Raw genomic sequence first — 72089 nt, forward strand, 5'->3', positions numbered from 1 at the left:
AATGAATAAAGTCTCTCCTACTCAGAATTTCTCTCTTCTTCTAAAGGAAAGAAGTTTTAAAAAATCTCAAGACTGAGGTAGAAAAATTTTAAAATACATTTGTTTGGCATGGTTTTTGGAGTTCAGGTAGCGCAATAGGAAATCCATGCAGGACTCATAGGCAAAGAGCAGCATATCATAAGAGTCAGTGCAACATTTCTTTCTGATTCCCAGGTAGAATGATCTCAAAAGATCACCTAAGAAAATCAGCCAGAGTTTATCAATTTTTTTTCTCCTAATGGGCAGATCCTAAGTTACATGTGTGGTCTGGTTTAGAGAATCTTCTGATTGCACCTGCATGGAGTGTGTACATGCCCTCCTCCTGGAAGGAAAGCAATTGATTTGAAGACACAATCTACTCCCTCTACTTCCCCCGATTCTTAATTCATAAGGTTTAGCTCTGAGACAAGACATCCTGTGTGATTTCAGCAAGCCCATATGGCTCTTGAATGCTTTTCCCAAGGTGAGGATTAAAGAACATCAAATGCTGTTTGAGGGAGAGAGGAAATCTCATGTAATGCTTTTGTTCTGCTAACATCTATGTAAAGAGCTGCCTGGGAGTTTTGGAATGGAATCTGTCATCACTATAATCCTGTTCTGGAAAATCGTGATGGAGACAGCACAGAGTGATATCATTTAAGTCTGACACTAGAATTTCCCCCAGCAAACTCATCCCCTAACCAATCTTCCCCTCTTCCTTGATATTCAAGTGCCCAATTGGCAAGATTGTTGGCATCTTGTTTTTTCCACAGCTGTGTTAAAATTTGAAACACAGATATGCGAGGAATAAGCTAATACAGAGGATAGTCTGTTCAATGCTCTCCACAGACTTAAGAGGAATTTTTGTGCACTTTTGGCGTCATGTGCAGGAAATTCTTCCTTGGTCTGTACAATACAATAAACAAGCCTCTTGTGTATTAACTTAAGTTTTTAGCACTTCCATCTCAGTCTATGATGAGCAGTAAAACTGTAAGGAAAAGGCATTTGCTTTGTTAGGGTTATGATCTATTCTTGTTCTTATATGTACATATTTGCTTGACACCTGTTCTCACTCAGGGCCCTCATGCTACTATGCCAGTGTACCAAAATGTCATTGATTCTCTGTGTATAAGCAGATAAGTGCATCTATCCAACATAATTATTCAACTTCTCCCCCTTTAATGGCCTGTGAATCGATTGATCACATCGGTGAAGCACCGTGATCGAGATAACTGAGTAGGAGACTGGGAGCCAGGCACTCCCAAATTCTAATCCAGGGTTGGACGTGGACTTACTGGGTGGCCTTAGGTAAATTACTTATTGTATGTCTGTTCACCTATCTGTAAAATGGGGGTGGTTCTCCACAGCAGTGTTGTGAGGATTTAACAACGTTTGTACAGCACTCATATAGTACTTGGCCATTTTCAAACTGCTCTACAGACTGTAACTTATTACGTCTCACAACACCTCTGTAAGACAGATATGTATTTTGCTAAGCAGGAACGCAGTTGGGGTCTTCTATAATGTGTAGACCCTGATGTTCAGAGGTGGTGATCACCCTGAACCCCACATCACTTTAATTAACACTGTGGATACTCAACACCTCTGAAATCAAGGCCATAGAGCCTACTATAAGGACAAGAATACAGTTTCACATAACAAGAATACTTTGCACTCTTTAGAATCTTCCATATGAGGATCCCAAATGTGGTGTTAGCACAAATTATCAAGTTTAGACTCCCCTCAGCCCTGGGAGGTTGATAGGTATAATTTTTATCCCAGTTTTACAGAATGGGAAGTTGATTCAAAGAGGGGTCAAAGTGTATTGACTCAGTGAGGGGCAGAGCCCATAATGCGGGAGGTCCGACCTAGTGGCTGGGGCCCAGAGTAGAGGCAGGGTCAGGCATCACACCAAGGGTCACAGCCAGAGTCAGAAGTCACACCAAAGTCATAACCAGGAGTAAAGCCAAGGGTCAAGCTGGAGTCAGTAAATGGAATTCGGGCAAGGAAGCAGCAACAAGGCATGGTAATAGGAACAAGGAACGGGAGCCAGGAAAGAAGACAGGAACTTGCTCTCAGGGGTCTGATCAGCAGCAGACCTACAAACCAGCTATTCAGATAAGGTGGCGTGGCAGGAACAGGAAGCTTTGTGCTAAGAGATGTCCAGTCAGTAGTCTGCTGCTAGTCTGCTGAGTCAATGGCTGCAGCCCCTGTTTGCGGGGTATCAGCTGAAGTTTTCCTAGCTGGCCTTGCAATGTAATCCTGTGGGCTTAGGTTAGAGACTCATGGTACCCCTTATTTCTCCCATCTTCATAAAAAAATGATGTATGTATATTTTCATTTAGTGTTCTGCCTCCTGATGTGTCTGATTTCTTCCCTCTTCAGGTTTAAACTGAGAGCAGCATATACTGTATGCCGTTACTTTCTTCAGTGGTTTCCATAGCAAAGGAGCAGAGGTAAGGGGCAGCTACTAAAAGAGGGTGGTTATTAGTCAAGCATGCCTCGGAGAATATGACATTTCATTATGTTATCACAAAAGTAACAGGCAGAATCCTGTGAAAGAACTGAATGCGGATGGCACAATAGTCACCCTTGCATCATCTGTATTTCCCACAAATAATGTGATACAGTTAGCGTAATTATTTCTGATTCTAAAAACATGGAGAAACTGTGGAATCTCAGCCTCTATTGTGATGGCTCTTCATTGGTAAAATAGGAGTAACAATACTCACCTATGAGTTCAGTGGATGAAAAGAGCTGTATCAGTGCTTCACTATGAGCCAGACTTGGTCCTCTTGGACAGAATCAAGATTTGCCCCATAAGCAGAGTTTCTGTTCACTATAGTTGGAATGAAAATCCACCGAAACAATTTGGGACTTCACTGTAAATAGGGGTTCTCCATTAGCAGGATCCACTGGATTTTTTTAAATGTGCGGTGCAGTAAGCAATAGTTATCGAGGCTCACTATTGTGAGCATTAGACAAGAATTAAAATATTTAGCTTTATAGGCCCTGAATAACCCCGAAGGACAGTTATGGTGCCACTAATTATTTCCTGAAAATGTCTGTGAGTGACAGATATTTTTCATAAATAGCATTAAATCTCCCTTCCACACTTATAGTATATTTTCCTGCTTTGGTTTTGAAGCTCTCAGAGCAATGCTGCACTAGGAGGGCTGAACCGCCAACTGGGAATCTTCAACAGAAAAACTATTAAAGGGTGATAAATCATTGGCGGCCCAGCATGTGATTAAAAGCTGCAGCCACCGGCAGTAACCCATGGGGATGCAGGTATCAGTGTCAGCGAGCAGGAGGAGGTGTTTGGCATTCCTGTTCAGAGGCCTAACTAGGGCACAGAGGTTTGTTTATGTTTCTGTTCCACTGACTCCTGTGAAATGCCCTCTGTCTGAACAAGGAACACACATTGAGTCAGGGAAAGTATCTCTGGTATTTCTTGAAACTTCAGGACACTGATACTTCAAGGTAATTTGTGAGGAGAATTACGTGGGTTTAAAGAGTAGGCAGCACATGTTTGGTCAGTTTGGGGCTCTATGCATCATTCAACAGCATTACATAACTTCAGTGTCTTCAGCACAAATAAATAGAAACGCTGCAGATCAACCCCAAAATATCCCAAATATTCAGCACGTAGGTACTGTTAATTCTGGTTGGGCTGAATATGGAGATTCTTTCTGGGATTCTACTCAGTCCTTGGTATTAATGGGCGTTTGCCTGAGCAAGAACTGAGGAAAATCTGAGTAATGTCTCTAGGAGTTGGCCCACCATAATTTATTATGGAGTGAGTTCCCGCAGCATGCTTGGTGGCTGTACGGAACACAGAGGAAGATACAGTTTCTATGGTTATCATTTTATTTGTTAGTTATTTGTACAGCCTAAACAATGTGTTTGTAATTGTCTGTCAGTTGCATAAAATATGTTCCCTGTGGTGAGGTCTTGCAAGCTAAACAGACAACATAAAAAAGGGGATAGGGATAGAAGGCAAAAAAAATCGGGGTGAGTAAAAGATTTAATATTATCTAGGTACTCAAGTGATCCTCATTGCTGTAGTATCTGAGAGCCTATGATTGGTGGGAGATGTGTTTTGTAAGGAGGGATGGACTTGGAGGTAGGAAAGGTCCAGAGGATGTGGAGGACCAGAGGAATGTATTTCAGTGGTAGGGCCACGATAACATTTTTTATTGTGTGTCAGATTTTTTTATGAAACACCATTACAGTATAGACACACTTTCCTTTCTTTTGAGCACTTACTCCAGGGATGAATAATGCTCCTTCTCTTGCTCCAGAATAACACTGGAATTGCCGTAGTGGATCAGACCTGAGGTCCATCTGGTTCAGCGTCCTGTCTCCGACAGTGGCCAGCATAAGATGCTGCAAAGGAACATGCAAGAAACCTAATGCAAGTGAATGTGAGCTAATCTAGCCCCTACCACTAATTGTTAGAGATTGGCTTATGCCCTGAATCATTTATCTACCTTCCAATACTCTTTTTTTTTTATTAGTATGAGCTGTTATAACTGGATATTCTCATTCACAATATACATCTGAACTACTGGGAAGGATAATGTATCCTGCTTTACCGAACACAGTTTTCACAAGCAATAGGCATATCCTCCAGAAAGCGTCACTGTGCAAAAGCTGTCAGGGTGACTGTTATAATTCATGTGGCTGAAGGGTATAAACAGGGGAGAGATGTACACACCTTGAAAAGATGACACGTAAAATGAGGAAGTTGAGAAGAATTTGGTGTAAAAGGCTGATATGAACCCTTGTCTAACTTGCAAACATTATGGATACCAGATGTGCTTTTCCAGATGTCAGGATTTCCTATTACATGCTGCTTCCAGTTGGGGCGAGGGGATTGGAGAGGAGGTTTCCATGATAATATTTACCTGGTTTGGCTTTGTACTCTGCTGTTGCATTAGATTCCCCGTCTTGGAATTCTTAAAAACTGCACCCAGCCGCTCGCAAGTCAAATAACAAATAATAAATTCCTGGGGTTAGTATATTAAAACATCACAATTCAAATGTCATCTTAAACCAAAATAAGTCTCTTCCCCTACTCCATAGATTTTTTTACTCCTTGCTGGGCTCTGTATTTCTTTCTAAAACCCAGGTCCTGCTGCCTGGAGTTTCCTCAAGCCTCTTCCCTCTTAAGACTGTTGCTCCTGTCCCTTACCGCAGGTAGCTACAGCCAGACTCTCTCTCTGGCAGCTATGGAGAGCTTCTGCTCCTGCCTTTGCCCATCACTGAGTTTGCTCCAGCTCGACCTTTACATCTGGGTGGTATAGAGAGAGCTCCTCGCCCAGTCCTCTCTCTGATTCTGAGCCCTTCAGGATCGCCCGCAGGAGCCTCCCTGCAGGTCTGTCTCTTTCCCAGTTACCCATGCATAAATGTATCATGCTCCAGGTCTCAGCTCTCCAGATCCTTCTTACCAGAGGAGCTCTGCAGACCCCATTGCAGATTCTGGGCTTCTCTGGAGAGACCTCCCGTAGGTTCTTCCTAGCCCCTGTGTCAAGGTTCCTCCCCCACTCTGAACTCTAGGGTACAGATATGGGGACCTGCATGAAAACCTCCTAAGCTTACTTTTACCAGCTTAGGTTAAAACTTACCCAAGGTACAAATTAATTTTATCCTTTGTCCTTGGAATAACCACTGCCACCACCAAACTCTAACTGGGTTTACTGGGAAACGTAGTTTGGGCACGTCTTTCCCCCCAAAATCCTCCCAATCCTTGCACCCCACTTCCTGGGAAAGGTTTGGTAAAAATCTTCACCAATTTGCATAGGTGACCACAGACCCAAACCCTTGGATCTGAGAACAATGAAAAAGCATTCAGTTTTCTTACAAGAAGACTTTTAATAGAAATAGAAGTAAATAGGAGTAAAGGAATCACCCCTGTAAAATCAGGATGGTAGGTACCTTACAGGGTAATTAGATTCAAAACATAGAGAATCCCTCTAGGCAAAACCTTAAGTTACAGAAAAGACACACAGACAGAAATAGTCATTCTATTCAGCACAATTCTTTTCTCAGCCATTTAAAGAAATCATAATCTAACGCATACCTAGCTAGATTACTTACTAAAAGTTCTAAGACTCCATTCCTGTTCTATCCCCGGCAAAGCAGCATACCAACAGACACAGACCCTTTGTTTCTCTCCCTCCTCCCAGCTTTTGAAAGTATCTTGTCTCCTCATTGGTCATTTTGGTCAGGTGCCAGCAAGGTTACCTTTAGCTTCTTAACCCTTTACAGGTGAGAGGATTTTTTCCTCTGGCCAGGAGGGATTTTAAAGGGGTTTACCCTTCCCTTTACATTTATGACACCCTGGTCTTCTACAGAAGCCTTCCTTCTCTGAGGGACCAAGGTCCCTGTAATAAGAAGCCCTACCCCGAGACTACCATCATGTAATGCCTGATTCAACCACTGTCCTAAGCCTAAACCCATCATCTGGGACCACTTGACAAAGCACAGCTGGGGCTGCACCAAATCCCTTAAAGGGCTAGCTCACCTTGTGGCACTCACAAACTTTAAAGGCCTTGTTCAACATTTCCCTTCAGCCCTTTTGGCCAACTAAGCTCATGCAAAGGAGCTATCGGTCAGGCATAAGCCTCGTTGTTTCCCCATGGGAGTGCCCCTGGCAGAGCTGATTCCTCCAGTTTTTTGCTGGCTATTCATCAGCTCCCAAAAGAGGTCATTGCTACAGGCCCTTGGGTGACTTTTAATTGGAGAAGCACAAGTTGCCTGTCTCTCACTGTGACGATGCTGGGATGAACCTGCCCCTATGGGTTCTTCTGCACAACACCTCTGTAAGGTAAGAAACTTGTATCCACATTTGTAAAAATGGGAAACTCTGTCACAGACAAACCAAATGACTTGATTTGACACAGGAAGGCTATTGTAGACAGATCTCCTGAGTCCCAGTCTAGTGTCCAAACCATGTGCAATATTTCATAGACTCATAGAATATCAGGGTTGGAAGGGACCTCAGGAGGTCATCTAGTCCAACCCCCTGCTCAAAGCAGGACCAGTCCCCAACTAAATCATCCCAGCCAGGGCTTTGTCAAGCCTGTCCTTAAAAACTTATAAGGAAGGAGATTCCACCACCTCCCTAGATAACGCATTCCAGTGTTTCACCACCCTCCTAGTGAAAAAGTTTTTCCTAATATCCAACCTAAACGTCCCCCACTGCAACTTGAGACCATTATTCCTTGTTCTGTCATCTGCTACCACTGAAAACAGTCTAGATCCATCCTCTTTGGAACCCTCTTTCAGGTAGTTGAAAGTAGCTATCAAATTCCCCCTCATTCTTCTCTTCCGCAGACTAAACAATCCCAGTTCCCTCAGCCTCTCCTCATAGGTCATGTGTTCCAGTCCCCTAATCATTTTTGTTGCCCTCCGCTGGACGTTTTCCAATTTTTCCACATCCTTCTTGTAGTGTGGGGCCCAAAACTGGACTCGGTACTCCAGATGAGGCCTCACCAATGTCGAATAGAGGGGAATGATCACGTCCCTTGATCTGCTGGCAATGCCCCTACTTATACATCCCAAAATGCCATTGGCCTTGGCAACAAGGGCACACTGTTGACTAATATCCAGCTTCTCGTCCATTGTAACCCCTAGGTCCTTTTCTGCAGAACTGCTGCCTAGTCATTCAGACCCTAGTCTGTAGAGGTTCATGGGATTCTTCCGTCCTAAGTGCAGGACTCTGCACTTGTCCTTGTTGAACCTCATCAGATTTCTTTTGGCCCAATCCTCTAATTTGTCTAGGGCCTTCTGTAGCCTATCCCTACCCTCCAGCATATCTACCACTCCTCCCAGTTTAGTGTCATCTGCAAACTTGTTGAGGGTGCAATCCACACCATCCTCCAGATCATTTATGAAGATATTGAACAAAACCGGCCCGAGGACAGACCCTTGGAGCACTCCACTTGATACCGGCTGCCAACTAGATATGGAGCCATTGATCACTACCCGTTAAGCCGACAATCTAGCCAACTTTCTATCCACCTTATAGTCCATTCATCCAGCCCATACTTCTTTAACTTGCTGGCAAGAATACAGTATGTATATTATTTACACACTTCATCAAGAGCTTATGACTATAGGTGGGCAAATAATGCTTAAAAAATTGTTTATTCAATTAATTTATCTTCTTTTGGGGTTTTGACTTGTCTTCCAACAACTTAGGATTTTCTCAAATGTGTTCAATATTCAGAAGTATTTGTTGAATGTCTGAAGAGTTATTGATTTATAGTTATATATCCCAAAGTAGGGGACATGCCTCCCGGGGGAGGGAGGGTAAGAAGGATTATATGGGGGAGTCACAGGCATACGTCTTAACTGTTTTCCAGCCTCCCAGCTTTCATTTTAAAAAACTGTCTCTAGATGTTATGGTTGAAGAGAAAATTTTCAAAACATAAAATGAGGGGAATCAATGTAGAAATGTCTGCCTGAGTTTGCAAAGATCCTGAAACAATAACTTTGAGTTAAAATTACCTGAATTATTTCAAGTGGTATTAATTCATATGGCAGTAATGATGGTCAAATGCCAATATTATCTATTTAACTGCTATCAAAGAACTTATGAAAGGAGAAGTATCATATTATGAAGATCTACACCTACATTTCCTGAATTATGGGGTGTGAGGGAAAAGCAGTGGGGCGTGAATGAAGGATGTATAAATTAGGGGGGTAGGCCTTTAGCCACTCCTGGAAAGTGTGATGGGGTGTACCTACCTCGCACCAGCCCCGAAAGGGTTAGCTGTGCTTTGCAGGCTGAGGAAGCCCTACCCCTCTGACTCTGCTGGGCATGCTCAGCCTGGAGGCAGAGTATAAAAGGAAGCAGCCCAAGTCAGTCTGGGCAGGCTGCTGAAGGGGGAGGATGCAGACTCTCTCCAGGGAGTCATCTTAGACTGCAAACTCTTTGAGGCAGGGACAGTGTCTGCCTCTACGCCTGGTGCTGTGCAAACCCAATAACAATCGTGATGGAGGCCTCTAAGACCTAGCAATACTGTTACTACTATTATATAATAATATCTGGCATTATTTTTAATAAGAATTGGAGATTTTTGTTTTCCTTTTAGTTTTATGTGGTTGAAAGGAATTTTTGTGTATGTGTGTGTATTGTAGGTCCTGGTATGGTTAGTTACATATCCATTATGTGTTCCATGTGTACTTAGTGTTTCCTTTTGGCACTGGTTTTCATTTACCTGCTCATGTGGCCTATGATTTTGCTTGAAGAGCTGTTATGCTTTTTTTTAATCATGGACTCCATAAGTCAGACCCTCCAAAATCAGGAGTTTACCTTAAAAATGAAAAATAATACATTTTGGGTTCTTTTCATTTCCCTTCTGGTTTTTTACACTTTAGGCTTCATCTTTTCAAGTTTTTCTCTGCAAATATGAGGACTAGAACTATGCCTTCTGGGTATTTCAAATAAAAAAGGGAAGTTTAGATTCTTAATTAAGCACTTGACTTCAGGAGCTGGAGCTTTAAGGAAAAATAACTAACATCAATGAGATGCACGTTAAAATCATGAAACTTGGTAAAATTACAGTCTGATCCATGTGGGCAGATCTTCAGCCTATGCAAAGCCCCCCTGTGAGGTCAGTGGGATTCTGCATGCGCAAAGCAGTCAATTAACATGGCTCAAAGTGACAGATGAGAGGGTAATTCTGTAATCCTTACTCCAATGAGTAGTGCTTGCTCACTTGAGTAGTCCCGTTGATTTTTTAAAAGGACTGCTCAGGTGAGTAAGAACTGCTCACATGAGCAAGGGTTTGTTGGATTGCAGCTGTGTTAAGAAAATTATTGTTTGAATTGTATTGCAGTGCTTTGCATTTGATGCACATTACAGCCCAGGATGCTGCTGGGAAATACAGGGCTATCTCTCTGTAGTTAGCTGGATGTACGTGGCCGCCTCAAAGTGTCTTTTTTACCTTGTCTGTTTAAGAGACAGCCATGCAGTTTGTCGTAGAGTAAAAGGAAAAGGAGTACTTGTGGCACCTTAGAGTAGAGTCGTAGAGCAAGGCATCCTTCTGGTTTTCTGCACTGCTTCTAGAAATGCAGGACACCCCACTGTGTACAAGCTGTGAAAGCCACCTTATTGCAGAGACAAAAGGTCAAAGCAGTAGCTTCGAAGTGCATTGGGGTCACTGTATGGGCAGGAGAGACCTTTTAAAATTACATTTAATTTGACTTGCAATCAAACAGAAGTAGAAGGCAAAACAGGAAATGGTATCTTTAGGCATGACATGAAATAGTATTGCTGTCACCTTGAATCAGAAAATCTGACATTTTTTAAAGTGACTGCATATTTAAATAGCCTGTAGGGTCAAACTCTGCTTCCTACAGCCCTTTGATAACTATGCTGATAACAGCACATGCACTATAAATATCCTAAATCAATAACCCTGTATCACTGCTGAAGGCAGGCGTGTTCACATATCACAGCAGATGGGAAGAAAGCAAATAATATTTGTCTTGCCTTTCAAATTGATTTCCTGTTTTTAGTGAGGCAGAGTGTGTCCATATGTTAATCAGATTGCTAAGAAAGATAGCAGAGTTCAGGTCAACAGCCCTCCACTTGACATGTTGTTAAAAAAAACCCCAACCCCTAGGTGGCCATAAAGTATCTATGGTAGAAGCAGTTTTACAAATGGCAGCAATAATGCAAGGGCTGAGGGTCCTCAGCTCCTAATGGCCACCAGCCTGGAAAGTGCTCAGCACCCCTAGATCCCACTGAATCAATAAGAACATTGTCCTGGGGAAACTCAGCACCATGCGTGATTCCGCCTGACATGTCCTGTTCAGCTGCGGCTATTTCAAGTGATGGCTCCTTTAATCAGTCTTTTTTCACTGAGAAATACTTGCTATGATAAAGCATTCAGGTACCATGATGCTGAGCCTAGTATAAGAACCTGAATAGAAGAGAATAGCCCCAAATGCAGTTTAGAGCTGTATGTTCTTCTTTCCAGGCAGAACATCTTAATTTTAACTGCAGGAATTCTCTGGAGACTACTCATCCTTCAGAATGTGTGCATGCAACACCCACTGATGTTCAGAGGCATTACCCAAGTGTATTGAGAGGAAAACATTGTATATCTGCCCCTTACTTTAGTTACTGTAATGCAAAGGGTATTTAGAGTAGAGCTGAGCAAAACTTTTCAAACAAAACTTTTTTTGGTGAAAAAAGCAGATTCTGCGGCATTTTGCCGATTTGTGCTGATTTTGCTGAATTTGTTTCAGTCAACCCCCCAAGCTGCCCCACAAAAAAACAAACAAAATAACCTCAAAACTGTTCAAATATTCTAAAAACACTGAAATGTTTGGTTTTGATATTTTCAGAAAGAAATGGTTTGATTATTTTAGTCAAAAATTTAAAAAAAAAATGAAAAATGATCAAAATAAAAAAGAATTGTTTTGTTTCAAGTTTTAAATGAATTTTTTTCAATTTCCTGAATTTATTTTTTTTTAATTTGTTTTTGGTTTGACCCAAAGCAATTTATTTTTCAATTTTTCAGAATGCCCAAAATGTTTGGACCTCCTGCCTGACATGAAAACCTCTCCTGCTTTTCCTCACATCAATACAGAACTTGATAGATTGCTTAATTATCAAAGAAACTCGTATTTACATTTCTCCAAGGAAAGAGAAATGTTGCTTTAAAGGAAACTGCCATTGACTGGAGGCTTTTGGCTTCTTTACAGGACAGAATCAGATCCTAAAATAATCTATGGCTTGAATGGAGACTGAGAGATCCATTTTTCTTAGCTTATTGTGTGTGTGGCAGTTTATTTTAGCTGCACTCCAAAGGTGAACTGCAAAAGTCCAGAGAGGGGGCAAAAGATTTTCAGTCAGGTTGTTATAAACTCAATGGTTTATTTGTATTTAAAGGTTCTCAGCACTCCTCCCCATCAACTCAAGGGTGAGAATGCACAGTAAGAGAGAAAGATGTCCTCAGAGAAGAATGTCAAAAACCAGGGAAGACCAGAGCTGACATTCCTAATATTTCTAAAGTAAAACAAGCAGAACCCCTTCCTACCACTCTTTTCATTTAAAATAAATAAAAACAACTATTTGAAAGGAAGGATGAGCTTATGGTTGCGGCTTTGAACAGGAAGCAAGAAGATCTCAGTTCTAATCCTGCTGCTGACAGACTTTCCTATGTGACCTTGGACAAGACTCTCATTGTGTCTCCGTTTCACATGGTTAAAATGCAACAATAATGCGTCGTTGCCACACAGGAGCATTGTGAGGATAAACTCCTTAATGTTAGGCACTCTGGGCCACATTTTCAAAGGTCTTTGGGCATCTAAAAATGTAGTTAGTCGCTAAGTGGGAATTTTAAAGACAATGATGTTGGTTTAGGTATCTAACACCCATTGATTTCAATGGGAGATAGGGACCTAATCTCCTCAGGCACTTGTGGCCATATGTGCTCATGTATCTTTAGGTGCCAAAATACCTTTGAAAATCTGGCCCTCGGATACTATAGTGATGGGCATCATAGAAAAGCCCTGTGAATAAAAATATTTCATAACAAAAAATGTGTTTAAGCAATCATATTAAACCCATTAAAATCCTTTGCAGGTCACTTTTGTTGTTGTTTTCTTTATTGTTTGAAGCAACTGAGAAAACCACTGTAATCACAAAATGATTCTTCCAACCTACAGCCTAAATAGTTTACAACCCAAATAAAGGCCTTTTAAAGGGCAAATGCTGGGCATCGGTCCAGCTCCGGGCACACTATTAGGGTTGCATACTGAGCTCAGGGTTCACATCTAAGTGCTCATTGCACCCTGTATCCAGTGGAGTAGTTGGGCTCAACATTTCCCAGTCTGACAAGTAGTCATCTTTATACCACCAACCATTTGAAATTCTGCCTTTGTAATACAAAAGAAAGATGGATCTCAACCAACACCTCTGCTTCGAACACTTTATTATTTGTATTACAGTAGTGCCTAGAGCTGACAAAAGGTTGGAGTCCCATTGCTGAGCAGAGTACAAACACATGGTAAGAAACAGTCCTGGAACTTACCGTCGAAACATACATGACAGATAAAGGGTGGGAAGGGAAATAGAGGTAAAGAGCAGTGAAGTGACTTGCTCAAGTTCACTCAGCAAGTCAATGATCAAACCAGTAATAGAATGCAGAGCTCCTGATTCCCAGTCCAGTGTGCTATCCATTAGGTGATGTCGCTTGCCAAATTTTGGCCAGGTTCAGAATCTGAACCGTGGTCCAGATCCTCATTTTGTGGTTTTGACTTCTTTCACTTTCAAATTACTGGCGTTCACAACACAATGCCAAAACTTTTTTGCTACTTTTGCAAATTGTTTAATTTGACTATATTTGGCTGCACATCTGATTCTTGGTGGACACAGATACTGTAATCTATATGCTGTTATCTGATCTATTTTCTAGAGTGCATGTGGCTGTTTTTGAAAGCAAATAAAAAGTAATCCAGTTAGACTTTGTTTAAATCCATTCAGTAAAAACTATTATCTGAAATGCCCAAGCGTCTAACATTTATCAAGCCAGAAAAAGACACAAAGATGTGTATAAATATGGCAGCAGTGGTCGGGGGTGGGGGAGATAAGAATAGAATTGTGCTGTAGCATTCATTGATTTTGTGTGAATAAAATAAAATACTCTGTTTGTTTTATTACAACCAACTTTTGTGTATAATGAAAATAATCTTTTAACAGTTTGCAGTTTGCATGGAGCTGCTTTGCTGTTTCCAAATCAGCAAATCTTACAATGTGAGGGGGTGGGGGAAGAAATGTTGGCTTTAACCTTGGGTGAATGTAATACACTAAATTATGTAATGTGACAATGAATTTGTAACTGCTGTGCCTTGGGTTAGTATTTAAGCCTTCCCCCTTTCGTTTTATAACCGTTAAGTGGCTGCTGAGAAACTGGAACCTTGTCAAACAAACTTGACGTTACGTTTCAAATTATTTTTAATCAATATGTGAAGGGCCCAAGTGCTGCCATATGTTAGCCACCAGCCATTAGTTGGTAGCTGGTCATTAAACTCTCACTAAGATTTTCTAACTGTGACTATTGTGGTGGGTTTTTTTTATTCTTCTTTGTAGAGTATGGGCAAAGGGGAACATTTGTGGCAGATTGCCTTGAGGACAATAAAAACTCTCATGTAGTATGGTTGTTTGTTCAGACACAAACAATAGAGACATTTTGCTATTACCATTTGCCAGCTATCAAGGGGTTTTGAATCCCCTCACCCCCCTTTTTTCCACCCCCCTGGTGCCTAGAACTCAAAACAGATGCAAAATCTTTCTTTTCAGTCTCCTTGAAATGACCTGTGGTGTTGCAGTGTCATTTAGAGGAGAAATTATTGGAGTGAGAGTGGATCGTAACAATAGGGGCCTTGTGCCAGGCACATGACAGAACAGTGAGGGGGCTGTTGGTAACTTTATTGGGGAGGAGAATGGGGATCTGGCAGGTGCTGCCATTGTTAAAGGTCTCAGCTTCTAGACAGTGGTCACAGATGAGTTCATGTCACTTTGTTCAGACTCTTTATATGGAGTTCAGTGATGTGACACTGGTCAAGGAGCCAACCTAGCCTTTCTGATCTCCTCTACACAGTCCTTCTGTAATATAACCCTTTATTGCTGAGATATATCAACATGTCTCCAGGCCATATGGCTTCAAGTTAAAGTAACTTTTGTACTTTCTGAAAGTAACATAAGAACTTAATGTTTACTCTGCTAATACAGGCTGGACAGCAGCTATTGATCCTGGCATTATTGTGTTAAAATGTCACTCAGAAAACCAATTAAAGTTTGCTACAGAATATATCAGTTAGTTTTAGTGATGAATTTTACATCGTAAGAGGTTACTGCCTCTGAGTCAAAAACTGCTGCCAGCTATGTTTGTAAATATGTAACATCATCTTAATTATTTTTATAGCTGTGGGAATGCAGAGTTTCTGATGGTATGACCACAGCTTAGCAAGTTTGACATGATAAAGTTTGAATTTTGTTTTTACTCTCAAAAAATAACATGAGTGATGCTAAAAAACTAAAGTCAAGCATATTCAAATTAATTTATTAATGTATTAATTTTATCCATGCTGTCTCCTGTCTAGATCTTGGGTAATACTATAATAGGTACATCTGCTTCTGTTATACATATTCTTTAGTTCTACTTTTTGGCTCACAGAATTTATTCTTGTAAATTTCAAATTATTTATTCACAAAAATGGCAAAATTGGCAGATTGACCAGATCAGCCATATGGAAATTAACAAATTTCATGTGATAATTGCAAGTGGATGAGAAACAAGTTTATTTGCTATAGCTGCTTTCATACAAACTATTCCAAAATGCTCTAGTGTGTTAAATAGTGTGATTACAGAAAGGAAGAACGGAAGCAAACAGAAAAATTTAGAGGTGTTGCCCAGGGAGAAAAAGATACCTATTCAGATTAGATATTAATTGATTAAAAACAGGAGGCTGATTTTCAAAGTGACCTAAAGGACTTGGGTGCCCAGTTGTCATTAAAATGGGAATTGGACCTTGTAAGCAGCTTTGCTAATCCCACTCATGGATTTTTCCAAACAGCATGAGCTGCATAGAAGAAGGCTCTTTGGCCAACAATGGTGATATTGTGTGAAGAAAAAGAGAGGACTCCTCAGCGAGATGGGTAAAGAGATTATAAATGTTAATAAAGTCAATTGCATTGCTGAAATGATTTTTGAGATAGAAATTCCTGTCTATATTTTCATTGTAGATACAACTGAAAAATAAGACTGTCCATGAACAGATCTTGGAAATTTCCAATTGATATACATTTAAACATTAGGTTAGTTACACCAAATAATAGAACTCAAGCCATAAAATCAACAAAAAAGGCAAAATTACAGATCTTGCTGTTGTTTAAACCCAAAGACTTGGGTGAAATATGTATTTGCATTAAATGCAGTATTTCTCGATTAGTGTCCAATAAGCTCTTTATGGAGGGGAATTTTGAGGTGGGAGTAGTAGTCCATACATATGTCTGGCTACTCTGTAGAAGCCACTGCAGTTACTGTAGCCTTAAGGCTGCTGTGGTTCTATGTTGTTGTTCATCCATCAGCACCATACTCCTAATCTGCTACCTCTCTGACACCATATGCTGTGCTAGGGCAGACTGAGCCTTGTGTTCTGCAGACAAGTACAGAAAACCTGCAGGCCAGGTGAATTCTTGCATGTTAATTCCAAATGGTGCCAATGTTTCTTGTGGAAATAAGCCACCAGAAAACCCAAACAAAAAGTTTTCTGGTTAGAATTGGTAGGTGGGGTAATTCAATCACTATTCTGCAGGCTGGGAATATAATGGGAGTCACCTCTATGCTTTACGATGTTTAAAGATCAATTCTAACAAAGTGCTTAAATATTTAAAATCAGCATCTAAAAGAACATGAATTCCTATAATTTCAAGGACACGTTATCTTTATTGGTTAGAACAGGGCCTGAGAATCACAACTCTGTAGCAACCATGCAAGGTACTAACAAACTTCAACAGGACTTCATTTTTAAAGTGGAAACCTCTTTACCAAGCTGCTGCTGCATCCTCGGTAGCTCTCACTCTGCCTCCTCAACTTCCCCCCCTTCCCCCTCCGCCGCCTTCCTGTTTCCTGTCATTTCAGACTCCCAACAGCCAGTGCTCCCAGTTCTAATAATTACAAGCAGCATCTAAACACCACAAAGTCCTGATTTCTACTCCCATTGGGTATGTCTGCACTACTTTGGGTATGTCTGCACTGCAGCTGGGAGGTGTGATTCCCAACATGGGTAGACAGACTCATGCTAGCTTAGCTTGAGCTAATGTACTAAAAATAGCAGTGTGGATGTTGCAGTACAGGTACTTTGGGCTAGCCACCGAAGTCCAAGTCTACCTTTCTCCTTTGCTGTGAGCTCAGGTGGCTAGCCAGAGCTGCTGCCCCGCCTCAATGTCCACAGTGATATGCTATCATGGGTCTGTCTGTCTGTGCTTGGGATCATACCTCCCTGCTGCAGTGTAGACATATCCAGTAACCTTGGGCAAATAACTTTACTATTCTGTACCTCAGTTTCCCTACCGGTATAGTGGGGGTAAGCTGACGCGTGTAGCAAAGCTTAATTAATTTTTGTAAAGCACCTTGACGTCCTTGGATGACACAACTAAAGACCTCTGGAGAGTTGAGCCACACAACTCTCATGAAAGTTATTGGGCCAGATATTCCTTCTTGCCCACAGCCTGAATAGCTGAGCTTTGTAATGGAGAAATCTGTGGGAGTGTTGGGGGAAGGAACGACCAAGACTGTCGTCATGACTAGAGCTGTGCAAATAACTGATTTTGTTTGTTTGGTTGCTGAACGAAAAATTGAAGAAAACATTGTTTCAGTTTAACCCAAAATACATTTCTTTTGAATTTTTTTTGGTGAATTGGAAAAAAAACAAAACCTGTTTTGGTTCAAACAAAACCTTTCATTTCATTTTTAAAAAACTTTTTTTCAAATAAATTTGAGGTAAAATTTGAAATGAAAAGTAATTTTGAGTTGAAATACTTTGTTTTTAATATGTCAAACCAAAACTTTTGATTTTTTTTTCTGAAAAAAATCCTGGCATTTCCTAACTTTTGAGTGCTTGACTTTTCAACCCGAATGTACTCTTAATGTAGGGGTTTGTGTGTAATTTCCTACTTTGTTTAAAAAACAAACTGACTGAACAGAAATTCCACCATGACCTCTGCTACTTGTGCTATGGGAGTAACTGATAGCAATAGTAGGTTGTCATCCTCTATGTGACCTAGCACTAGAAGGGGATGGGACACACACTTTGCCACTGGGTTTCACAGATATTTGCTGAAAGCAGAGTTAGTGGTGAGAGTCATAAGTCTCGGGTAATATTCCTGGCTCTGGAGCGGAGAGTGCTCCCTTTCTGCCTGCTCCTCACCAGGCTTGATACCTTCTTTCCCTCCAATCTGTCTTTGTCAGTCCTGTCTCTTCCTCACCCTGGTTTCTCATCCCATTCTCATTCTCCTTGCCCAACCTGTCCTACTCTGCCCCTCGGTGCTCCCTATCCAAGTCCCAGACTCAGTTCCGAGTCTTCCCCGCCATCCTTCCCGTCTTCTTGTTTAGCTAGTCCCAGTCCCCACCCCCCCCGCGCCCCAACTTTTCAACCTGTCTCCTTGCCCATCCAGTCCCAGTTTTAACCTTGCAGGTCCTCATCTGATCTCTCTCTCCCCACTCCCACTGGCTCCCAGTCCTAGTCTTCCTGTTCAACTGGTTCCAGCCTCCCCACCACCCACCTCAGATCCCAGTCCCAGCCCCCTTGTCCCTCCAGTCACAGCCTCCCCTTGGTCCATCCTGGCTCCCAGTCTCAGTGCCCTTGCTTTACCATTTCCAGCCTTCCTTTCAGGTCACCCACTTACGCTCTCAGTACCAGTCTCCTTGCCCAAACAGTGTCAGTTTCCTCCCTTGGCTCCCAGTCACAATATCTCCTTTCCTGCTTCTTCCTCCCAGTCTCATTCTTACCAGGAGTCTTGTTCCAAAATCCTCCCCACACCACCCTCTGGTTGAGCTCTTGTCTCCTCTACATTTGAGTTGGGAGGCTTCCTCTTTCAAGTTGCCTGGGCCCAGCAGGTTGGGGTGAAGTAGGATCACTGAGAACAGAGGAGAGACCGGCACCTCGCTCTCAGTCCTAGCACCTGGGAACATCCCACTATGGAGCAGTAAGGAGTCAACATTACAGGAGAAGTTTAGCTTGGCTCCTCTAGTCCTGGGCTGGAGCATGCTCAGTCATCCTTTAGTGATGGAGCATGGACAATCTGGTCAGCACTAGGAACTGTGAGAAGCTCAGTGAGGATGAAATCTTCAGAGATTTTAGCTATCAAAATTTAAGAAGTCTCTACTGAGCATGAGCAAACTGATATTTTTTTCAAAGGCTCTCAGTCTTGAAACTTGGCCAAATTTGGGCAGATTTCACAGGAACAGAAAGAGCACATCCTTGATAGTAAGGCTAACTCCCTGCCAAATATCATGCCCTACTCAAAAACATGGAGATGCTAGAGTTATTCAAAGAAAAATCACCAGAATTTTTTAAACATTTTTTAACATGGGTAAAACTATGTATTTTCCCTTAGCCTCATTCTTAGACTGGGCTAAACAGCTTTGGTGCAAACCTTCCAAATAAACAGCCTGAGGCAAACACTTGGCATAGAAAATTTCAGGCCAAATGGTTAAAGCTTGGCAAAATTATAAGTCACTGTAAAAGGGTCTTATAATGGGAAGTTTCAGGCAACCTTAATAGGTGGTACTACAAGTCCTGCCTATAATAATGTTTTAGAAACAAGCGTTTGGTAACTGGTCCATTAACATCTTCTAATACACTCCTTGTCTCCTTATAGGGTTACTACCAGGCTTCTCAGAGATGAAGGCAAAAGGTGAAGGGCCACTTCACTGCTCATTGCCTGTATACTGGAAATCATCCCACACACGTGAAGCTGAGCTGTCAGATTTCATTGCAATGGGCCTCAAGGAGGCAACTGGTGTGAAAGCCAAAAAAACCACATTCCACATTGCCTGGCATAGGAATTTACATTTGAAAATATGTATTTTCAGTAATTGATTGTTAATTATTTTGCCAAAATTTTCCTAAAAATTCATATTGTCTGATTGGAGAACTAACCTCTTCTTTTCTTATCCTTCATTGGACACCATGTATAGTAAGATGACACATGCTGCCAAAAAAAGTATAGGAATTGGCTTGTGGAGAATTGGATGCCAGATACAAGTGGCAATGTCACCATATGAATATTGTAGAAAGGGTGCATTGCTGAATTTGATGAAGCTGAGCAGCATAGGTGAGATACTTTTCCTTGTGAAATGAATGCATGTGATATGCCTACATCTATTCCCAATGAGTCCAGTTGAAGTTAGTGACAAAGCTTCTGTTCATGCAGGAACTCTGTGTTTGAAAACATCAGCTAAATTGAGACATGGCGTAAGCAGGTGCAACCTCTGAATTTGGCTTTTTGAATTCATATGGAGTATCCCTTCTTGTGTTGTTCAGTGAGCTCCAGTTGAGTATTCTTTTCTGAAATATGAGAGATTTAAATGTCTCCAGACATAGTAAGATTATTAGCTTGTGGCCATGCCTTTTGTTGTTCAGACCTCCTGTTAAATTTCATTTATGTGTATATGAAATTCTTTGTAATTCTTATGCTAGATAAAATCACTCTGTGGTAATGATAGTTTATCAGTCATATTCAGAGAGCTTGTCTTCACTGAAAAGTTAACTCACATCATAAATAAGGTGTTGCTCCTAACTTGAGTTCTGTCCACACACAAAACCCCTTAACTCAAGTATGGTAGTGCTTTTAACTTGAATTAGTTGGCTTGAGAGGACGTATAGGTTAAAACTCAGGTGAGCATAACTCATCAGCTGCGGATATGACCACTCTGAAATGTGGATGTAAGTTAGTGTCATTTGAGTACTGCTAATCCTCCAGTAGATTCTCACTTGTCCCCTGTGAGCCCAGAAAAGAAGAAAAAAGTTCTCCCACAATTCCCTGGGAAAGAAATAATAGAATTGAGCTTATTGCATCATTTAGAACCATGGGCTGAGCTCTCAGAAGTCTGCGCATCACACACCTGTGAATGCAGCGACAATGTGAACTCAGCAGCAAGTGTTACATTGCAATCTGGTTGCTCTTACTTGAGGCAGGCTAATTCCAGAAGAGTAATTTGAATATAGATTTTAGGTTCCAATAAAATACAATTAATAGAATGATAAATTAAAAGAAAATCTTTTATCATCATGCTGGGAAAACTTGTGGTAAAAATTAAAGGGCCACCTTTAGGTAGCTTTTTAAAAAATGTCACAAAACATATTAATGGACATGTTTTCATGAATTTTTGTCTATAAATGATTATGATCAATAACATAATTATTTTCTTGGTAATATTGAGGTGACATAACCCTACTGGATTTTCACATTCCCTGCCCCTGCCTCATTGTGCTAGTGCATGGAAACTAGAAAATGAACCTGAGTAGAGACTAATTCCTGGCTACAGACTAATTCCATTTCATGGCCAAAGTAGAGTGACATCCATAAAGTGAATGAAATCTAGTGGTTAAGAAATAAAACAGATGTTTTAAATTCTTTGGGTGTAATATCTTAAAGTAACATTATGAACAACAGCTCCATAATTATTATTAAATAGTTTTTCTCTCTTTCCTATATCAGGCGTGCAGTCCTGGAAATATCCCCCCCCCCCCTTCTGCTTGACAGAGTACATTTCAAGAGATGATAACAGCAAAGCACATATCATAGTTTTATGATCAAAGTTTCAAAAAATGTTTACATACAGTAAGAGTGCATTTGCCAGCTTTGGGGATTTTATGAAAGGAAAGGACCACAGGCTGGACGGGGTTGAAAGGTTGACCATAACCAGACGTTTTGTTCTTGGGATTGCTCAGGCCATTACTGAACAACAGACAAAAGTGAATAAATTATGGACATCTTTGCTTTGCCGCTTGCTCCCTGGTTTAAGGATACACTTGTCCTCCTTCTGCCCCTTATATATTTGACAAGTTTGCTTTCAGCAGATATGACAGGCACTGGTAGGGGTCACTGGCCCAATTCCACATTTCCACACTCGACTTCCTCCAAGTGCACTGGCCTGAACTAATGTCTCCAATGGAGGTCGTATTACTGAACATTATGAGTTTTTATACATTAAACATGCATTAGTGATTTTACCCTGCTTATCTGACAGCTGTAGAAAAATAAAGAAAATTCAGTTTGAACTTTAAAAGCTGGGGCTTAATTTATGTCCGGTACCTTTGTTCCTCAGTTTCTTTTTCATTTGCCAATTGCAAAACTCAGGGGAGATAATAAAATGGAGGAGCTGCTATTTTATACTTCCACGTGCCTCACTGTGCCCGTGCCTAACTGGTCGAGCCAACTCTAACTCTAGGAGAAGAGTTTTCAGATGGAAATTTGATTAAACAATACAATCATCTGTCTCACAATCTGCTTTTTTTATAAAGTATTTTTTTCCAGGGGGAATTTTCTTTCAGAGGGTTTTGTATGAAAAGACAGACATCATGAATACTGATGGGAAGGGCTTGGTATTTTGTTATTTCTGGGTAACAAAGACAAAATGCTTTAATAAAATCAGACAACACAGATGTTGCTTTGAGTATATTTTGCATCTTTTCCTTTCTTTTTTTTTTTTCTTTTTTTAAAGTTAGGAACAATTCATTTCTCAGACAGAAAATAGCAGCTCATGACAGATAAAATTAGTTGCTGGAAACCTAGCCAAAAGTTTAGGCTTTTTGGTTTGTTATTGTTTGGGATTTTCTTTGGTGGTGAAAGGCAACTCTGAAGGAAGAGGCACATATGAACTGAAAGCTCTTGTTTCTCAGTCTCTGAGTAGTTGCCTGGATATTAGTCCTTATAGAAGTGTAAAATGGGAAAATTGACACTGGTATGTTAATAAATGAACCAAAAAAGTATGGCTTATGTGTGTGAGAAATGTAGGGAAAAAATGAAATCATGATGTGATCATGCTTCACGTTCAAATTAGAGCTGAGACATCCCTTTATTTGTTTTCAAAAAAAACAAATTAGCAAGGAAAACTGGCTTTGTGGCTAAGAGGCAAAGTGAGACAAAGCTGATCTGGGTTCCAGTCACATCTTTACTTCAGTATTCCCGGGCACATTTTCAAAAGTAGCCACTTTTTTGGGTACCGCAACTGGGGAAGTGTAGGGGTTTTGAACTTGAGATGTGAATCCCCAAAATGAGGCACTGAGAATCATTAGCTAACTTTTGAACACTGTGATCCTCAGTTCATTAATGTTGATATAGTGCTTTGAGATTCTCAGTTGTAGGACTGCAGAACTGGAGTCCCTGATCTGCTGTGGCCACTTTGTGCTGCATAAGCCATAAAACAACCAGAGATGGCCGATGGAGAATTTCCACTGCCCAGAGGAATTCTCTGCAGGATGTGGCCTGTCAGGCCTGGCCAGTTTATTTTTATATTTTGTCTTTTTAAAATGTAAACTCTTCTGGGCAGGTGCTCTACCTTCTGGATGTGTACAGCACTTAAACTTTGGGAGCTACTGGGAAAATTATTTTTTCAACATCAAAACACAATATTATGGCTTAGGCACTGGACTGGGAACTGGGAGATCTGCTTTCTTTATCCAGGTCTACCATGGACTTCCTGTGTGACCTCAGGGAAGTCAATAAGATCAAAGCTTTCAGAAGTGTCCTTTAATTTTGGTTTCCTTTGTTTCTGGGTTCCCACTTAGAAACACTGCTAGCCGGGTGCCGAGACAGCTTTGTAAAGCACTGTAATTTGAACAGCTTGTGATGTAAACACCTGATCTCAAAGGAGATATGGTAATAGAAACAGAGAGAATCCAGAAACTGTTAAACAAAAATCATCAGTGATGTCTTTCTAGAACACTAGTTGGGATGCTACATAATCTCTAGTGTATCCCCACTACTTTTGTGCTATGAAAAGTGGTTCAAGTTCAAGGTGATTTCTGCCAACTCATTCTTGAAGATCTTTATGGATGATATTTTGCAGAGAGAATATTAACTATGTGTTCACACTCTTTGCTTTCTATCTCTAGAACAGATTTTTTAATCCATAAAGGGACTTTACCTTTCACTCAGTGGTTAAACAGTTTCATTAATTGTTTCTGGTAAGGGATTTCAGCTAACGCATTTTGGAGGTGTAAACATTCATTAGTTTGCTTTACCTATTTTTCATAGTTTCTTTAAAAGACCCTAGTGGAAGTCTAGAGACATATGCCATGAGTTAGCATAATTGATAATTAAGGTACCAATATGGGTCAGTTCTGCATCCCCAGAGTACCCAAATAGCTGACTACTTCACTGAGTTTTGAGTGTGCCGCCAATTAAAAAAAATGTCAGATGCTCACGTCCTGATGCTGAGGTCTCCACCAATCTGGCAGATAGTTGGCGCCACTTGAGAAATCGTGAAGTCCCTTCGACTATGACAATCAAAACTATCAATAACAATGAGTAGAAAATCTTCTTTGATTAGTAAAATTAAGACTTTTTGTACCCACTCTCACTTTCATGACTCAGCTGTGGGTAGAAATGGCAGCACACTGTGTCTTTTGTAGTTACTGTAGCATTCAAAGCCGTGAAAATGGCAGAGCTGGTGATCTTAGTTATTTCTGAAGTCTGGATGAAGCTCTAGTGAACTTTTTTTTTTAACCTTCTGGGTAGATGGGAGATGGTAGAGGTGGCCTCTGTAGCTATGTATGATAACTAAAGTAATATTATTTTGCATGGGGAGGATCTTATATGAGGAAAAAACTGATGTAGTTACGGAGAGAAATTCTACCCAGTTTTCTAGCTCTTCACACAACCTGTTAATCAAGACCATTCCCTATCATTTCCATTTTTACCTTCTCACCCCTTCCTTTTTTTCCTGTGGTTCAGGTGTAAACTATCAGCACACTGGGATTATTCTGATCTTGCTAGTCTTCTTTCTGAGTCTGGTACCAATGGCATTTGTCTGCTTCAGTCCCACTTTCTGTTCTAGTTCCGAAGCTTGTCCAGTCAAAACTTGACTAGTGCTGCCATTGATATAGGTTCTTTTTCTATGCACTTGTCCCCTTGAGGTAAAGGGGACAATGGGGTGACACCAGCAACCAGATGATGAAGATGAAAACCCTCTGTTTGATTCTTTGCTTTTTAAATCCATCTTTTGATGAGTAAATAGCATATAATAATGATAAATCACTGACAGAGTAGTAGGAGAAGCTGGAAATAACTGCCATATGCACATGAAAATATGAGTTACGGCTGAGTTGCCATTTTCCCCAGATCCATGGCTAGAGTCCTGAGACTGAAGGGAATGCTTTCCCTGCCTGCTGTTCTACTACTTTTTGGAAGGTTGTTGCCGGGAGAATATAAACGTTCTAGTAGTGCTTGAATGTGGCCTGCGTTGTGCAGGAGATCAGACTAGATAATCATAATGGTCCCTTCTGACCTAAATATCTATGACTCTATGAATGGGAGACGGTAGAGGTGGCCTCCGTAGCTATGTATGATAACTAAAGTAATATTATTTTGCGTGGGGAGGATCTTGTCTGAGGAAAAAACAGATTAGTTACTGGGAGAAATTCTACCCAGCTTTCTGGCACTTCACACAACCTGTTAATCAAGACCATTCCCTATCATTTCCATTTGGAGACATTACTTCACACTTGCAACTGCACAAGAACAAATGGAGCAGAAGAGTCTAATTAAAGTTACAAGGACTTCTTCATAATGGAGCAAATGTCAGTTTAATGATACAGTTACAAGTCACAAAGAGATCGGAGCAGACGCCCCAAGTTTTATACATTTTTGGCAAAGTAAGTGGGAAACTAAGTGCTAAAGTGAGGTCAACAGATGGGAAAAGAGAGGTACTATGGAGGGGAAAAGCAACAACATGCACACACAAAAAACCAACCAAAGGACAAATCTTTGGAAGAAACAGATTTTTAAACAAAGTTTGCCAAATAAGCACACTTTTTTTCTTGGAGGGACAGATGTGAAGTGCCCTTTCAGTTCATTTTGGACAGGAAAAAGTGAGCACATGCTAGACTTCAATAAATTTTAGTGCAGCCACAATAGGCAAGTTCAGACCATGATGAACAGTTCAGCGCCGGAGGTTTGGGGTTATTCACTGATGGCTCTTCATGTTCCTTCCTCTCTTCTATTTTAAAACGTATTAACTGAACAATCAGAGAGATGCAGAGCTTTATTTCTTCCCCCCTCATCTCTCCCCAAAGAAACATGGCTTGTGTGAAATATATGCTGTTTATTACATGGCTGGGAATAGGTGCTTCTCAACTATCAGTGTGACTAGGGGAAAGGGATTCAGAACTCTTAGGATCTGTTCCCTCTAGGTCACTGATTTGCTGGCTAGGCAAGTCAGTTAGGCTAAGATCTGGAAGCCTGGATGCCTAGATTAGGCTCCTAAATTCCTATTTGGGCCAGGAAAAGGTAAAACTAAAGGGATGCCCAGTATATTATCCCAGCTGATAGATGGGGAAACGGAGGCACAGAGAGGTTGGAGACCAAAATTTTCAAACTTGAGGTGAAGCACTTAAACCTATACTTTGCTACCTAAATAAGTAGCATGATTTTCAGAAGCACTGAGCGCCTAGTATTCTAATTGAAGTCATTGGGACATGTCGGTGTTCTGCTGCACTGAAAATTGAGTCATTTATTTATGTAGTTTGGATTTAGGTGACTAATTTCGTGGCAACCAAGTTTCCTTTTACCCTTTTTTCTTTTGTCATTTATGGAACAAATAATCAACTGTGCTGCACAATACCTATGAGTAGACACCCCATACTGATGCTGTGTCTGCTGACACTTCCCCCCTCCCCGCCAATGTTCTACCATGAATTGCTTGTATTGAAGGCTCTTTAAGACAGGGACCATTGGTGAGATCCTGGCCCCACTGAAGTCCTGACAAAAGTCTTAGCAACTTCAATAGAGCCAGGATTTCACCTCGCATCTCTTTATATGCTTGGCTCACTACAGCAATCCATAATAATAATAACAATAATTAGATAATAAATATAACTGAATCATGCGAGGACCCGTGCCAAACACGTTGGATAAAGTTTTGGTTGATTTGGATTGTGCTTAATCTCAGGCTAGTATAACTACATACACTGAGAGAGAATAGTGAAAAAGGGTATATTACCCTAGCCAAGGATGTCCTTTTTGTAGTGATCCTTAAGGCAGATCAGACATTTATACAAAGCCCTAAAATTTAGTGAAATAGACATCTGACAAAATCCTGCCAGTCTATTTTTCTGTGTTTGCCATAACGTGGGAAAGTCATTTAAAACACACACAATTCCAAAGCTTCCAACACTTAGATCTCTTACAAATTCCATTATGTATGGTTCAAACATATCAAGAGATTACAGACAGAATGAACAGGGAATGTGTGACCTAAATGAAAAGGAGTACTTGTGGCACCTTAGAGACTAACCAATTTATTTGAGCATAAGTTTTCGTGAGCTACAGTTCACTTCATCGGATGCATACTGAGGAAAGTGTAGAAGATCTTTTTATACACATAAAGCATGTATAAAAAGATCTTCTAAACTTTCCACAGTATGCATCGAGGAAGTGAGCTGTAGCTCACAAAAGCTTATGCTCAAATAAATTGGTTAGTCTCTAAGTACTCCTTTTCTTTTTGCGAATACAGACTAACATGGCTGTTACTCTGAAACCTGACCTGAATGAGTCTCCCAAACATGCTGCTGTACCTACCAGAAAATGCCTGTGAAATACTGGATAGTGTGTACGTGTATCTCAGCCTTCTAATGGCTGGCCCTGTTGCGATATAGTCAACCAGTAGAGTATCCTTAGTTAAAGGCGGGGTTGGGCTGTGTTTTGAGCAAAATGTCCTGCCATGTTGTATGTGTGCATGTAATTTAGTGGATGATTAGTGCTATCTGTGAATGATAGCATGTTCCAAACTGTTCATACCACCTACAGAAGGTACTACTGAGCCAGATCCTCATAGAGTAAATTGGAGCATGTCCAGTGAAATATTTGGTTATACCAGCTGAGGATATGTATGCAATGCATTGATCTAGATGCTGCTGTATATAATACATTAGTCATTTCTTCTGGATGCACACTGGAGTGGGAAGAATTTACTATAAACAGTACATGTACTTTATCAGCTTACTTTTTCCACCCAGGGAATATTCTACTGTTGCACTGAAATTCATCTTGATGGAGACTGATCGATTAGTATCTATTGTAAAGTTACTAATGCAGAAGTGTGTCAGGGAAGTATTCAGATCTTTTAAATTTATGGTGATCACAAAATAATCCAACCTCCTTAACAATGTTTGTGTGTATTAAAAGGACACTGACACTGAACCATTGTTTCCTATGGTTAACACATTACTTAGGCTCTGTTTCAGGAAAGCACTTAAACACATGCATTGATAGAAATGTTTAAATTCAGCATGTGGTTAAGTTCTTCCCTAAATAGGGATAGAAATGGAGCGTTAGCGAGATTGCAAAATAAATATCTTTCCATTTCCAGACTGATATGATACAAATGTGAGTCACTGGTTTGTGCATATGAAATGATCATGACTGGGTAAGGATAATGGTATGAGTGACTTCAAGCCTAACTGCTAAATGAATAACTAAGAAAGGGTCATTTGTTGCTTTTACACGCCAGAATTCTTTCAAGTAATTTTGGTTGGAAGAGGAGAATAATTGTAAATTGCTCTTTGTGGGCAGTATAACATCTTTAGGAGTAGTCCTAGGTACCCAGATGAGGCCAAGTATTTCAGAACTGTCCCATGTCTACCATAAAGCTCCTTATGGGATAAATGTCACAAGTGAGATAATCCCTTAGTTTTCAGGCCAAAAATAGAGGAATTGGCTGAGACTTTTTTAAAAAAAAATTATACTTTAATTAATGGGTTGAGTTAACAGAAATGAAATACTTCCTTCCCTGACTGTTAGCCATCTGTACAGATATAATGCATACTTGATTTTCCACCTGCCTAGATTACATTACTCCTAACCTATAATCAAACTTCTGTACTTGAGCATTAACTATTTAATAGATGTGACTGCTTGCTTGGTTTTCATTCAGCAGGTTTGATCATGACTGTATTTCATGCTGTAATATAGGCACATTATCATATAGTTCAGTCATTACCTACTATTGAAATATTGGAAACTGATTGGAATCAAGCACAAATATTTCTTGCCAAGAGTAACAAAAGAAAAGCAGATATCAGTATATTTCCTACAACATCAATACGTAAACTTTCAATACCTAAAATCATCCATATGGCATGAATCAAACATTTCACCAAAATGGACTGTATATGTTCAAAGGGGGCATATATAGGGGAGCTGCCCCTCACCTTCCACATCATATTCAAACTTCTTGTCTTTACTTTAAGACTCTACACGATACCATTCCCAGCTATACACCACCATTCTCACCTGCATCTGTCTGTGTTCCTTATTCTATTCCACTGTCTATGCTCTGCCCAAGACTCCCTTTTTCCACATTTCATTCTTGGTTCAAGTCTACTTCCATGTTGCCTCTTATGCCTTGGACTCTCATGCCCTCTAAATGTGTCAAACAACTGCTATCTCTGTGTACAACTCTCTCCTTAAAACACATTTCAATTCTAAGTCACCAAAACACAGAAGTGTTACACGCGTGCACGCGCTCCAATATATGTAGAATACAGGATTGTGTTGTATTAAGGGTTTAGCAGCATGAATTTGAGTATTCATGTTACTCATAAGTGGCAAAGTCATAAATATCCATGGCATCACAAAAAATGAATAAAACCTTTATTCCACACCATCGTGCATTCTATATATGCCACATATTTTGCAGAACAGCTATTTTAGAATTTTTTTTTTAGAGATTTTCAGTACATGTGGCACGATTTCTTTTATTGCTCTACCTGTAAAGCCAAGGAGGCCCTAGGTATCAGAAAACCAAATGTGCAGAAAGAGAGAAAAATTAAAGGTAATGTATTCAACATATATCAAAAAGTGACTTGAAATACATTTTGTATACATAATAATATGATTTTAAAATGTGATGTCTAATGACCTGTCTGGACTACATGCAAGCATTGTATATCCCACTAGGAAGGGCAAATTTCCAGCTTGATACCCTTGAAGCATTGTGAAAGATCAGACCTTAAACTGTCACTGGTCCAAAATTGCTTATTGCTTGGCCTGGGTTGTGGGCTAGTGTAACTTTTTTGGCGGGGGGTGGGGAAGGAGGAGTTGGGGTGTGTGGAAAATCCACAGTGAGATAGAAAAAACTGAAATATTTTGTTAATTTTCTTTAAAAATGGTGGCTGTTTGAAACTGCTGCGCTGAGAGGTTGAAACGTTAGAATAAATCTGGAACAAGACAGATTAGTGGGCTAAACACAGATGAGATGGTCAAGATGCATGATCAATTCAAATTACCACAGGTTCTGTAATTTATCACATGGATTTCACTGTTGTGTATGTGGTATATATTTATGTGTGTGTGACTACAAAAATGTGTATGTCTTTAACTATAAATGTGTGTGTATATACATGCATACTTATCTCACTGTATGTATGTGTGTGTACATATAGCACACAATGAAAAGATATTTGTGAAATATCTGCTTCTTTATCCTGGGTAATTTAAGAATTTCTATTTAAATACTGAGAATTAAACTAATATATAAGATTTTAGAATATAGGGGAAGTCAAAGTGAAAATTTTCTGCTTGGGTGGAAATCTTGGGGAGTGGAGGTATGGGCATATATGGAATGTACAAAGGGATGATGAGAGAGCATACACTGTTCACCCTGAAATGTCTGTTACGTCAAAGGTTCTGCTCTTCAGTCTGGAAGAAAATGTATTTAGCATAGTGTAAGTTGTCTTATGGCCTCCTGTAGGTGTCTTATACAAAGCGAACTCTGCCTTTGAATGTTAGAAGGATGTTCTAAATTCAGAAATCAGAGCTGAAGAAATATTTCACATTCTTTTTTTTATTCTCTGTCCTCAGGCTACTTTGCTTGCGGTGATTTCTCTTGTGAAGCAGTGAGCGGATGCAGATGTTTGTCCACATGGCTCAACCTCACCTTCATTCTTCAGTATTTACAATGTAGGGTCACAGTGTTATAGGAAGTCACACAAAGCTCAGCACAGCAAACCTGGATTTGGGAGGGAAAAAAATGATGCACATTTGGACTGATGTCTACAGATATTTCATAGTTGAGCATGTTATTAATGTTTAACAGGCCAGTCCAGGGCTTGAGTTACAAAGCACAAAGGGTGTGGTAACCTTTCAGCGTCACATGTGCAAACTTTGCTTATAGGCAAGGCTGGGCCTGATGAATAGTGGAGGGAATCTGTGCTCAGTCTGCTGTTGGGACTGTAGTACCTATTTGGGGGTGAAAAGAAAGCTCACTTGTAAACCTCTCTCAGTTCTTCCCAATAGTAATTGTGAATGGATCTAGAATCTCTTTCTCTCTTTGCTGGCTTATGAAGGTTACTGCAGCTTTAGAGATGGGGAGGGGATCCTTGCAATTCTATACTGTGCGTTCCTAAATTCCCCAGGAAATTTAAACTGAATACAGTATTCCTCAATGTCCTAAGAGTTTGTGCAGTTGAACTACTAAAGAACTGCCATGGTCCATCCATGAGCTGTCAACGTTTCAGTGGTGGGTAAAGTGATTTCTTTAAATATTTTCACATAGTGCTTTGGAATCCTTTAGGCCAAGCAGTGTGATACATAAATGTAAGTTACATATGTAAGTACCAATGATGGCTATATCTGGGAGCACTTGGATGCCCTTGCAGATTGTCGGTAACTGACTTGTCTTTGCCCCAGTAGTTAACAGATTCTTGCCAAGTTGTTTTTCTTTTCTTGAAACAGATAAATAAAGGGCTGACCCTAGCTTGAAAGCTGATTTTAGATACAGTCTGGTTACAAAAGTGAAACCTTCTGCAACATTTTCCATTGTACAGCCACATTTTTTCTTAGCTGGGCAGCATGATAAATTGTTAATTTCGAGTCATGCAACTAATGTACAGAACAAAAACAATGACACCATGGAAAATGAAAAAGGTGTCTAGAGGATTGAGTTTAAATTTAAATCTGGCATTCTCAGGAAGCAGGCTTTAACAACAAGGGTGGAAACACCGCTAAGAAATAATGTACTAAAGCCTAAAGTACAAGAATATCTCTCAAACCCATCAAGGAAAACTGGACCACATTTTTCTTCCTTAAACCTGCATGGACACAATTTGAATTTTCTTCTGCTCTCACTTTTCAGACCTGCATAATTTTACTTTGTGTGATGATCTGTAACTCTCTTCTATATCAAGAATTCACAAGATATTTTTTCTTCTTTTTTAAATGAATTTAGGGCTCATGAAAGTGTCAAATTGACAGCAATAGAAAATGAAGTCTGTAGATGAGTCTAATTGTTTTCATAGAATAAAATAAATTGGAAATCGATAATAACTACAATGTTAGGTCATCTAGTCCATTCCCCTGCCTGTGCAGGTTGGTCCCTACAATATACTACCGAGTGCTGTCTAGTTTAGAGTTAAAAGCTTCAGAGTAAAATTTTCATCTGAGGGCCAGATTTTCAAAGGTATTCAGGGATCTAAAGATGCAGATAGGCATCCAGTGGGATTTTCAAAAGTGCCTAATCAGGTTAAGCACCTAAATCTTATTGATTTCAGCTGGATTTTTAAGGGTATTCAGATGAGGATAGGTTCCTAGTGGGGTTTTCAAAATCACCTAGGTGCCTAACTCCCTTTGGGACTTAATCTTTAGGCACCTACATACCATTACAAATCTTGCCCTAAGTTCTAACCTACTTAGGCACTTTTGAAAATCCAACTAGGTACCTATCTGAATATTTAGGCGCCTATGAAAATCTGTCCCTAAGTCCCATTTTCAAAACTGTTGTAGGCAGTTAGGGCTACAGTCACAAAGAGACTTAGGGCTTGTCTACACAAACAATTACTTTGTGGCAACTAACTTGTTGGAGACTGACTGTTTGGACCCTACTGATGTGCATTAACAGTTTGATAATACACTTTGATTTAGTCTTCTTTGAAATAGGATTAGATCAAAATGAATTAAGACAGAACAGCTGGAGAAAGAATTTAACCAGAAAAATGTGAATGACAGTTGGAATCATTTAAGAACAACTTACTAGATGCTCCCAATGTCACAATTCCACAACAGAGTAAGAAGGCCATACTGGTTAAAAAACTGACCTGGTTTAGAGGTAAAGTGAAGGCAGCTATATTTTATATATATTGTCCTCATCTCTTCTGGCCATAGATTTCTCCTAGTGTCCTTTGCTTCCCTTATCAATTTCCTACAATTTCTAACTTCTGATTTATATTCATGACTATCAACTTCCCCTTTCTTCCATTTGTAATATATATAGATATTACAAATATAGAGAGATATTACAAATGGAAGAAAGGGGAAGTTGATAGTCATGAATATAAATCAGAAGTTAAGAATTGTAGAAAACTGATAAGGGAAGCAAAAGGACACCAGGAGAAATCTATGGCCAGAAGAGATAAGGACAATACGGAATTTAAAAAATATATTAGAACAAAAAGGATCCTGATGATGCTGTTGATTAATTATTAGATGGAAATGATAGAATTATGAGTAATAATTCAAAAAAAAAAAAAAAAAGAAGAGTTCAATAAATATATCTGTTCTATATTTGGGTAAAAACAGATAATCTAGTCTCATCATATGGTTATAAGACTCTTTTCATTCCCCTATGGTCTCTGGAGGATGTTAAACAGAAGTTATTAGAGTTAGACATTTTTAAATTAGGAGACCCAGATAACTTGCATCCAACAGTCCTAGTAGAGCTGGCTAAAGAGCTTGCTGGGCCATTAATGTTGATTTTCAAGAAGACGTGGAGCATTGGGGAAGTTCCAGAAGACTAGAAGAAAGCAAATATTGTGCCAATTATTAAAAAGGCTAAACAGGATGACCTGGGTAATTGTAGGCCTATCAGCCTGACATCAAGCCTAGGCCAGATAATGGAGTGGCTGATACAGAACTCAATTAATAAAGAATTAAAGGATGATAATGTAATTAATGCCAATTAACATGGGTTTATGGAAAATAGATCCTCTCAGACTAACTTGATATCTTTTTTTGATGGGATTACAAGTTTGGTTGATAAAGGTAATAGTGTTGACATACGATACTTAGATCTTTGATTTGGTGCAGCATGACATTTTGAGTAAAAAAAACAAAACAAAAAAAACCCCCAACCCCTAGAACAGTATAAAATTAACATGGCAACATTAAATAGATTAAAAATGGTCAACGAGTGGGTGTGTTTCCAGTGGGATCCTGCAGGGATCAGTTTTTGACCCTATACTATTTAACATTTTTAACAATGACTTTCAAGAAAGGATAAAATCATCACTGATAAAGTGTGCAGATGACACAAATTGGGAGAGTGGTAAATAATGAAGGAAGACAGGTTGCTAAATCATAGTAATCCAGATCGCTTAATAAACTGAGTGCAAACAAACAGTATGTGTTTTAATAGGCTAAATGTATGCATCTAGGAACAAATAACGTATATCATACTTAAAGGATGATGGACCCTATCCTGGGAAGCGGTGACTCTGAAAAAGATTTGGGCATTGTGGTGAATAATCAGCTGAACATGAGCTGTGTCCAGAAGAACTAATGCTATCCTGGAATGCATGAACAGGGGAATCTCGAATAAGAGTAGAGATTATTTTACCTCTGTATTTGGCTCTGGTGTGACTGCTGCTGAAATACTGTGTCCAGTTCTGGTGCCCAAATTCTAGAAGGAAGTTAACAAATTGGAGAGGGTTCGGAGAAGAGCCATGAGAATGATTAAAGATTAAATGATTAGAAAACATGCCTTATAGTGATAGACACAAGCAGCTAGATCTATTCAGCTTAATAAATAGAAGGTTAAGGATGACTTGATCACAGTTTATAAGAACCTACATGGGGAACAAATATTTAACAATGTGCTCTTCAATCTAACAGAGAAATGTGTAACATAAGCCAATGGCTGGAAGCTGAAGCTAAACAAATTCAGACTGGAAATAAGATAAATTTTTAATGGTGAAAATAATTAACCATTGGAGCAATTTATCAAGGGTTATGGTGGATTCTCTATCACTGAAAATTTTTAGATCAACATTGGATGTTTTTCTGAAGGATACATAATAGGAATTATTTTGGGGAAGTTCTGTGGCCTGTGTAATACAGGAGGTCAGACTAGATGATCACAATAGTCCTCTCTGGCCTTGGAATCTATGAATCACAAACTGTTAATGTGCATCAGCAGGGTCCACACAGACAATGAGTCTGCAGAAGGCGAGAGTTGGGTAGATTCACCTTCCAGCATGCTGCAAACCAATGGAGTCAAGCCCTTAGGTATGATGATAGGTGTGGCAACACTCAATATCTTCAAAGTGTCTAGAGAATCACTGAGATTCACCAAGACCTGAGTTTGGCACCTAGGCTCCATATGCAACAAAGAAGAAATAGGTGCCTCAGAAAGGGATTCACCAAAGCCAGCATGCTGAGCAGCGCCTTGCCTAAAATAGCCAATGGGAGCTGCCAAGCCAGGAGTGTGTGTGTTAAGGCCTGCCCCTGTCTTGGAGGGGGCGCCAAAGTCTGGCTGCCATGGTAAACTGTATTATACTGTTCAATCACTAGGTGGTGCTGTATGTAAAATACCTTATTTAAAGCTAACCATAGCCATACCTGGCAGAGTATTAAAAGATTTTATGATGAACACATCTGGTGTATATAAGCAAGCTCCGTAGCCAGTCCATATGAGATACAGAGGAACATGATACCTCCTTCTCAGCTGCAAGCATTCGCTTGGATAGGCACATTTGCTGTTTAAGTGAGGAGGTGGACTTCCCTCATAACTCTTAGCCCAGTGGTTAGGGTAACCACCTGTGATGTAGGAGATACCTAAATGGGAGAAGGGATTTGAACTGGAACGTGTCACCTCTGAGGCACTTGCCCTAACAACTGGGCTGTGGGAGTTTCTGATGTGGGGTTCCCTCAGTCTCTCCTGTTGAAGCTGTTCCACTGTGCATAAATAATTTTAAAAAGTAATTGGAGAAGAGGACCTGGATTCTGAGTCTGCCGCCTTTCAGGTGAGTGCTCTAATGCTTGCTTGCTAGCTCTTTCTCTCTCTGGCCCAACACTGAAGCTGATCCACTGTAGATAAAGAAAGAATCACTGGGCCAGAGACAGAGCAAGCATCGGGGGGCGGACTTGAGCTGGTGGTCTCCCACATTCCAGGTGCGTACCCTAATCACTAAAAGTTATGAGGGAATGCCTCTTCCTCTTGCCTTGGCATTTTGTGTAGGCTTCTCTGATCATGCCTACCCCATTTGTCCCCACAAGCAAGTTAGGCAGAGCATTGTCTATCTTTTTGTGCTGCTCTTTGGGACTTAGGTGTCCGGATGCCTCACATGGGGCTGCATGTTGTTCATGCTCAGAAGCATAAGCATAGGTCCCTGGGGAACTGACTGCAAAAATTTAGGTGCCAAGCACATTTAGGTATCTACAGAGTTCAGGGGCAGCTGAGTGGAGGCTTTGTGAAGCCCAATATGGCCTGATTCTGGATTTAGGTTCCTAAAATGGCAGTTAGGCACTTAAGTCCTCTTGTGAATCCAGCCCTAAGGGTGAAATTTTCAAAAGAGTCTAAGGGCCAGGGACCACATTTTTAGAGACATTTATGTGGTTAAAGATGCAGATAGGCACCTAATGGGATTTTCAGAAGTACCTAGGCTCCTAACTCCCATTGTAGTCAAACCTAACTCAGTTTTGAAAATGGAACTTGGGGTCCTAAATCACTGAGGTGCTTTTGAAAATGTTACCCTCAATCTATGGCGTAACTACCTATTTCCATGGGAGATTATATTACAGCTTAATAGATTCCACTGTCATATAATTTTCTGAAAATTCAGTCTAATTTTTCCCTTTCTTAATTTTATCCTCTTACTCCTAGTTATACTCTCCCCCTGTATACCATCCTAAATTACTGCTTTTCCTTCATGCTGTTTATATTTTTCAAACATTTGTAAATGCTATTACTGTAGTTATTCAATTAGTTATTCAAATAATTAGGTATCCATCAAATCAAGCGTTGCAAATTTAGCCCTTTTAATCTTTTAAAATTAATTATTCCAGCTTTCTGATCATTTTTGTTCTTCTCTGAGCAACTTCTAGCACAACATGATCTTTTTGGTGATGAATTGACCAATAGTGAATGCATAATTGCAGGTGTGTTTGCATTAAAGCCATGTGCAGATGAACCATTTCCACCCTGCTACGTGGCATGGGATATCCATTCTTTCCTGTCTACTCCTTGCTGTGTAACAGTCAAACTGTTGTCCTTTTTCCTTCCCTGCCTTATCACATTGCTAATTGATGTTTAATATGTTGGACACTATTACACTAAGATTTTCTACCTCCAAGTGAATAACTCTGTATTAGGTGATTTTTCCTCAGATATGTTGTATTTTCAGAGAGACACAACAGTTCCAGCCCAAGCTTAGTGCAAGCTTTTACCCTGTCCCACAAATGTGCCTCACTCATGACCTGTGACCATCTGTAGGGATGAGAGAGTTTTCCAGTTTTCATGCCAATTCCATCCATTGTCTTCCTTTTTGACTGCCAGTAAGGACTCCGGTTAGTGCCAAATGTAATGATGTTTTTGTGTGTGTTGTGAACGCCTGTCCATTAGGAACAAAACAGAGACTTACAACTCATTTCATGTAGGCTAGTGAAGAGCTGTCAGATGGGAACAAGAACAGTTGGTCACTAGCAATCTGGTTGGTGCTCATTTAAATTGGTGACCTAGAATTGAAAGCCTCAATATCCCATTACCAATCTATTTTTTGTGGGGAGACAGACGCTACCTGGATAATTTTGCTTTTTTGTCAGGTAACGAAATGGTACAGTATAGCTTTCAGACACAACCACTGTGCCTCTTTTTAAATGTGGTATCAGTTTTCAACTGTCCCCCTTCTATAAAAATCTTCTTTATGTCTGAGATTTACTGTACTTACTATTTCTTTCTAAATGCATATGTGTAACTGGTGTGTGTCTCAAGGATAATATAAATCTGAGCTAAGATCAAAATGAATATTTTGTTACACACAGTTCCACATGCTAGTTTGTTTATTAACTGATTAATTACGTTACCCATGAGAAGGTAGGAACGGTCATTCTTATCTGTTTGTTTTGCATTTTGATTTCACTTTCAGAATGGTGGTTTTTATTTTAAGAGTCATAAAATTAAGACCTGACCATTGGTATGCATTAAAGACCCCATGACCCTTTTGGAGGGGTAGAGGGCGGTGGCGGTAAGAGTTTGGGTGTCCCAGCCAAATTTCAGCTTCAGTAAATAAATTGTGTTTACCAAAAATTCTTTCTGTAGCTTCATTCAAATAAAGGGTTTCTTCTTTGCTTTTTGTCCCAAACTATTTGTTCTCCATTAACAGCTGCTGTGTTCCACCCCAGAGATGGCTGCATCTCAACAGTGAGTGTATTTTAGTTCTGTGTATTGTTTGCAAAGGTGTTTTGGGACACATGGAATTATTATTACTTTTTAAAGTGCTCATATATGTATTTGTGCTTTGCAGAGCTAATATAAAGGCAAAGATTCCTGCTCCAAAGATTTTACAATCTAATTTTAAACATGATGCTACAAGTGGGAGTAACAAATAGTAGGGAAGGGATGAAGTAAAAGAGAGTCTTTATGGCAATAATATCACACGACTGCTTAATTCAGGCATACACAACTTGGTGGTTCAACTAAAAAGTTTTCTTAAAATAATTAATTTTGCTGACTCATTTCTTATGAACATTGTAGGAAAAGAGAGTCTTAAGGATTGATTAGAATGAGAAGAAAGTAGTGGCTTGCTAGACCAGAATTGGAGGGGCAGTCTGGCATGAATTCAGCAAGTTATTTAAGCTTGTGCCTATCTTCTGGTACATGAATAGTCGCATTGACTCTTGGCGTTCCAGCTCTTGCAAAAGTTAGGTACCTGCTTAGAATCTTGCTGAATTTAGGTCTCTGTGCATGAAATGAAAGGCTATAGACAGATGTAAGCTACTACAATTCATTGTCATTCCTTCCTGGGTATAGGAAGGAAGGGAAGAAACTCAGAAGGTTGTTAAACAATGGGCTATTCCTTTTTATTTTGTGCTTTATTTTGGCCCCTTGAAGAGGCAACAAATGACCATGAAAGCTGAGCTTTTCTTATGACTGACTTCTCCAAATGGTTGGTATAATTTTTGAAGCAAGTGCCTCCTTGAAGTCAATGAGGGCTGGCAACAGGTAGTATTTTCTGGGAGAGATTAGATAAAATCAGGAGGTTTGGTGGTTCAGAAGAATTGGAACCAAGGTCTGATTTGGGCTTGCAAAACCAAATGAACCAAGCTTTTGAAAGCCAGCTTCCTTGGCCTATTTCTAAATTCCAGTAATTAGTCTCAGAACAAATTTATTTTCTAAAGTGGGCAGGATTTGGTCTCTAACGTCCAGAATAAGAAGAAGGGGAACTGTGGAAAGCATGTGGATTTTCCAGTGCCGTCAACTTGCCGTCCTATTTTCTTTCATCCCATCTAGTTCCCTTTCATTTTGTTTCTTTAACATTCCCCCCTACCCCCCATACATGCTTTCTCTTGGCAAACTTGTTTGCATTTCCTTCTCCCATTGTGGGATCTATAGCCAGTACATTTATCAGCTATAAAAAGGCAAGAGCATGAAAGTTTGTCCTTAACAAACCCAGTGGGGGTAGGAAGGGGGGGAGAAGAAAACAATTTCCTCTGACTTTGTTCTGTTGGTAGTTGCTGAAAATGGTTGCCAAAAGGAGCAGTGGCTGTGCACAGCTCAGCATTGTAAAATATTTAAGAAAATGATTGTTACTTCCTGAGGAATTAAGTAGAAAGAACATGACAGTGAACCTCATGAAGAGGATTAGCTGCAAAAGAATATTTAAGTTCTGCGTCGAAAGAGGGTGAGTGCTGCAGCTGAGAGAACCGAGGGGGATGGAGAACTGAAAATAGTCTTTAAAAGAAGCACGGGGGCCTACAGCAGGGAACTGGATTCTATTCCAGGCTCTGCCACTGGTTCAGAGTGATTTTGGGTGAGTCACTTCGATGCTCTATGCAGGAGAAATTGCTCTGTGGGGAATAATTGGTACTTACCTCCTTGTAAGGTGCTCTGCCATCAGTGTGTGAAAAGCACCATACTGTGTATGTCCAAAGGATGACCATGATTTTTTAATACTAATTATGTTATCACACTGAAAGCTGAGTTACCCTGTGCAATCATTTTACCATTAGTATGAGAACTCTGAACATGTGATCGGTACACCTAGGTTATGTCTACACTGCAGCTGGGAGTATTCTTCCCAATACAGGTAGACAGATATGTGCTAGCTCTGTTTGAGCTGCACACTCAGACCAACATTTTATGCCCACACCACACACTCTTTGTGCACACATAAACAAAAGATATAAATTGTAGGGCAGTAGAAATAAGGCCCAGATAGGGTTGCCAACTTTCAACTAGCACAAAACTGAACACCCTTGCCCTGCCCCCTCCTCTGAGACCCCACGCATTCCATGCCCCTTCTCTGAGGCCCTGCCGCTCACGCCATCCCCCTCTCCCTCTCCCGCTTGCTTTTCTCACCCTCATTGAATCATAGAATATCAGGGTTGGAAGGGACCTCAGGAGGCCATCTAGTCCAACTCCCTGCTCAAAGCAGGATGAATCCCCAATTTTTGCCCCAGATCCCTAAATGGCCCCCTCAAGGATTGAGCTTACAACCCTGGGTTTAGCAGGCTAATGCTCAAACCACTGAGCTATCCCTCCCGCCGACCTCACTTGCTCATTTTCACTGGGATGGCTCAGGGAGCTGGGGTGAGGGCTCCAGCTGGGGGTGTGGGCTCCAGGGTGGGGCCAGAAATGAGGAGTTCAGAGTGTGGGAGGGGGCTCCAGGCTGAGACAGAGGGTTGGGATGCAAGAGGGGGTGAGGCTCTGGCTGGGGGTGAGGGCTCTGGTGTGGGGCCGGGGATGGGTATTTGGGGTGCAGGAGGGGCTCCCAGCTGGGACTGAGGAGTTTGGAGTGCGGGAGGGGGCTCTGGTCTGGGGTTGGGGTGCAGGGGTATGTGAGGACTCTGGCTGGGGGTGAAGACTCTTGGGTGGGGCTGGGGATGAGGGGTTTTGGGTGCAGGAGTGTGCTCTGGGCTGGAATCGAGGGGTTCGGAGGGTGGGAGAGGGATCAGGGCTGGGGCAGGGGTTTGGGGCCTGGGAGGGGGTCAGAGATGCAGGCTCTGGGTGGCGGTTACCTCAAGCAGCTTTCAGAAGCAGCATCCTGTCTCCGGCTCCTACCAGAGGCACGGCCAGGCGGCTCTCCGCGCTGCCCCGTCTGCAGGCATTGCTCCCTCAGCTCCCATTGCCCATGGTTCCCAGTCAATGGGAGCTCCAGGGGCGGCGCTTGGGGCAGGGGCAGCGGCAGTGTGCGGAGCCCCCTGGCTGCCCCTACGTGTAGGAGCCAAAAGGAGGGATGTACTGGCTGCTTCCCAGGAGCCGCGCAGTGTGGAGGCTAGCAGGGTGCCTGCCAGCCCCGCTGCGTAGTATTGCCAACTGGACAGTTAACAGCCCAGTCAGCGGTTCTGACTGGAACTGCCAGGATCCCTTTTCAACCAGGTGTTCCGGTCGAAAACTGGACACCTGGTCACCCTAGGCCCAGAGAGCCTGAACTGTGCTGAGATGAGGAAAAAGAGGGTCATTGTGTGACTGTGGTCCTGAAAACCTAATTCTGCCACATGTTCTAGGGAGGTGGGAGCACACATACCAGCTGGCTTGGCTATAGCTATGGAGAGGGAGCACCCTGGATTCTCTCTCTTCCCAGTGCACCCACAGAAGGGGACATAATTTGGTCAGAGTGGGTTAGATTTACTAATCTAAGACATATGCTGTAACTGTTCCAAAGCTGATCAGTGAGGGACTGAAATGCACTTCCTGAGTTTGTCCTGCATGGTGCAAACTTGATCTAGTCTCTTTACCCCTTTGAATGAAAAAACAAAGGACTGTGGAATTAAAGAATGACTTCATAGAAGCCATGTTTATAAAAGGTCCACCTTGTTCTTAGTCTTCAGGGGACCTTAAAAGCCAGTTGCTTTTTGGTTTGGGTGTTTTACATTTCAGTGCTTTTATACTTCAGTTGCAGGATGGATGAGATCTTTAGCAGAGTTGGGATTAGGGTGACCAGACAGTAAGTGTGAAAAATCGGGACGGGGTGGGGGGTAGTAAGAACCTATATAAGAAAAAGACCCAAAAATCGGAACTGTCCCTTTAAAATCGGGACATCTGGTCACCCTAGTTGGGGTGTCGTTCAGGAAATTTCTGAGGCGTTCATGCTAGTCATCACTTTAATTTGAAAGATCCATTCAGTAAGGCCTTGGTTTATTCTTCTATAAACACTGTTGTTGTTCATTATTTTAGAATAAGTGATGCTAGCAATTTAAAAAAAAAATTGAAGCATCAGAAAAAGCTGAGAAAAGAGGTATTTCCAAATTTAACAGTAAGGTATTTGTATGTTTATGTGGGATTTTTTTTTTAATTAGGAGGGTGTTTAAACAACATGGGGTCACAACAACTATACTATATATAAATAAAATTTTGGTCAACTTTCGCATGAACACCAACAGATCTTTAACACTATGTCAAGCTTCTCAAGGGCTCTGTTAGCTCCAGGATCCATCTGCTCCAAAATGAGAACTAGAAGCTCAGTTCCAGTTCTGGGATCTGATTGGTGGCATTTGGGGGGTCCTGGTTGGTTCTCTGCTTCTATTTAAACCAAGCACAGGAACAGGAAGTTGATATTGTCTATGCAGTTGGGTTTCCCCTGCTTAGGACTACTTCCCTTGTGGTACCTGCTCTTACGGCCTGATTCTGAGCTCTTGGTAACCTGACCTTGCCTGCCTTGGGATACTGACCCTCATTCTGCCCTCTGGCATAGCTCAGACTCGCTCTCTTAGTATCTCAATTGGCCTGGCTGCCAACTCCTGCTTTGACAACTAGGTCAGTCTTCTCATGTCCCAGATGTGACTCTCTCCCAGGGGTCTCTGGCACTCCTGCTGCTGACAGCTTCCCATTTCTAGTCAGCTCTGCTCCCTACCTGGAGCTAGGGTGACCAGATGTCCCAATTTTATAGGGACAGTCCTGATATTTGGGGCTTTTTCTTATATAGGCACCTATTACCCCACCCCTACCCCCTGTTCTGATTTTTCACACTTGCTATCTGGTCACCCTAGTCTCAAGACTCAGTTAAACTTGACAGTGTTGTTGAACGTCACTTTGACTCTTTATTTCAGATCTCAGGAGACCTATTACTATGAAAATCAAAAGAAATATTTGTATGTTTTCCTGAACTGAAATTTTCAAGATTTGCAGAGCTCTAGTTAATTTAAAGGAAGCTTCAGTTGCACTTGAATGAGAATCATTTTGAAACTAATACTAAATGAAAGTATGTATAACATAGTAACCCTGCTTTTGACCAGTTTGATCTTTTAAATGATCCTCCACCATAGCAGCAACTGAGCAATCTATCAATATAAGGACAGAATAGAGGAGGAAGTAGAAGCCATTATTCCAGATTTTGTGGTTAAATTACCCTCTCTGTTTAACAGACAGGCTATCTCCATAGTATTAGTCACCTACAAATCTTATTGTGTGAGTGAAGCATGTGAAAGAAGATTGTTATGACTGGTGGAGGATCTTAATGCACTGATACATACTGCTCTCGCCTGAAGCAGGGTAGGGGTGAACATGCTCGGATAAGCCACCAATTCTAGGAATTTCAAACTGCCTGGGAGAATAGCTTTCTGGTTATAAGGAGTCCCCATGGAAAATGCTGTGCTTTCGGCTTTGCCCAGAATAGGCATCAGCAAACATTTTTTCCAATCTTTGAGGGCTTTAAAATGTCACTGTCACAGGACAGCTGGTCCCTGTGAGTAGAATTGGGCCAGCTTCCCTGTGTCAAAGCAGGTGAGCCCCGAATCCAGCCAGGAGGCTGGGCTACCCACGAGCCTGTAAAGGGTTCCCAGAGGGTGGGAAATAGGAGGTAGAAAGGAGTGACTGGAACAGGCTGTGGCTGAGACCATCAGTCATAAATTGGTCCACATTCACATGGTTTTGATTGAAAAATTCAAAATCTCACAAACTTTTCAATGAATCTCTTTTGAGCTTGCAATTTGTAACAGCACCCCAAGACAAAGTAGTTTTGTAGTGGTGGTTTCTCACTACCCTAAAATGAATTCCATTCTGCCATTGTTGCAATGTGTTTTTTGGTATAGATAAGTAATTTATGGAGGCAACAAATTAATTGCACTGATTGGAGCAGAGGCCCACAGTGGCTTTACTCTTAAAATATGCTGTTTCTAGATGGTGTGTGGTTTAAAAAGAAATGGAATTTCTCACCCTTAGGAAATTCCACTGTTTTGGCATTTGTTTTCATCTCAAATTGGGAAAAAACTCAGGGGAAAATGATTTGGAAATTTAGAAATGTTTCATTTGGACATTTTTGGTTAAAATAAAACATTTGACTTTCCCATATCAAAACATACCCTTTTAGTTTGTTGACCCATGCTGGGGCTCCATGATGCACTGAGGCAGCTCACTGGGATAATCCCTGGCGCATCAAGGTCAATATTGTGTACTTGAGGACTAAGGCCCATAGGGTACAATGGGGGAATCAGGGAGTCAGAGGCATCAGGGAGCCCATGAGGCACTGCAGTGACTCAGGTGGACACAGATATTAACATTGACCTGAAACTAAATATTTAATTTCAGATAATCAGACCAAAACATTTAGTTTTGGGTTGACTGGAAATACAACTGAGTTTTCCTGGTGGAAATGCCACCAAAATTTGCCTTTTCTTCTGGAAAATTTTGATTTTGATGGAAACCTATTTTCTGATAGGAAAATGTTCCAATCAAAATTTTTGACCAGTCCTAGTTTCTTCCTTATAGTTTGGTTCATTATAATATAAGAACCCTTGGAAACCTTAAACAAAACCAAATACTTTACTTCTTGACTCCTTTTCCCATTTACATGAGATGCCCACGATTCTTTGCCACTCCTTCATGTTCATGGCATGGGTTCGTAGGTCTTGGTGTTCCAGTCCTTTTCTCTTCAAACTTCTGTTGATGGAGTCTTTACATCTTATCCTTGGTCTTCCATGTCCTTTCTTGCTGTCCTCTTCATCCCATGCTTTCTTTGCTGTTGTTCTTTTCCTATTCTTATCACATGTCCACCACACCCCAAAGTGCGCTCTCCGGCCTATCTGTCACCGAGAGTCCCAAGTTCATCTTGCCCCTTATTTCTTCCACTTGAACTCTGTCTGTCCTCCGCTTGCCTGTCATTTTTCGCAGTATATTATTTTCTACTACTTGTACCTTTTTTGTCTTTCATCTTTGTGAAACCCACTGTTTCCAAACCATAGAGCAGGAACACAACCATATGCTTATTCTTTCAGTTTGTTCCTTAGTCGATGGTCCCACAGTAGTCTTGCCACCTACTTCACGACTGCTCATGCACAGTAGGCTCTTCTTTCCAGTTCTCCAGGTCTCTCTCCAATGGCGCTAAGTGCTCCTCCCGAGTACACAAGTTCGTTCTTCTGATTCAGCTTCTCTCCTGGAACGTCAATCAACAGCTCTTTTATCCACCGTCCCTACTTGCATAACTTCAGTTTTCTTTGTGTTTACCTTCAAACCATGGTCTTCCAACACAGATGCCCACTCTGATACCGTGTTTACCAATTCCTCTAGGCTGTCAACCAAAAGGGCCAAATTGTTTCCATACATTAGTCTTCTCTGAGTCTGCACAGAGGCTTGGTTCTCCTGCTAATTAACTCTATAACAAAGATGAAGAGAAGCTGATTTAGCATACTCCCTAGTCTCAATCAAACCATCACCACAAAACTCTCTGAAATTCTATGTATTGTTACCACTTTAGGTCTTGACCTTTCATACAGTTCCTCTATCATCTCCACTTCTTGAAATTCCCCTCTCATCCATCTCAGTATTCCAAATAGCAGCTCCTATGGAACCACGTCACGTGCTTTCTCAAAATCAATAACTGCTACACAGCAGTTACTTCCTCCATTTATCATTCTTTCAAACATCTGTCTCATTGTAAAAACTGCATCTATAGTACTCCTTCCCTTCCAAAAGCCATGTTATTCCTGTCCTATGTCCCCACCCCCACTTGCACCTCAACCTTGCCTCCAGAACTTTCTAAGGACTTTAAGAGGCTGACTTAACAAGGTGATGCCCTGGTAGGTGTTTTAATTATTTGCATCACCTTTATCCTTACAAAGAAGCACAATCAATCCCTAGGTTAAAAAACTTTGAGCGTGGACCCCACACTGGGGCTCCAACATCCTCATACAGTACACAGGCCCGAGTCCAACCAACCATATCCCAGACTTCTTAGCACTGTCCTGAAATTAGTAGCGCATTCGTTTTGTTTGTGGTGCAGTTTGGGAAAACTTGACTGTCCACCCCTCACATCACAGGAAGGTGTCACAGCCTGCAAACACATCTTGCCAAGCCATCATTCTGGTGTGCATGCTGCCCACAACCAAAGCCAGCAACATGGAGGAGTCACCATTTCAAGAACTTCTCTTACTTGGGCTTTCATTCCTGATACAGGAAACAGACAGAGCTTCCATGAGGTTCTGGTGGACATTTCAGCAACATTTTCTGACCCACCCCAGGCACCAGATGGAGCTAATGATGGAACAGGAGGAGGATGAGGAGGAGGATGATACAGACATGCAAGACACAAACTGGCTGATGCTGCACATCACTCTCAGTATGGCCAGTGTTGCCCCCTATTCAGACAGCTGCTTTTGGAGCAGGACCACAAGCACAGATTTGTGGATTCACATCATCATGGAGCCTGGCATGACCAGCTGTGGGTCCAGAACGTTCTTACGAAAAAAGCTACATTTCTGGATCTTTATGAGCAGCTTGCCGCAACCACCAGAGTCATGAGACATATATGAGGGTGGTCATATCAGTCTGGAATTGGGTTGCTGTAAATGTCTGGAATCTGGTTACCCCACACTGCTACTGGTGTGTTGCTAACCAGATGGGTGTTGGGAAGTCAACTCTGGGTACAGTGGCCAGGTCCAGATTAATGCAGGAGCTTTAGGGGCTGCAGCCCAGGGCTTCGGGATAAGGGGGACCCCGCATGTGAGATGCGGCCCACTGCTCCTTTTTATCTGACCCACGGCAAGTCTCCACGCCATGGGCTGGACACCGGTCCCTGAGCCTCAGTGCCTCCCCACAAGCACCAGCTTACCAATGTGCCCCTGCAGCCCCTAGGTGAGAGGCGTTTAGGGAATCTCTGTGCGCTGCCCCCGCCTCCAGTGCCAGCTCGGCAGCGCCCATTGGCGGGGTAACATACAGAGCAGTCTGGCACCTCTGCCTAGGGGCCGGACATGCCACCTCAGGGAGGGGAGCAGCGCAGAGCCAGGGCAGGCAGAGATCCTACTTTAGCCCTGCTGTGCTACTGACCAGGAGCTGCCTGAGGTAAGCACCTCCCAGCCGGAGCCTGTACCCCGCACCTCCTCCTGCACCTCAACCCCCTGTCCCAGCCCTGAGCCCCCTTCTGCACCTCAACCTCCTGTCCCAGCCCTGAGCCCCCTCCTGCACCCAAACTCCCTCCCAGAGCCCGCACCCCAAGCCCATCACCTCCCACCCAGAGCCCACACTCCTGCTGCAACCCAACCCCCATCCCTGTCCCATCCCTGGCCCCACCCCAGAGCCCACCCCCCGACCCCAGCTGGAGCTGTACCCCCTCCCGCATCCCAATCCCCTGCCCCTGAGCCCACTCCCCCCACTCCAAACCCCCAGAGGCCTCACAAAATCTAATAGCACCGGGCCCACAGGAGAGTTAATCCGGCCCTGACAGTGGCGGTGGAGGTTTCTGGTGAGATCAGGCATGTGATTTACCCAAAGGTGGTGGGCATAAACAATATTCCTGAAGTAATTACTGGTTTTGGGAGAATGGGGTTTCCAAACTGTGCTGGGACCATTGATGGGCCTTATGCCCATAGTTTGCCCTCCTCCCTTAGTAAATGAGCCCATAAACCCCAAAGGTTACTACTCCATTATTATACAGGCTGATGACAGAAGCTGACTTGTGGATGCCAATGTGGACTGCACTGGAAAGGTTCATGATGCCAGAGTTTTCTGCCTATTGGGAATCTGCCTTTATGGACAGGCTGGACACTAGTCCCACCAAATGACTTTGTCATAAATGGAATTATTGTCCCCACTGTTATACTGGGGGACCTTGTGTACCCCCTTTTGCCTTGGCTTATTGTCTCAGAGGTCCTGGAAAAAGGAGGTTTAATTACAGGTGTAGGATGGTAGTTAAATATGTGCTTGGCCGATTGAAATCCTGTGGGTGATCTCTACAGGCATGTTTGGATTCCCGTGTCATCAGTGCTGTCTGCTTTATTGTGGCTTGCTGTGCGCTTCACAGTCTTTGGGAAGGCAAAGGTGAGCCATTTGTCCTGGTTGGAGCTATGACAATAATGGACTGCTGAACTAGTAAACTCAGCCAGAAAGTGCAGCCATCCAGCTGGAGCAGAATGCAACAGGCAACAGAAATCAGGGATGCACTGTGCTCCCAAATTATGGACTGACATGAGCCGGTGGAAGGGGAGAGTAGTACAGTTATGAATCTGTCTGTACAATAATGTTTATAGTAAATGAGGTATTGTCACATCATGTGATGAAATGGGGGAAGGGGGGCGCGGTGCTGCCAATGTGTGCAGTGAAGGGAGGTTGAACGATTATTCGGCATTTATATTATTGATGACATGACTTAATGTCCGGGGGAGAATTGTGCATTTGCATTATGGATTGGTGTACACAATTTTATTGAGAAATTGTGTTTGGATACTACTTGCCTGTTGTGCCTTACCATGTGTTTATTTGTAGTTGTTGAAATACATATTATAAGTAGGGATAGCAATAAACTTTCTTCATAAAATAAAAGCTTTTATTTCTATTACATAAATAACAATGCTAAAGCCTTGCCTGGCAGGCCAGCTGCCAACTGAACACTGTTAAAACGGAAAGAAAAGCACCACCACAACCGGTAGTAAGACAAAGTGCCTACACCAAACACTGAACAGTACAAACAGAGCTATCAAAAAAATCCCCGAGTGTTGCATGTCCCCTGCATGTTCTCCTTGCCCTTTTTGGTGCATTTAGTGCTCACGTGCCGCTGCCGCTTGAGTAGGGAAGTCTGCAGGAATTGGTGGACTGCAAGGGGCAGGGGATCTGCACAGGGGTGAATGCTTTCAGTGGGGAGGGAGTCAGCATGGAGGTGGAAGTATTCTGGGAGGACACTTGCCCTGTTCAGATGCTAAGTCCCAGTTGTCTTGGCCACCCAACCATGGAATTGTCTAAGATGTTCCTGATATGCATGGTATCCATGGTACCATGGAGGGGACTCAGGCCATGGTGTAGGTATAGAAGGAGCCTGGACACTTGTGACCATTAGTGAAAGCAGCCGCTCAAACAGGTCTTTCTGCTCTGCTAAGTCTTCCTCCCTTAAAAGACATTCCTATTCTGAGAACCGTGATGCAACCGTCTGCTCCTGTGCCTCAATTCTGTCTTAAAGCTTTGCAGCCTGCCTGTGCCTTTCGGCTTGCCTCTTGACTTGCCTTTCCACTTGCTGTGAATCCTTCTCTCTTTGGTATTGCATCTGATTGTTGGCCCTGTCCCCAAAGCCAACCATAAAGTTCACAAGGAAGTGCTTCCTCTTGGACCAGTTCGTGATGGTATGGAGACTCCGGCTTCTTCTGGAGTGTGCATTAGCTGCTGAGGTACAATGGCCAGTTGAGGTAGAGGTGTCTGCAAGCAGATATAAAATAGAAAATTATCTCAGTGATTCACAAACGGTTCAGTGCATGAGCTCAGGAAAAATCCTTGTGGAATGTCAAGGACAAAAAATGATACTTTTAAAAACAATGTATAGTGAGAGGAATGCTTCAGATTCCAGCGGCTCCATGGACACAACCAGATTAACCACAGTGAAAAGAGTTCACAGAGAATGGTAAGTTAAAAATCACAATTTTGTTGAAAAATTGCAGACTGTTTTGGGGGTGGGGAGGGTGACCGCAATGTATTACATAAGCCTTCTCTGGCATTTCAGGCATGCCACATTTTGGAGGAAAGAACTGTTCTTGTGGTTTCTGAATAGCAAAGAGATTTTATTTCAAGCTTCTGGTGTCGAGGCTGTCATGTCTGCCACCAAAGTACTGAAACTTATGGTGGCTGAACAGTACGTCTATGAGTAGAGCGGGCTAGTCAGCTACCATGGAGGACGTGGAAAATACGCCATTCCCTGAAATGTGACAATCTATCTGGAGTTCTTGCTATGGGAAAAGTTTGCAGCTATTAGCACAGTGGTCTCCAACCTTTTGAGGCCCAAGTTCACTTTTTGAATTTAAGGGCAACCCAGGATCTACCCTGTCCCTTCCCCGAGGCCCTGCCCCGCTCACTCCATCCCCCCACACTCATTCACTTTCACTGGGCTGGGGCAGGGGGTTGGGGTGCAGGAGAGGGCGAGGGGTGCAAGCTCTAGGAGGGAATATGCGTGCAGAAGGGGGCTCCGGGTTGGGGCAGAGTGTTGGGGTGCAGTAGGGCATATGGGGTGCTGGCTCTGGGAGGGGGCTCAGGGCTGGGGTAGGGGCTTGGGGTGTAGGAGGGGGTTCAGGGTGCAGGAGGGGGTATGAGGTGCTGGCTCCAGGAGAGGGCTCAGTGCTGGAATATAGGGTGCTGGCTCTGGGAGGGGGGCACTTACCTTGGGCGGCTCCCAGTCGGCAGTGCAGTGGGGCTTGGTTCTACTCAGGCAAATTAGCACCTCCTCCCCATCACAAGCCGGGCCACCCCCCACCCACCCTACCAGCCAGTAGCACACCACATGGCCATGCTGCTCCCGGAAGGGGTCAACGCGCCTCTGTGGCCCTGGGGGAGGCAAGTGGCTCCGCGTGCTGCCCCTCTCTGCAGGCACCGCCTCTGCAGCTCCCATTGGCCACAGCTTTCCATTCCTGGCCAATGGGAGCTGTGGGGGTGGTCCTTGCAGGCAGGAGCAGTGGGTGGAGACCCCTACTCCCCACCCACTGTGGGGCTTTGAGGGCATGCTGGCTGCTTCCAAGAGCGGCTTGGGGCTACTGCAGGCAGGGAGCTTGCCTTAGCAGCAGGCAGCCCCACTACACCGCCGCAGCTGGAGATTGAGATCGACTAGGAGAGTCTCCAGGATCGACCAGTCTATTGGAATTGACAGGTTAGTGACCACTATATTAGCACATGGGAGTGGGGCCAAATTCATGGGCGAATCTACAGGATGCTGCATTAGCATCTTCATGGATTACTGCCTCTGCACGGCTTCTGATACAGCCTTTTATGACTGCATGAAAACACATATGATAATATGGACTTGAAAGAGCTCCATAGCCACCCCTATTCTGGCACATTTCTGAACTACATACAACCCCCACCCCCAGCCTTAGTTTGGACAAATGATTCACCATGGACTACATTTGTAAATGAACTATGTTTCAACATCCCCACCTCCTGTCTAGTTTACTGTTGACAGGCGACTTGTCACACAGTTGGGTGGGTATGCAGTGGAGTACTAACAGGGAAGGTTCTTATTTTTGACATCCCAGCACATCTTAGCAAGTTTCTGGTAAAATTTCTGAAGTAAAAGTTTCCAAAGTTTGTTTTACTGTTTGCACTTCCCAGTGTCCATTTTGAATTCCATGTGGTGCTGGTGAGAATGCCAAGGTGCTGGTGTGCAATCTGCCATTCTCGCAGCTTCTAATAACTTTTTCATTGGTCCATAAACCAGAAGTCCTTCCCAATCCTTTTAAAAAACAATCATGGAGCCAGAAACTTACCAGGCTCTGGGTTGAATTCTGTTTCTGCTGCTGGTTCTGCAGTGGGCTGCTAACTGGAGGAGCATCCAAACGCTCTTCTGAGTAAGGATCCAGGATGTGCTGTAGCTGCTCCAGCAGCAAAGCCACCTCAGGGACTGGTTTCAGCACCAGCATCACTTTGCTGGCCTGATCCAGCACCTGCTCACTCCTCTTTAAGTCATACACTGGACTTTGGGGGTAAGAAGGTCACCATCCCAGTTGACCAGGCATCATGAAGCACTGTTGCCTCCATGCTCTGTGCAGTACCCAACAGCCAGTCAACCTCCTTGTAAAAGGGGCATGACTGAGTTCTCAGAGGTGTGGTTCTCATCCCTGGATTTCTGGTAATTGGTGTTGAGTTGCTTAATCTGCTGTCTGCACTTGTCACCAGTCCAATGATTCCCCAAAACTGCCAGCTTCTTTGCGATCTCCTGGTACATGTAGTCAGTCCTGGAGCTTTTATTAAAATGGAACTTTTTCTTGCCTTGCACTGGAGCATCAGCAAAATCTGGCTGTGCTCCTACAACCTTGGCAAAGGGCTACTTCCTGTTGGTGGCCATTGCAAATCCAGGAGAAGGTTCACTGTGTTTACAGCTCAGAAGTCAAAATAAAATGGAAGGGTTAAAGGCTGACTCCAAGCTGCTGTACTTGAACAAAAGAGTTTGCTTCAGTTTCTTGGAAGTTGATTGGTTAATCTTGGGATAGAGAGGATAAAGAACACTGGCCCACAGGATTGTGGGATAGTGTTGGTGGACTCTTAGGGCCCTAGTTGAAAAGGCCTGAACTCGAATTGCATTCACGCTATAAAATGATGGAGTTGGGCCCAAGTCCCAGCGGGACCCAGACTTGAAACCCCAGACCTAGGTCCGAGTCAGACAGAATTGCAGGTACACAGAGGGGTGTTGAGGTCAAGTCAGAGTCTGAGCCTAGGCTTGCATTGCAGAGCAGCAATACCCTTATCACTTAAAGTACTGCACGTACATTGCATGAGCCAGAATATCCAGATTGCTCTTCCACAGCAGTATTATCTAGCGTCGCTAAGCGGAGTAAGTCAGTAAAGTCAGCAGATATGACGCCAGTACACACACGGACTGAGTATGCTGAACAAGAAGGTGCAATTTTACTTGCTGATCTTGTTGACCATAGAAACTGAACAGCAGCAGATGCTGGACCTCCAGTACTTCACATTTTCATCATTGCCCAAATTACTAAGATATTTTAGAGCCAGCAGCAAAACAGAAGCTGGATGGTCTAATTTTCTGCACCATCTGTGTTGTGAGACTAAATTTATATTTGTAAAGCTAGCAATTGCACATTAGGGTTGAAGCTACAAATATTGCATTCATAATAATAATTAATGTAATGTTTATTATTATTTTATTACTGTGTCCATAGTAGTAATTGAAATATTTTCAGTCATCTCAAACATTTTTAAATTTCCATTAATTTTTGTGTGAAATTGTTTCATGAATTTTTTTTGGTATTTTTCACCAAAAAATTGTACCCTTTTTTTTTTCCGCCAAGTTATAGCGGTCCTGACATTTTTCAAAAATTCAAATGTTCATGAAAAATGTCTGCATTTTTCAACAAGTGCTCCTAATAAGAATGATCCTACCTCAGTTGCCCTTCTGTTGAGATGCTTCTGCCAATAAATCTGGAGCTGACTTACCACTGGCACAGCTTAAAATTCATTGCCTTGGCAGTAAACATTCTTCAAGCATTGCAGGTATTATATCTTCCAAAGATGTGTTGTTACTTTTAAATGATCCTTCTCACACAAGCTGCGGTTAAACTAGGTGCTTTTTTCAGATGATCTTTTTGGCAAAGCTCCAAACTATCCAGGAAATATTGTGGATCCTCGTACAATCCATGCAGCCTCTCTGAGGCTCTGAGAAAGAAACAAAACAAACCAGATGATGTTTTTTTTTTTTTTTAAAAACCCTCCACCTGAAATCCCCTGGACTCTAGAAAAGTTTGATCTGGATCTAGATCATAGAACTGGTCTGTATATCTCCAGCACGCTATCCCAAAATCTCAGGTCCAAATATGTCCAAGACTTTGGAGAAGTTCAGTTGCATCCTAGCATCCAAGATACAAAAATTGTGTAGCTGTAGAACAGGTGCAGTACAGACAGTAACACTGCAAGCTACAGTAACTAATGCACTGCAGGCCTTTGATGTCTCTCAACCCTCAGCAGGAGTGTGAAAGTAATCACCAAACCTATTTAATGTGTGTTCCCTCTGCTGAGATTACTAAAAATGGGATCAACTATGGAGGTGTTTTTGTGATGTGAATACTTGTGTATTAGGAGTTTGATTTCAAGTAGGCTACTCAACAGTTGTCAAATGACAATGACCTTCAGTCACTACTAGGTTGGGCTAGATTCTAATTGATTTAGTTGTTCAAACCCCATTACCAGTCTCTGGAACCATATCAATATTATCTTTAGATACTCTTTTTAGGGATAGCTGTCTGCATGCATTTCTCTGTATTTACTGGTTTTTGCATTAAAATTGAATGGAAATCAGCTGAAGAGCTTTATTTCCATTCTAACTCAGAAGAATGCATGAGGTCAAAGGGCTTTCTTACTTGGCACTTATATAAGCAAGGTGCCTAAACACGTGCCTCACTTTAAGCACAGGAGTAACCCCACTGACTTCAATAGGGCTACTCACATGCTTAAATTTAGGCATGTGCTCAAGTACCCTGCTGAATTGTGGCCTAGGGTCTGAGAGTCTAAAACCTTGGGATGTTAGATATTTAGAAAGATATTTTTCACTGGAATATATAAGGATCTGAATTAAAATTGCACCACTTTCCTCAAAAGTCTAAGCATGTGCTTAGATTCTTGAGGTCCTGAGTTGACTTTTTCTTTCTTTTTTTTTTTTTTTGGCTTGTTATATTTTGTTGACATGAAGTCCAAGGCTGAATTCCAAAGGAAATAAACTTCTGCTCCCACTGAATGTTGTTGTTAGTTTAGGCTCTCTTATCTGTGGGTGTGTTTTGGAATTAAAGCATAGCATCACTGTGGATCTACACTGGCTCTCCTGTGCTGGATTAAGTCACTTTTTTTTTCTTTTACAATGGGTGAGATGTGTTTAATTTATTGTAGGAAACTCTTAAAGATGCAGGATCCTTTTTAGAGCCTCCTACAATAGCCGTGAAGCATTTATTTAATCCCATTGAATGGAGGCTAGATTTACTAGCTGGGTTAGACGTGATTTTTGTTCAGAAGTCATCTCGGAGTACATCGAAGTTTGAAGATCTTTACAGAAAAAACAAGGAGAAACAAAAGGAGTAAATTTTAAAAGGAACTTTGTCAAGGAGTTTTAGATGTTAAATAGATAGAAAAAACACGGTGGCTTCACTGAAACGAGTGTTAAGATTGCAGAAACGTTATTGATCTGGTGAGAGATGCTAATGAAGCACTTTAAATGCAAGTTTTATGGACAAAAAAAGGGGCAATTTCATACCAAAGTGCAGCAAGGTTACTGAATCAAAAAAGGTGCTCTTCAATTCTGCAAATGAGGACAATGTCCCATTGTCAGATCTTTTCTCTTTTGACTTTAAACATGTTTTAAATACACTATTTACTAAATTGTGCAACCTATCTTGCCCACTGATTGAGAATTTATGACCAGAAACAAACCTGTTAGGAAAAAAGAAAAACTGAGTTTGATCCTTACTGTAGCTGCATAAAATAGATTGAATAAATTTAACCTGAGCCCTGTGGGGGGTGCCCAATATGGTTTTCAAACCAGAGGCCTAGCATTTGAGTTCAAATGGAAGCTTGTCTTTCAATGACAATTTACAAAAAAGAGTGCGTGAGTGTTTGGAGACCATCTGTGGCCTCTTGGCCTGTGTTAATGTGAACTGGCTCATTTTTACCTTAAAAAACCTAACTCTGAATCATGCCCCATTGATAGGGTTGCCAGTTTTGGTTGGATGTATTCCTGGAGGTTTCATCACATGACATAATTTTAAATTAAATATTAATCTTTAATTCCTGGAGACTCCAGGCCAATCCTGGAGGGTTGGCAACCATACCCATTGACACTTTCAGGTTGTGAATTCTTCAGGTTTTTAGATTGAAAGTTACAAAATTCTTGTTTTAATTGAAGCTGTCGCTTCCAATTTTACAGATGTCCTGGTCCTCAGAATAGAGAGCTTAATTTATTCATGCTTCATCTTGCTCCCATGGAAGTCAGCAGCAAAATGTCCCTTCACTTCTATGGGACAGGATCAAGCCCATTATGGGGATAACACAGTAACATTTGAACAAGATTACCACCTGGTAAATTTACCAAAATGCATTAATTGTCTCTTCCCTGTTCACTGAGACAATGATTAAAGATGAGGAGAAATGCAGCTCACTTTTCCCATCAGATTTCACAGGACCACCTTGTTTAGCCACTTGGGGGTAGGAACTATACCTTACTGTGTTTTTGTATGTGCATCACATAATGGGGCCCCAATCTCAGTCAGGGTCTCTAGGTACACTACTGTCATAGAAATAATGAATAATACATTTGCAGGTGTGGACTATTTAGCCTTTGCCCTTGGACATACTTGTGACAATATTATAGGATGAAATATGGGACCTGCTTCTAAACTGCAGCTCCCACTGCAGAACCAGGAACTGCAGAGATGGCACAAAAATGAAAATTACGCAGGAAAAGAAAAATCTTAACATACTTCTTCAAATTTTGTGTTTTTTAAATTGCTAATTTGTTTCCGTGTTTATATTCTTTTTAAATCCTAACTCTGCAGCTCCTGCTTCTGACTGAAAGACCAGAAATGGTGAACTATTGCAGTAAAGGTTCTCCTTACATTTCTCAAAATGAGGAGTACAGGAAACCTTATCGAGAAGCCTTTTCTTGCAGGATTTCTAGCCCAGTTTTGGACAAACATCAGAACATCTGGAACATTTTCCAGACCAAACCAAATGACTATTTGTCAATTTCAATGAAAAAGTACATATTACTATTTGAAATAAAATTTAATTTTGAAATATCTGGTAGAGATGGTGCCCTAGTTGTGAAGTTCTGACCTGGATCTAAATTTTCCCAAATATCTGAGGTGCCCAGATCTGGGATTTTGTTTGGCCCATTATAACAAAAGGCTCAGCTGCACTTTCCCAGAGTGTTTAGATCTGGAACTGGTGATATCTCCAATATCTTTTAAATGTTATGCATCCAGATTTCAAGCATTATTCTTTTAAAAGGCTTTGTGATGGCACATGCTTGCATTGTTTATACATATCATGGAATGTATATGGTATGAAGATAAAATGAACTATGTATCTTCTTACTCTTCGGAAATATCAGAATCCAGCACATTTAAAAGAACAAAAACAAACAAACAAAATCCTCATGAAAACTAGATGGCAGTAATAAACAACCATTCAACTCTGCCTGTGATCAATGGTATAATGACTCATACTTTTCTGAGTAAAATTAGTTAGCCGTAGTAACCAGTCATTCAGCTCTGTAGGATGTGATCACTCATACTTTTCTGAGGAATTTTGAGTGTGCAGTACCCCATAGTGACTGATTTACACTATTACCAATCACTTAAAAAAAGTACAGGATCATAAGAGCATGTAGATTGGCAAATGGTACTTGACATGGTACTTGGCAAATGGAAAACATTATATTGTCCTCTCCTTCAGTAGATGAAGAAGAATGGCAAAGATCAGAAATGCAAGTCCCAGAAGAACTAACAGATGCAACTGGGCTAGATAAAGTATTTGTATACAGTAGAAGCACTGACATTTCTATTTTCTTTGAGTGATAGATAGATATGGAGGAGCTGAAATTTTCGCTGAGGACCACAATACATTGTGGTTATGGCTGAGGTGAAGCAGGTATTTTACTATCCATAAACAACTTACCATCTACACCTGATGGTTCTATAGTTAGTCTATGGGACTGATATCCCACTGCTGCCACTGTAAACCAGAAGTAACATTACTAAAGTCAATGGAATTACATTGGTGTTAGACTGGTTTCAGTAGGGAGATATTAGGCCCCTGAAGCTCTCAAGAGTTCATTATGAGCATTCTCATTATTCACAGGCTGAACTCAGAGTAGGTCATTATTATTGCTGGCAGTACTGTGATTAGAACGGGTTTGAATTTTTCAACATTCAACAAAAAATAGCAACAAAATTTTAACAGAAAATTAACATGTTTGATCAGAGCTAATTGGGATACAACAATAAGCCCAACATAGATAAAGATGCATCAAGAAATTTCTCCTGTTCTAATATCTCCACCTGTGATATACTTCTGATTATAAGTAGGGCTAGGTCAGTGTTCTGAACTGTCCCTTGAACCTCTGTTTAAGATTAATCCAGCATTAAATCATACTGAATTGATGCATTGGCTCTCTCTGTAATTGCTCAAAACAGGTGCCACTAAATCAGACAAATATTGGTGTTGTGATTCTAACTTAACCCAGATGTACTATGAATGCCCCTATATGGAGGCAGAACTTAATTGGAGAGTTAATTTTTTCCTGTCAAATAAAATTGTTACAAGCCAAATATGTAATTTCAAACCTAATTGATGTTTAAGCTGAATAAATCTGAAAACCTTTGGCTAAGCAGAATGTTAAATGTTGCTAAAAGACTCGTACTATTAATCCAAAAAGGAACCAATTACTGAAGACTGGAACATTCACGTCGTAAGCTTGGCCACCATGGAAAGAATAGTATACAGTAACAGAAATACCCCTGAAAAATTTTCAGCGATAAAGTAGCTGAGCTGTAGGATGTGGGATGCTTTTCCTGGAAGTATCTGAATGAGCCTACTAAAGGCCTGAGCCTTCCCCCTCTTCTCTATTCACTTCCTTCCATTCCCATCTTCAGCCCCCTCCTCAGAACTTTGCTTCTATTCTTTATCTTAACTTAATAATTTTTCTTTAACTAACTAGATTTTTATGAACAAATTTTTGTTTGTAAATTGTGCAATACAGATAATTGATTTATAATGTATCCATTTATACATATATATAAATTGTTTCAAGTATAGCTAAGGTTAGGTAGCAAATGGTTAATATATTATGAGACATTTATGTATAGTTTGTTTTTTCTGTGTAAATATATATTTTTAAAAAATAACACAAAGTTAATAGAAAAAATAAGTAGGGCTAGGTAAAAACTTACCAAAAACTAATTTAAAATAAATTTCTCTTTTTCTGTTCAGGAGTTGCCCAGATTTTTTTGTGTGATTTTCTTGAATTCTTTGTAATTCAAAATTATTTGTAGAATAATTTTTGTAATTTTTTTAATCTCTAGATTGTTTGTTCAGCAGTTCATTGGGAATATTTGATATTCACAATTAGAGCTGTATTGGGTAATTCTGATTGCATATATAGATTTCACAATCTATTTCTGTTGCCTGATCAAATGAGAGAAACTCTTGGAATCATATTTCTAGAATGAATACTCATTGTTACATATTCATAATTTGCTTTCTCCAAGTCTTTAAAAATAAGCTGTTTCTGCGAATGTTCTTGCTAGCACATTGATTTGCTAGAATATGGATGGAAAACAAACACACAAGGACCGTGAAAATAGTCATAGTGAATTTGCCTAAATGTCCAAAGATATCTGCAGTAGTTGCTCAGTGGTGGTGGCAACTAAGGCTTTGTCTTCATTGGCACTTTTGTCAGTCAGGGATATGAAAAAAACACACCCTTGACCGACATAAGTTTCATTGACAAAAGTGCTGGTGTGGACAGCGCTATTTCAGTGGGAGAGCATCTCCCACCTACATAGCTACCACCACTCATTGAAGGTGGCTTAATTATGCCGGCAGGAGAGAGCTCTCCTGCTGGCACAGAGCAGCTACATAGGAGACCTTACAGCTCTGCCACTGTAAGGTCCGTACTATAGACATAGCCTAAGAGACAATTGTTTGTTACCCCAGAAATCCAGCTTTGTGCTTGGTAACTTCATACATCGTAACGGTTTGTGACGTTTTAATTTAAAAGTAATTGCTCATTTTATTTCAAGTTATCCTTGCTAGCCAGTGCTTCCATTTTCACTGATTAAGTATGCAAATTATACCTGCATTCTTTATTTGCATAGCAGTGATATTCATGAACACAATCTTTCTAGGGCTTGGAAAAAAGCAAGATATAAGATGTATTATTTTTTCACATGCTTGGCTGTTCCCCCTATTCCTTATATTATGCAAAAATTAAAATTCTTTTGCACTGGGCCAGATTCACTCTGGCCTCTTGTTGTAAATTATATCTCCCTGCCCCAGCATAGCCTGAGGAAGGGCTGAAGGTGGTATAGCTACTATCAGGGCCGGCTCTAGGTTTTTTGCTGCCCCAAGCTCCTAGAGCCCAACTGCCCAAACAACAACAAAAAAAAGGGGTGGCCAGAATGCCGCCCCTGGAATTGTGCTGCCCCAAGCACGTGCTTGCTTTGCTGATGCCTAGAGCTGGTCCTGGCTACTATTCTGGGAGGGGCAGCCTTTGAGCCCTGGCAGTGGTCATTGTTGAGGCTTAGCACTGATTCAGCATATTCACTGAATGTCTGGGGCATGGCCCCTCTGCAGACAACAATGCCCACATTTGGTGCTGTACCAGTACCCCATCAGATGGGAGGTTGTAGATGCATTTCTTAACGTCACCTAAAATCTGCATAGCTGCTGGCTCAAGCTTATGCATACGTCAAGCTTTTATAGTTCAGTGATGTGGAACATAGACCAGATCCTGCTCCCATCGAAGTCTATAGTTAAACTCTCTACTGAGTTCAGTGGCACAAGATTTGTTTTCTTTTCATGAACAGAGCCTAAAACCCCTGGGAAGTGTTCCAGCTTTTCTATCTAACTTTGCATTTACTTTCACAGAGGTATCCTGTCATGAGTGTCAGTTGCTTTTAAGAATCTGATAAAATAAAATCCTGATAGGTATAGTATATCAGAAACCCAGAAATCTCAGCAATTACTTTTATGCCATCAGCAATCTGCTAAGTAATTAACATATATTACTCTAAAATTGTAGGCACTTTACATATATCCTACACTGTTTATGATGTGATTATAATCTTTTTCATGTCCTGCCATTCTCGTTTCGCTTTTACTTAAAGTGTTAATCAGATCACACTTGCTGTTTCTGAATTCCTTCTGCGGACCCTCCTGAGTGCCACACTTTCTGTTGATGGAAGCTTTGCCTGAGCGAGGAGTGAGTTTCAAAGGAAAAATTTGAGCAAATATGATCTCAAAGTGAAAGTACTGGACTGGGAGATAGAAGTTTTGGGCCTGGTTCCCATCTCTGTGTAATTATTCCTTATTGGATTCTATGTTAGCTTTGCTTGAACATGGGGATGGGAGGATCTGACTCACATTGAATAACAAAAGAGAAATCTTTATACTTTCTGGGAAAAGCAACTGCACCTTTCATATTTATGGGAAACCAAAAGTAAATATTTAACTTTAAAGACTTGAAAAGGAAAATACTATTTAGATCCATACATACAGAGGGACAAAAGTCAATAGAAATGTATAGGAAGAAAAATTATATTTCTTCTTTCTATTTTCCCAGCTACACTGCATACATTCACAAAGAACAAAAGGTCTCTGTTTCAGGTATTAATTTTTGTGTGGCTTTAAAAAGACTAATATTCTTCCACTAAAACAAACCAGAAATCTTTGTTTTATAAATCTTCTTGTGAGTTAAGGGATCTGATGTTGCACCACAGAAGTAAAAAAAATGTGTCACCATCAACTTCAGTCAGAGCAAGATTAAGCCCAAGAGCTACATTTCCACACAAGCCACTTTTGCATTACACCAAAGAGAAAAAAGTTTAAGGAGTGCTCATTTATTCACTAGTTCTTTATGGCCCCAATCCTGCAGACTTCTACACATGCTTAACTTTCAAATACACGTGTAAGGCGCTTTAGGAGTGGGAGTCCTTAGACTAATTGCCATGATTTAATACACTATAATGCTTATACAAGGGAGATGGTCATACCAAAATGATTACGTTATTGGTCACGGAAGCATTGGACCTTCTGGCAAGGAGGGAGGTAACTCAGTTTTCTGTTCTATTTAACTGATACAGTAAGTTCAATCGCTTCAATTCTTCAAACATTTTTGCATGTGCTTAACTTTAGATATGTAAGTAATCTGGTTAACATAAATGGAACTACTGGGATGTTTAAAGTAAAGCTGTTTGTGCTTTCGGGATTGGGGCCTTAGTTGAAATATTTGCGAGTTCTTTCAGTATCTTTGGAGGAGTGTTTATTAACAAAACCTTCCTGGGAGTAATTCCTACGGTAGTTGTGGTATTGCTAATAATGGCTTACATCTATATGGGACCTTTCATCCCAAACTATCTCAAAGCCCTTGCATATCTTTGAATCACTATATGAAGTTTTCTGCTGAACAGATTATCTCTGGCCATGCACAATGTGAGCAGTCCCTTTATTCACACATTTCAATTCATGGATTTCATGCAGAAAAAAACCTACGACCACAGTCTCCATTGCATATCTATAGCCATGCAGTCCAGGTCCTGTGTAGTCGAGCGTTTGCCAGTGAGCGGCCCAGAACTCTTGTTCTATGGTGGGGTCTACAGCTACCCACCAGAGCCCAGCAGCAGAGCAGGTTGTTTGGGAGATTCACTGACTCAGTGGATCGACCACTCAGCTTCTGCCAGTGGGCCTTAAAGTGATTCTTCTCTGATGGAATCCTGTATCCCACACTGTTACTCTTGGAGGTGCAGATGCAAGGGATAATTTTCACCTTATTCCACCAATGTGGATAAGTGTAACTCAATGAGCAAAGGTATAGTAGAGATCACTTTGTACAGACCATGTCACCTTAGAGCAGAGGTGGCCAACCTGAGCCTGAGAAGGAGCCAGAATTTCATAGAATCATAGAATCATAGAATATCAGGGTTGGAAGGGACCCCTGAAGGTCATCTAGTCCAACCCCCTGCTCGAAGCAGGACCAATTCCCAGTTAAATCATCCCAGCCAGGGCTTTGTCAAGCCTGACCTTAAAAACTTCCAAGGAAGGAGATTCCACCACCTCCCTAGGCAACGCATTCCAGTGTTTCACCACCCTCTTAGTGAAAAAGTTTTTCCTAATATCCAATCTAAACCTCCCCCACTGCAACTTGAAGCCATTACTCCTCATTCTGTCATCTGCTACCATTGAGAACAGTCTAGAGCCATCCTCTTTGGAACCCCCTTTCAGGTAGTTGAAAGCAGCTATCAAATCCCCCCTCATTCTTCTCTTCTGCAGGCTAAACAATCCCAGCTCCCTCAGCCTCTCCTCATAAGTCATGTGTTCTAGACCCCTAATCATTTTTGTTGCCCTTCGCTGGACTCTCTCCAATTTATCCACATCCTTCTTGTAGTGTGGGGCCCAAAACTGGACACAGTACTCCAGATGAGGCCTCACCAATGTCGAATAGAGGGGGACGATCACGTCCCTCGATCTGCTCGCTATGCCCCTACGTATACATCCCAAAATGCCATTGGCCTTCTTGGCAACAAGGGCACACTGCTGACTCATATCCAGCTTCTCGTCCACTGTCACCCCTAGGTCCTTTTCCGCAGAACTGCTGCCTAGCCATTCGGTCCCTAGTCTGTAGCGGTGCATTGGATTCTTCCGTCCTAAGTGCAGGACCCTGCACTTATCCTTATTGAACCTCATCAGATTTCTTTTGGCCCAATCCTCCAATTTGTCTAGGTCCTTCTGTATCCTATCCCTCCCCTCCAGCGTATCTACCACTCCTCCCAGTTTAGTATCGTCCGCAAATTTGCTGAGAGTGCAATCCACACCATCCTCCAGATCATTTATGAAGATATTGAACAAAACCGGCCCCAGGACCGACCCCTGGGGCACTCCACTTGACACCGGCTGCCAACTAGACATGGAGCCATTGATCACTACCCGTTGAGCCCGACAATCTAGCCAGCTTTCTACCCACCCTATAATTTACCAATATACATTGCCAAAGAGCCACAGTACTATGTCAGCAGCCCCCCTCAGCTCCCCCACCCTGCTCCCAGTGCCTCCCGCCCATCGGCAGCCCCACCAATCAGCGCCTCCCCGCACCTCCCGATCAGCTGTTTTGTGGCATAGAGGAGGCTCTGGGGGACAGGGGGAGGAGTGAGGGCATAGCAGACTCAGGGGAGGGGGTGGGAAGGGATGGAGTGGGGGCAGGGCCTGTGGCAGAGACAGGGGTTGAGCAGTGAGCACCCCCCAGCACATTGGAAAGTTGGCACCTATAGCTCCAGCCCTGGAGTCGGTGCCTATAAAAGGAGCCACATACTAACTTCTGAAGAGCCGCATATGGCTCCGGAGCCACAGATTGGCCACCCCTGCCTTAGAGCATACTGCTTTGGCTAATTATCTCTAGAAAGTACTGTATGTGTCACCCACAGTAGAGATATCACAGCATTATGGAACTTTGCTCTTGAAATCTGTCATTAAATATATGCACAGTTATAAAAATGATTTTCTATAAACTGCCCTCATTTAACAAACATTCTACTTCCTGTAATTGTGTGCGCTCTTGTTTGAACTCACCACATATGTGATTGTTCTCCTCTATCATAGAGATAAGAAATCCGCCCTAAGGAAATGCAGGATGGTATTGTTGTATAATGCTTCAAAGGGAGATCCACAATAAACAGTTTGTGTGAGCCGTTGCTTCAGATTTGTGAGGCAGCAGAACTCCAAGAGAAAGCTGGGAGCGGGGAAGAAGAGAAAGCTCTGTCTAAAACACAAAAGCAGCTAATTTTCCCTTTGTCAGGCCCATGAAAAACTGAATGTCATGTTTTTTTTACCAGAAAAAATGGATTTTACCTCAGGTCAGGTCACACTTAATAGTTTTGCTAGTATAGCGATAACATGAAAACCCTTCTAGTGTACATGCAGCTGTGTAAAAGTGTTTTTGCCAGTATAGTTTATACCAGTTCGGTGTGCGACGTAAGACATACCAGCAAAAGCATTGTTATGCTGGTAGAACTGCATCAACTCAGTGCTTTTACCAGCAAAGCTACATCAGCAAAAAATCACACCCCTAACTGACATGCAGCTAGTAAAAGTTTTAAATGTAGAGCAGGTCTCAGAAACATTTTTCTCCCTTTTCCTATGAGTTTTACACTTCTGAAAAGGGCCAGCTTGACAGCCCTAAGGGAATAAAATCCTCTACCCACAGAACAAGTACAGCAAGGGCAAGGTGCGGCAAGCTTTCCCACACTGCCTAGCTACTGTGTCTTAACCTTGGCAGGGAGGGACCAACTCTCTGCATTAAAGAATAGTCCAGTCTCCATACCCTTTGTATCCTAAGTCTCTTATTTGAAACTGCCCACAAGGTTGCATGGCATTATTGCCAATTCTGGCAACGTTTTTGTGCTATAGACACTGTCAACTTGTCTGGGAACACCAAACTCATTCCACTGAAGGCACGAATTCACTAGAGGACACATGCAGAGTGTTAGGTGTATAAGCACAAGGACAAATGTGATAAGTAGGACAGGAAATGCATGTCAACCCAATTTTGACTTACTGAGAGAGCTGCTGCCCAGCTGCCAATAGGTAGTAGCAGGAATAAGGTATAAGAGGAAAATGCACCGTTAAGCATCTCATGAGCACAATAAAAATCACACTTAAGCTCAATGTCTCTTCAGGCATTCCCATTCTCCCTCCATGACCTGTTCCTTCTCACCTTGCTCCATTGAGGATATGGGCGAAGATGTGCAATGGGCTTGAGCTTTCTTACCACTCAATGTGGAGTGCCAAGTGTTAAATCTTGTTCCTTCATTTTACCTCCACTCGTACCTGAGCTGTAATGCAACGGACTTTGGCTCACTGCTGCATGTCACTCAAGGTCTTGAGGGACCAAGGCCCAGGCAAGTATTGTATGGTAGAGACATACAGCTACTCATAATATTGTCTCATGCTAGAATAGATCAAAATGTGATGTTTTTTTCCTTTTTCACCTCCACTTCACCACTATCACCTGAGTCATCTTTTTAGACCTTATGAAGTGGGGTAAAAAAAATTAATGAGATATTTGGCATTATTTGTTATGAAGAAGTTTGGGTCAGCATCCAAATTTTGAGTGCTTAGCCAAGCCAGCCCCTGAATTCTGAATGTTTGAGATTTGCTTATCACTAATATAGTGTTATGAGCTGGGTGAAAGCTTGTTCAAACTGATGCTTGAAAATGCCATTCATTCAAGAAAGCTCTAAGAGACGGTTAAGGGGCCACACCTAAAACAAGGCCTAATAAAGTCTGCCCAGAAACTAGCATCATGGTAGGGTGGTTCCACTGGGTATGTGGTGACCAGGGTATGTATGTTTATGTGTAACAACACACACAAACTGCGACCAGAACTGCGTTGCAGCAGAGGCAAAATGCAAGAAAGCCAAGCAGTATATAAGCACAGAGCGACCCTGGAAAAATCAAGAGAAAGCTTTTGGGAGTAGTATTGGCAAAAGAGACTTGAGGCTGTAAACTAAGATACCGCTTCTTTTGTTCTTTTTTGGAGAAGCAGGACTTTGTACATTCCTTGTAAATAAACAAGACTGCATCAAAGAAAATACCAGATTCCATCCATTTTTACTTCCAGCTGGAACATCCCCAGGGCTCCAAAATTTGACTAGCCACTAGACTTGAAAAGGGGCAACAATAGAATTTACATTCCTGTTGAAATCATAAAGTCAAACACCTATCACTTTACTATTAACAACAATCCTGGGGAACGCCTATATGAGTCATGCCTTGCAGTGATTAGAAACCATTTTCTACAAGCATGTGTGAAAAAGTAATCTTGTTTTTTCTAATCTTTCCTCAAAGTAAAAATAACAAAAAGAAAAGATGGTACAATAAACCCAGAGATCTGAGAACATTTAAGTCAGTTGTACCCACTTACCAGATATAGGCCTCTACTCAGGAAAGAACTTAAACACATGCTTGAATCCATTTCTGTTTAAGAAAGCACTTAAGGATGTGCTTGACATGCTTAAAGTTAAGCACATGCTTAAATGCTTTCCTGAATCTGCGTCTGGGACCTCAACTGTATTACCCGTGCAGGCTGCCTTCCGTTCAGCTGTATGCCCTGTAGCATGCGCTGGAGTTACAGAACTGAACTAGACCAAACCTTTTTTGAGGGCTATTGTGCTGTAGTGAGTGGCAGACAGGCAGGAGTGATGCATGAGGACACTCATCTTTACAACAGGAAGGACAGCTTAGAGCAGCAATCACAAACATTCGAATGACTAGTGCTGGTTCATGTACCAGTGGCCGAGAACTACTGTGGTAGAATAAAAGCCTCATGCAGATTCTTGAATGCTCTATTGTAAAGGATTGACTGTAAAATTATATTGTCTTTGAGAAATCTTTTGTATCTCCTCTTTTTCAAAGCCTGAGGCCAGAAGAAGTTACAGACGTTAAAGGCCCATACTGTGTACACTAGGCCCTAATCTATGAAAACATTGAAGAACAATCTTTACTTTGGGAATATGAGTAGTCTCCATGATTTCTTGTCTGTGCTAAGCAAGGTAGTTTAATTTCTCATCACTCTTTTTCTAAAGAATAAAATGCCGATCTTTCATAAAGCTTTCACCAAATGATTATCTTTAACATGTTAACTATAAATTCAATGGGAGTCAAGGCCGGCTCAAGGGTTTTTGCCGCCCCAAGCAAAAAAATTTGCTGCCCCACGCTCAGGTGGGGCTGGGGCTCGCAGGCGGTGCTGGAAGCCAAGGGAGTGATGTCACCTTCTCCCAGCGCCTGCAGGGGCTTTACTCCCTCCCCCGCCTGGCCGCGCAGAGACGCCCTGAGATAAGGGGTGGCACAAGGCAGCGCAGCAGCCAATGCGTAGATGAGGTGGTGCAACCCTGGCCCCCCGGCAGGATTCGCCCTCTCCTCCCCAGGTAGCGGCTGGGCCCTTGCAGCTCAGCATCCCGGGGCTGGGGCTTCCCCTTCCCACTGAGGCCGGGGATGTGGCACCCTTGCCCTGTCTAAGTGGCGCAGCTCTGAGAGCCCAACTGCCCCCCCCCAAAGGGTTGGCTGGAACCCTGCCCCTGGAAATGTGCCGCCTCAAGCACGTGCTTGCGTTGCTGGTGCCTAGAGCCAGCCCTGAGGGGAGTGATGCACTTGATGACTGGGATAGTGAAATATGAGCCTTACCTCTATGGAATCTTGACTTTATATGTTTGTACGTTGGTGCTAATAACACAAATTCAACGGAAAAATAATTTTGTCAACATTTTCAGACCTGTCTGCTTGAAGTTGGGCTCCTAAATCCATATGTGAGTACCTAAATATAATCGATTTTAAGACGTGCACTGCTGAGCACACACAAATCAATAGTAGCTGCAGTCAATGGGAGCTGTGCATGCTCAGCACCTTTGGAGATTAAGCTACTGTTATTTAGGATCTTAAAGATGGAGTTAGGAGACTAATGGTTTGTCCACACTTGCTAGTTGTTTCTGATTAAGGCGAGAGTGAATTTAAAGTGCAATAGCTATTTCTGATTTATTTCAGAATAAGAATGTCTTCACATGCAGTTGATTAGGAACAACTGCATATGTAGCCAAGCCCTGAGTTTAGACACCAAGGATTGAAAATGTTCTTTATTTCTTTGAGCAAATTCTGATTGTATTGGTTCTGATAAAATAAAGTCAGTGGGACTACTCATGGAGTAAGGTATTATTCCTCATGAGTAAGGATATCAAAGTCTGGCCCTTTATGTACATTAAAGCTCTGGAAGCTTTGAAAGCCTGTAAACCCTTGTGTGGCAGATAGTTGGATATGCTGCCACTGATTATCACTGCATTGCATTCTAGAATACTGCTCCATCACCTCCTCACAATGCTGATTTCATCTATCTTCCAGTGATCATAATATATGATGTTTCTCCTCTACTTCCAAAAAGTCCTTCTTGCTCTTTATTTCCAGACTCTTTTCCACTGAACCTCCCACTTACCCTTTGATGATCTTTCATTAAGGCCCACTAACTAGTGGTTTCTGTTCTCTAACCTTTTTGTGTCCTCCTCATCTCTGATACTTTCATCCTTTACTCTGTATGTTCACTTGACCTTTATGATCCTCCTTAAGCATTTGTACCAAAACCTATCCCTAATCTCTTTGGGTTTAAACATGAAAAATTTATGACAACTCTTCATTCCTGGCAAGTCTGCTGAAATCAGTCACTCCCAGAAGAATATGATGGTGCTTCCTCAGTGGTAAGAGGAGGGCAGAACTCCAACAAAAACGATGTTAGTGCTAAATTTCTTCTTGATCCCATATGTGATGATTAGTTTATATTTGCATATGTGCAAGAAACTGCATAATAAATTGCCTAAATTCCATTTGTACCTGTAGATACATTATAGGGTTTAAGTAATTGTCTATTTTCTCCTTGAGTCCAAGTGGATTTGCTAGTGTTCCTAAAGGCAGAGACATATATTACACCAGAAACCCCATTGCATGTATTTTTCCTTTACTGGTATATTTAAAATTTTCCTAGTGTCACTTAGTTCTAATAGATACTTATATATGCCTTTGCAAATTTATCTTCTGTATTGATTTAATTCAATACAGTGGTCCTACATGCCCAAGCTTTATCTGAGACCAGATGGGTAGAGTATTTTAACACTAGGCCTCTGAGAGCTGACAAGACCAGACAAGAGCATTTACTCCATTGTGACAAGATGTGAATTTGTTTAAAACTCTTTTGTTTCACATGTTTATAGCTTTGTGGTCTCATTTTTGTCTGATCATTGGCTGACATTGCTAGATATGAAGCAGCAAACAAGAGTTCAGCTATTATTTTGAGTAAAACTCAAAAGAACCAGGAATAAATAACGACAGTAAAAATGAATTGGACAATCATTCTTCTGAAACAATCAGTGAAAGGGACACAAGAAAACCACGGAATGTTTGAATAAGAACTCAGCTGTATTATGCAAATACAGTTGTTTCTGGTATGTGAAATGCAAATATGTATAACTCTCTTTCCTGGGTATTTCCATATCCATGTTTAGTTTTCTGAGATTACTGAGCCCTAAACAACATTACCTGATCAGAGGAGTTTCTGGAAGTTTCATTACAGAAGAACTGAAGAAAGTTGCAGATGTGGGTATTGTGCACAAGCATTTCCAGAAATAATTGTGCCTGACAACTCCAAAATTATGGTCCATTTATAACATTGAGGCTAAATATTCTGGACACAGTACACCATGTTTTGGTTAAATGAAATGGTCTATGAATCCCACCTTCTTGATAGCCTTCCAAATTAACTACCGTATTTATATACACCTTTGAGAAATAGAATTGAGTACATGTAAGACTCAGCTAACATAAAGTAAATACTAGTGAGGGACAGACTGCATATTGTTAAGTGTGTAAACCACAGTCACCAGAAGGACTTACTGTTTTATTGACTGATCCGGACCACAGAAATTAATTCATTACTTTCTTTCTGTTCATGCAGGTACCACATCAGGGTGGCTGCAGTGTCTCCAGCTAAGCAAATTAGTCTGTGAAGAAACAAAGCAAAATGCAAGTGAACAGGTTTCTTATTTTGCCTGTGAAAATGAGCTTGTAAGCCTAAGGCTGTGACCTATGTAAAATACGCGTAACCCATTATTATCAAAAGATGACTGCATCTGGCCTATTTAATGGGACAAAAACCTAGATAAAATTGTGCTACACTATGAACACCAGAATAAGGTACCCATTGTGCAGTAAAGAAATAATAAAAAGGAAAGGGTATGTGATCTTGAAATCAAAGGTGTGTTGCAATCATTTTTCTCATCACTTTCACAATGTTAGCTTAAAGTTATTTGCCACTCAAGTTTTTTGCCTACTTGGCCATTAAATTAGATTCTTCTGTTGATACAAGGATTGTACTGGTCTGGATGTCACTTAAAGGATATATTTCTGTATCAGCCTTCCCGCCCCAGGTCTTTCAGGCTTTTGCGACAAGATCATGCCTATGCAAAGAACTAGGAGTGTGGGCTATTCCAACGTTTTAACAGAAACAAGTTTTAATATGCTTGTTCCTAAGCTTAAAAGACATAATAATAATACTTAATACAGTAATAATTAATAAAGTAGAGGCACTCAGTCAATGAAATATTCTTTCATGTGATTGGAAGTGTAACTAACTAGGTAACTAAAACAACTGGTGAATCATAACTAGAGATGGATGAATCATTTGTAATGAATTCATTCCATTAATGATTGCCATCTAATTTTTCTGTTAGGGTATTGCTTTTGAACAGCTCACAGTTTTCTTGGTTTATCTATTTTATAGATCTTGGTCTGGCTCAAATAACCTCAATAGATCATTCTTGGCATGTAGATTGTTCAGGAATGGTATATTACAACAATTCAGTATATAACACCTGTTGTGATTTGATACATGGCTCTCATGTTTCTGAGGTTTCTGAGCCCTCAATGAAGAAGCATAACTATTATAGTCCAGTATCCAGTGAGAATGTTCACAAATACTAATTTGAAGTAGATTACATAAATATTCCACAATATTCACTTAGGCCTAATTCTCATTTTCAATAAGGACCATTTACTGTTTAAATGTAAATTACATCTACTTTATGGCTCCTTTACACAGCCAGAGTGGTGCAAAGTGGCCTCAGTATAAATAAGAGTCAGGTCAGTTAAAGTTCATGGCTTCAGTGCAAATTCCTGCCATTTTCTTGTTTATGACGATATGCATGGTAAGTGAGGACAAGAGGTGCTAATATAATGAAAGCAATTAAAATAATTATACTCAGACTTTTTTCCCAGCATTCGTCCAGTTCTAATGACATAATTCCATGTGTTCTGAGGTTGTTCAAAGTAGCCAAGTACTTCTGGATATGTTCATAAGGAGCATTAGCAACATGCAGTGTCATACTCTTCCAGTGTGATGATATTCTGTCTGGATTCTGGAAAGCATTGGACAATTACTCTTGTGAAAAGAATGGATATGGCTTGTCAATGGGATGAAGAATCCACTCAACTCAATCTCAGATGATTCTGTATGTTTCTTGAGACTCGCATGAGCAGACTCTGTGCTCAGTAACACTGGTAGATTTGCGATAACTCGGTATTATAGGAAAGAGCATTTAGGGCTGTGACTGAAAAATTAGGGCAACTGGGAGCCAAAAATGACTGTAGACATAACTGTTTAACACAGAGGGTATCCAACATGTGGCATAAGTAACCAGAAGAAACTACTGCAATAAAGAGCATCAGTGAGTTGATGGGCAATAACGTGAATAGAGATGGGAAGGCACAGGTAAAAATCAGGAAAATGCCAACCAAATACAAACAAGTGGGACATCAAGAAGCAAAGGCCAGCATTTTAAAAGTGGCTAGTGATTTTGAGATTCTTCATTTCTGGATGTCCATCTTGGGACATGTTAGAGA

The sequence above is a fragment of the Eretmochelys imbricata genome, chromosome 6 (genome assembly GCF_965152235.1).
Source record: "Eretmochelys imbricata isolate rEreImb1 chromosome 6, rEreImb1.hap1, whole genome shotgun sequence".
Lineage (NCBI taxonomy): Eukaryota > Metazoa > Chordata > Testudines > Cheloniidae > Eretmochelys > Eretmochelys imbricata.